General features: G+C 41.1%; 1 protein-coding gene across 1 annotated transcript; it reads right to left on the reverse strand.

The window, feature by feature from the left end:
• Positions 1-2,188: 2,188 nt before the first annotated feature.
• Positions 2,189-56,819, reverse strand: LOC126152538 (gustatory receptor 68a-like). Its single transcript, XM_049916013.1, has 2 exons — positions 56,615-56,819; positions 2,189-3,117 (listed from the first exon to the last, which is right to left on the reverse strand). Exons 1-2 carry the CDS (start codon positions 56,817-56,819, stop codon positions 2,189-2,191), a joined length of 1,134 nt encoding a protein of 377 aa, XP_049771970.1.
• Between the last annotated feature and the right edge of the window lie 15,270 nt (positions 56,820-72,089).

Raw genomic sequence — 72,089 nt, forward strand, 5'->3', positions numbered from 1 at the left:
CCTAAAATTACACAACAACCATATACTCGCGTAGTAATTTACAAGAAATAACATGACACTACGAAAGCTGTGGCTTCAAAGAACATAAAATATGACCTACATCACTGACATTAAAAGTGAAAATTTTAATGTAATGTGGATGACAGTATACATACACATAAATAAACAGTTAAATGCGATGTATTTGTATAATTTCATCTGCTGTCAAGTAAGTGAAATAAGACACATCATGAGTTATAAAATGTACCATTATCCTTATTTCACATCTAATTATCGACGGGTACCAACATTTCGTACTGGAGACTACACGGCTAAATCATGTTTACATATCTAACTAAATAAGATGCAGTGTAGTAAAGAGGGTCTCCATACAACTATATTTCCGCTAAGTTCCAATAATATCCTTAGAGTCATCCTGGGTGGGGCAAATGAAAGTGGCACAGAGAACAGAGTTCAAAGGCACAAAGAAGCACAGCAGAGGGAAGAAAATAAAGTACTAACCTGACCGTAGTAGATGTTGAAAGTGACCACCATTCATCTCTTGGCACTTCTGATCACCGGTTAGCAAATTGCTGAAGGTGGATTTGAAGTTGAACAGGTGGAATTGTTTCAATCTCATCTGGAATATTCTGCTGCAGTTCTCAAATACTATGGGGGTTGTTGCGATACACCTTACACTGAAGGGCTCTCCACACAAAGTAACCGCACACTGACAGATCAGATGACTTGGGTGGCCAGCTAGGACTACGATCAGGCTGACCTTTCCACTGCCGTACTCACTTTGACACAGCCTGCACTATGTTCAGAACTGGTTTCGATCATGTGGCAGGCGTACAGGGGATGTGCTCATCACGGGATATGATGGTATGCATACATTCACGTCCAGCCTATCCACTCGCCTGCGCTGCTTTTATTTGCGCTACTCAGTAGTGTTGTGTTTCACATGTAACTATAGCATCTCTGACTGTCAGACGTAAAAATTTTCGATCTGTAAATCATGCAGTAGCATATTATATGAGTTACAATAACTGCGTAATGAACTTTATGAAATAAATAAGTAACAGCGTTGTTTGTATTAATTCCAGTCCATGTACCACGCATTTATATGCACAGGGCTATTGTTTTATAGCTACATTGTGGGTGCCAATAGACTTCTTTTCGACTAAAAGAAGGTACATTTATATATATGGGACGTTTATGGCTTGGTCTATTATGTGTTTATGTTAACAGTTAGGTGCTATATTTCTTCAGCAAAAACTTAAATCAAAATGAAATTGTAATATGTACAGCAACAATAAGTAGGAACGGGGTTACATACATTTTATTGCGTGGTAATGGACACAGACACTGGAAATATTTACACTAAATCATGACTCAAACCAAAATTCCTAAAGGTAAGTTTTATTTAAACACGTCACAAACACAATCCAGGTTAACAATACTTCCTAGATCAAGTGCCTCTCCCGTAACATGAGTGATTCACACGAAATACCATTGCAACATTTGCTCAAAATCTGTGCTTCTTCCATATCTGCAATAACTTTTATGTCTGTTTAGAGTGATCTCAGGGAAAAGTGGGTGTGATGGTGATTCGTGCCTCCAGTGAAACACATAAGCTATTGTTACAGTTCGTACTGGCGATATGTCATATTATCACAAAGATCACATTTGGTCAAATTATCTGTAGATACTACATTAACCTGCCATATATTTAAATAATTCTGTGTTTCATTTTGTGTAATTTTAAGAATACCTTCACATTTTATTTATTTATACTATTCGTTAATTTAATGTGACAGTTGTGGTACAATATTTGAACAAGATTGGTGATGGCTATGATTTCGTCTGCATATTATACTTAATAAATGCAATATAATAATACCTGCAGAAATCATTAGTGTATAGCGTCTTACCTACATTAATCACTTCCAATCGCTAAATTACATTCAGGTCTCATATGCCATCTGCGATTACGTATGAGCTCTCATTAGCATATCACAGTTTACTCATAGCAAAAGCAAACTCTTATCGCAAGCTAAGCTGCTTCAACACAAGCTCTCAATTGCGTCTTGTATGTTTCTACTATATAAACGTACCAGCCAGATGAATAGCACTTAAGAATTACCTCCATTCGTGAGCGGGTTACGCTGCCATTTACCATTACATATGTTGTTCACACAGCAGGAGCTTACTGTGCCGGGGTAATCTGAGCCAAGATGACGACGTAAGTGACGACAATGGCTAGTGTTGACACCAGCAGCCGGCGGTCGACCGTGAAGAAGCCGGCGGCAGAGAAGCGCAGTGGAGGACTGTGTACCAGGAGCGGCAAGAATGCCTCCAGTTCTGGACAGTGGCCCTCAGACGCCACAGAAGCCCTCAGGAAGAGGGCAGTGGCAGCAGCTGCCTCTTGTTCAACCGCCGCACATGACAGGGCGACCGTGGACAGTCGTAGCCAGTGAGACGTCAGCCACATGAGTGAGTTGCCCACCGAAGAGCTGAGGTGCAGCTGTGAGGTCCACTGAGGCTGCAGCTGTTTCAGCAGCACTTCGTAGGCGCTTCGAGTGGAGCAGCACATCGACTGCGCTACAGTGACAGCCACCGGCGCTCCGAAGTGGTCCTGCAGCAGCTGGGCAGCGCGACCCAGTGCCAAGTACGCCTCCAGCAACTGGCGAAGTCTGCTGGGAGGTGGAGACAGTGACCTCGTGGGTCGGTACAGCGACGTCGGTGTGAGGCGCGCTGGGACAATCTCAAGCAGGCGGGAATTCAGGGAGCGGAACCGGGCCCACAGCTCGAGTTCCAGCAGAACGAACTGCAGCGTCACCAAAATGTCCAAGAATGAATAATATATTATTAGCAGGCACGTATACATTCGGGCAGTCTTTAGATCACTAGTGGCGAAAACTGTAACTGCCACAGTCAGGTATACAGCCAGCAGGAATCCTCCCAATGTCTGCATGTTGTCTTCTTTCTTCGGCAGTAGATGAGCATCTGCGTACTTCAGCTCTCTGAAGTAACGCCGCAGGTTTTGATGGTCAGTTACAATGCATATCCCCATCAGTAGCACTGGCTGCAAAGATGACAGAGTATCTGTGATCATGTATGTGAAAGTTATTAAGTCTGAAATGGAACGGTATACCATTATATTTGAAGCCAAATTCACTATTATAACAATCATTGTTACTGAGAACCAGAAAGTTGACAGTGTCATTAATTTATTGCAAACATTGTTTTCACAAAACTTGGAACACGCATTGTATCTGCTTTCCTTTGTGACAGAAATCAGCCCAAATATCCTCCACAGTTCGTATATCGGTTCGAAGCATACACGAAGAATCATCCGCTTCTTCCCGTAAGTCACGGGCATTGCGTTTAACGCAGATATGTAGCTTAATGTCTACCAATGACAGTGACAAATCTCAGAAAGAAACGAAGCAACTGAGGAAACTTTACAAGTCCTTGTATCTCCCTAGCAGTGGAACTTTTCGAACCAGAGTAACATCACTAAATGCCAAAATTCGACTCACGCTTGTCTGTGTGTAAATTGCCCTAAGACTGGCGTGTATTTTCATAATCGACGACAGACTTATCAGCTTGCCACAATCTCATTTACTAATTGTCTATTGACGTCTAAAGTAAATTGCAAATGACTACCTTAACCAATACGCTTACCATATTTTTATGCTGTTGATCAATAGCCTGTACTCGGGTTCTTTACTGCCATTTTTCCAACACGTTTCACTTTCTTGATGTGATTACTCCAGCCTCTAACTGGAATACGTTGTTCATTGTAAGTTTTAGTCTTGTTGTAGTAATAATCTAGACATTTTTCCATTAAAAACTGCTACTCTTTACTGACATACTGGTCACTGCATATTTATTCATTTGTATCACAGTGGTTGGGAAGGGAGTGGGATTGGGTTGTAGTCTCTCGCCGATGTTATCTGTATATTGAGCAAGGAGTAAAGGAAACAAAGGAAAAATTCGGAGCAGGTATTAAAATCCATGGAGTAGAAATAAAAATTTTGAGGTTCGCCGATGACATTGTAATTCTGTCAGAGACAGGAAAGGACCTGGAAGAGCAGTTGAACGGAATGGACAGTGTCTTGAAAGGAGGATATAAGATGAACATCAACAAAAGCAAAACGAGGATAATGGAATGTAGTCGAGTTAAGTCGGGCGATGCTGAGGGAATTAGATTAGGTAATGAGACACTTAAGGTAGTAAGGGGGTTTTGCTATTTGAGGAGCAAAATAACTGATGATGGTCGAAGTAGAGAGGATATAATATGTAGACTGGCACTGGCAAGCAAAGCGTTTCTGAAGAAGAGAAATTTGTTAACATCGAGTATTGATTTAAGTGTCAGGAAGTCATTTCTGAAAGTATTGGTATGGAGTGTAGCCATGTATGGAAGTGAAACATGGACGATAAATAGTTTGGACAAGAAGAGAATAGAAGCTTTCTAAAAGTGGTGCTACAGAAGAATGCTGAAGATTAGATGGGTAGATCACATAACTAATGAGGAGGTATTGAGTAGAGTTGGGGAGAAGAGGAGTTTGTGGGACAACTTGACAAGAAGAAGTGACCGGTTGGTAGGACATGTTCTGAGTCATCAAGTGATCACAAATTTAGCATTGGAGGGAAGCGTGGAGGGTAAAAATCGTAGAGGGAGACCAAGAGATAAATACACTAAGCAGATTCAGAAGGATATAGGTTGCAGTAAGTAGTGGGAGAAGAAGAAGCTTGCACAGGATAGAGTAGCATGTAGATCTGCATCAAACCAGTCTCACGTCTGAAGACCACAACAACAACAACTTCACAAGATACAAGAAACAAAAATTGACTAGCATTGATAATGCTATTCAACTGTAACGTTAGTGTGTATTTCAGATCACATATATATCTCGTGTTTGCATTATAAGAGCTGCAACTGTTCTCAGACTATTTCCCAAATCACTTACACCAAACCATTGTATACGTAAGACTATGATTCATAACATCAGCAGCAGGGGATGCCGAAACATAGATTGTTGCCGCTCTGCTGAGGGTGTAGTTGCTCATTTCGCACCTACGGAAGTGAGAGGCCATAGAGATGGGATGACTTGCTTACCTCCTTCGGCTGTCTTATTCTCGTAAGCACAAACTAGTCCCTATACCATAAGAAATGCGAACAGTGGCAGGTCGTTGCTTATTCTAGTACTTCGAATGCGGTGCCTGAAACGAATTCTTCCAACACAGTAGGTAGTAGTGAGCTCCTTTAAGAAGAAGAGAGAATGTATTGACACAGTAGTTTTATTAGTACCTAACTCTTACTGGGGAAGTCGTTTAGTACAACAGATTCGAGAACCATCCAGGGACCAAACAAGTGCCCTTAAGATACAGGTCCACGGCAGTCGTTGCTCGTCCTCGGTTGCCGTTATTAATGGGAGACTTGTCTTAGGCTAGACGAGCAATGGACTTTTTCGCTCCGCCCCAATTATGTATCCCATTCTTGTTCTTACACTTCACGTCCACAGAAGGCTGGTTGGTGGCGGCGACGAGAATAACGCGTCAGGTTTCAGTTCCGTCGTGTTGCTGAACCTCACTCAATTCGCAGCCGGCTGGTTGTGTGCGCGAAGACGTTGTTAACAGTGCTACTTCATCTTCTCCTGTTGCAAAACAAGAATATGGGTAAATTATATACATCTTTGCAGTTTCACATGTTCGTTCTATAGTAACGACTATATATAACTGTGCATCGCCTTAATCACGTTGTAATATGTTTGCCTTTGTGTGTAATATTTTTTATTTTGGAAATTTGTGGTTACGTCCTATGTGACCAAGCCGCTGAGTTCAACGGACCCTAAGCTTACACAATACTTAATCTAATTTAAAATAACTTCCGCTAAGGACAACACACACACCCATGTCCGAGGGAGGACTCCTACCTCCGACGGGGGAAGCCGCGTGAACCATGACAAAGCACCCGAGAGCGCCCGGCTACCCCGCGCGGCATGTAATATTTTAGCTTTATGTAACTTTAATGTTAATTTCAATGAATATAATGAGGAAAACTGGAGAGGTGCGTGCGAAGGAGAGAGCAATTTCCCATAGTGAGGGAGTCGAACAGTTCGTGCATGTCGAAATGCGAAGTATTGTAAATACAGACGAACACTTAAATTCCGAATACTGTATGGAGTTATTATCTCCATGAACACTGTATAATCAAAGTAACCGAGTGATTCAAATACTGTGAGCTCCTACAGTGCTACAGGGTATCTCGTCAATGGCTGGACTGAACTTGCTGCTGTGGCGTGAGTTAATGAAACAGAAGTTCTTTATAATGTGTTATTTGCAAGCTTTGTAAGTAGGCTGTTTATGTTTTCTCTATGTAAGTAGGCTGTTTATGTTTTCTTTATGTAAGTTTGCTGTTTATGTTTTCTTATTGGCAACGTTACGTAGCGCTCTGTATGAAAATCACTGGCTGTGCTGTGTGCAGCCTGTGGCTAGTTTGCATTGTTGTCTGCCATTGTTGTCATGAACTGCTATAGCTGGATGTGAACAGCGCGTAGCGTTGCACAGTTGGAGGTGAGCCGCCAGCAGTGGTGGATGTGGGGAGAGAGATGGCGGAGTTTTGATAATTTGTAATACTGGATGTCAATTATGAATATTAAGGTAAATACATTGTTTGTTCTCTATTAATATCTTTCATTTGCTAACTATCCCTATCAGTAGTTAGTACCTTTAGTAGTTTGAATCTTTTATTTAGCTGGCAGTAGTGGCGCTCGCTGTATTGCAGTAGTTCGAGTAACGAAGATTTTTGTGAGGTAAGTGATTTCTGAAAAGTATAGTTTAATGTTACTCAGGGCCATTCTTTTGCAGGGATTTTTGATAGTCAGATTGCGTTGCGCTAAAATTATTGAGTGTCAGGTGAAGCACAGTCTTGTATAAATTGTTCTAAGGGGACGTTGCATATGTCGACCCTTAGCCTAGGATACCTCACTGGAATCTTCTGATGTTTTCTTGTAGTTTGTGTATTCAGTGTTCTTTTGTTTATTGCAAGCGCGTAATTGTAGAGAGAATCTCCTTTGTAGTTGCAGTCTTTCATTGTTGTACTGTAAAACAGTTGTGGCATGCATGTAGATTTGCACCAAGTATTTCGCAGCTGCGCTTGTAATTAACTACATATTATTTTCAGTGCTATGTTAATGTGTTCTCTTATTTTTGCTACTCAAATTGTGCTTTTCTGTGTTATTGTGTGAAATATTGTGACAATAATGGCGTGTGAAAAACGTAACACTCGGCTCCAAAGTAAACTGAGAAATGACAGTGAAGACGAAAGCAGTGTGTTGGCCCCACCATGTAATGAATTAACTAATATTCAAAGTAGTAATTTGGTAACTGTGCATAGGGAAATGGAGCGGGCGTCAAACAATGGCATAGGCAGTGAAACAGGTAGTGAACAGGGAAGCATTATCGATCGATCGGTCGGCAACAGCTCGCCTCAGGAATCCGAAATGATAGGACACAATTTTGCAAATACTGTAGATTCAGGTTTTGCATCCTCACCGTTTTCTCAAATGAGTCAAGACAAATTTTCCGCTTGTCAAAATGTGAATGTTGCCGGTACAAATTCACTGCCGAAAAGCACTGAGGAACATGTTTCAGACACCAGTGCATTGTTATTACAGTTAATGCAACAAATGGGACAAAGGCTACAAAAGTTAGACACAACGCTTGAACAAAATCAGAAACAAATGGGACAAAATCTTCAAAAGTTAGACACAATGGAACAAAATCAGAGACAAACACAGCAAAAGCTTCAAAAGTTAGACACAATGGAACAAAAGCTTCAAAAGTTAGACTCATTGGAACATACGCTTGAACAAACACGTGAAGATTTAACTACTGAGTTACATAAAATCGAATCGAAATGTCAGAAAGTCTGTAGTGACGTAAAAACACAAATTTGTGAGCATTTCCAACCTATTTTTTCGCGTCATGAAAATGCATTATAGAATCATGAAACAGCCATAAAAGAACTGCAAACTATTGTTCATGAAAATCACGACACCTTGCAAGCTAAAATTGACTCAGTTGCATCTACCGATTCAGTTACGCAACTTGCAAAAACTCAGGAAAATTTAAAGGACACAGTAGATTCGATTTCAACACAAATGGACACTCTGAAACTTGGTTCAGAAAAACACACTGAAGAAATGTGTTCACTATCGGAGAAAGTAGCCGAACTTTCGGATCAGGTCACTAAGTTACCTACGAAGGTAGATGATAATCTGAATGATACAAAACCGGTAGTCTTTAATGACACAGAAGAGTGCGAACAAATTAGGAAACTGAAACAAAATCTGAATCAAATCAATACACAGTACAAAAGAGAAATCCGGGAAGTACAAGATCAGCTGACACAGGTAATACAAGAATTACGTATTTCAGAGGACACTCGCGCCCCAATACGGGAAGAGGGACATAGAAATACGGAACAGCCACAAAATAATAACACAGGGCATTTCGGAAGTTATGAAAGAAATTGGCAATGTGCACCGAATTTTGAGATCGAACCGCCGACACGACGTAACAATGACCGATATGCTACTCGCCGACACGATGATTTTGACTATAAGCTGTTCATTACTACACGTAAATTCAAAACGTTTAAGAATTCTGCCAACAACATCCATCCACAAGCGTGGCTCCATCAGTTCTCTCATTGTTTCCCTCCTAACTGGTCATTGGAGCACAGGTTAGAATTTATGTGTGGCTACTTGGAGAATGAACCAGCTGTAAGAATGCGATCGGTCATTCACGATTGTCACAGTGAAGGAGAATTTTACCATGCGTTCCTCTCAGCATATTGGTCACAAGCTACACAAGACTGAGTAAAACATAGCATCATGATGATGAAACACTTTGAACAATATGAATTTTCCAGTGTTGTCAAATATTTTGAAGACATGTTGCACAAAAATCAGTACCTGTCAAACCCATACAGCCCCTCAGAACTCATCCGCATTTGCTTAATCAAATTACCTGAACATTTACGGCTTATTATTTTAGCAGGACGTTGCAAAGACGACATTGAAGCTTTTCAGGGACTGTTACAAGAATTAGAAATTGACACAGACAGTCGCGGGATGCGAAAACAGGAAAACAATCACTACAGGTCACATCCGTCACAATTCCGTGATGACAGAAACGATAACTGGACGCGACAAGGCTATTCTCACCACACAAATTGTGACCAAAATAGACACCACCCGTATGACAACCGTTGGCAGAGTAGTAATAATTACAGGGAAAGATCACCTCTCTGCAGTAATGACTATCACAGAGACAATCAGAGAAACAGACAATACGGGAACCAAAATAATTATTATCAAGGGAGACAGAATAACTTTAGATGCAACGGTCCAGCACGCAGTTACGATTCAGGGAGAAATTCTCCACCACGTGACCGACAAGAAAGAAACTATTGAATCTACCGACATGACGACAGACGATATGATCGTAACGACAGACCTGAATTGCATCAGAACTGGCGAGATTTAAACAGAGCAGAGCACTCTCGTCACGATGAATTTGTAGAAGTTAGGTCTCCAAATCCCAATAACGACGCGCGCCAACAAAGAGACAATAGGCAATGACTCACTCCGCTGGCAGCCACAATACGTACTTATGAAACTGACGACGCAGCTGCCGTAGCTAGTAATTACGTAAAAATGGAAGACATTAGGGACATCTTACTCCAGGAACACGACGTAAAACATAACAACATTGCATATCCCGTGATTCACATTACTGTAAATGACGTAAAATTTACGGCAGTACTTGACTCTGGCAGTCCCATTTCAGTAATTAGTGAAACAGCTTTTAGCAAATGCAACAAATCGAACGATTGCCCCACACTTCCGTTACGTAAGATTAAATTACAAGGTGCAATCTTTGGAAAAAGTGTAGATGTACGCCAACAAACCAATTTAGAATTCTTTTGTCAAAGCCACAGCTTCTCTATGAACTTTCTTATTGTTCCATTATTGTCGACGGAAATTATACTGGGAGTAGACTTTTTGAATGAATACAAAGCAGTCTTAAGCTTTCAAGATGCTGAAATAAGTTTAGAGAAAGAAGGTAAGGCAATAGCTTTGAAATTTGAAGACTGGCTCTCAAACCATGATGAGGAAATTAATCGGCTTTATCTTCTGTTAGACAACAGTTCGGAATTTTCTACGGAACTAGACACTAACAATCACTCTGCAAGTACTATCAGGGATGACATCGACGGCATATTTGAAATTAATGAGTTAATTCAGAATAAAATTCAAACAATTGAGAATTGTAATGACACTGATAGGCAGGACCTTTTTGAGATTTTACAAGCACATTCTACAGTTTTTACTCACAAAACAGGAACAATCAAGGGATTTCAATACCAATTTCGTGTTCGTGAGCATACTAAATTTTGTGTTAGACCATACGTAATTCCAGCACATCATAGGGACCGTGTTAGAACAGAAATACAATCTATGCTTGACGAGGGTATTATTGAGCCTGCAGTAAGCTCATACAACAATCCGTTACATGTTGTTGAGAAGAAAAATGGATGGATCAGACTTGTCTTAGATTCGAGACAAATCAATACTATCATTATTCCTGAAACAGACAGGCCGCAGACGATGGAAGAACTTCTTCAAAATTTTAATGGTGTAAAAGTGTTGTCTTCCATTGATCTCAGATTCAGCTTTTATCAGATCGAACTTCATCCAGACTGTAGAAAATACACAGCTTTCCTTTGCTTCGGCGTTTGTTATCAGTTTCGGAAACTTCCTTTTGGTTTGAACATTTCTTCGGCAGCATTCATTCGTGGGTTAAATTCCATATTACCTGAGTTCTTAAAACGTCACATCACCTTATATGTGGACGATATTCTAATAGCAGAAGCTTCATGGGAACAACATAACCGCATCCTCAACAGTTTGTTACGTATTTTGTATATATATCTGAGCTCAGTAGATTTAAGTTAGCTTAAGAGGGGGTAGACTATATAAAAAACTGACTATGGAGAATAGGTAAAGAATACATTGCGAAGTTATATGAAAAAGATTTGGGCCCAAATGAGTATTGTACAATCAGAAATAATTATTTTGAAAGAAATATGAATAGAATACAGGAAGGAGGTATAGATAGGACTTTTTGGGAATAATGATGAATGAAGGGAGATCTCTGAGAAGTAAAGAAAGTTTTGTTTGCAAAATACTGCAGTAAAACAAACCCTGTCCTTTCCTTTATGTCATCCCTCTATATGTTTGTGTACCCTTGTGTATTTGTGTTTTTCCTGTCTTTATGTGTTTAGCTGATGAGAGTTATGTTGTAGAATTTTTCTATGTTATTTACTTTGTAAAAATGTTGAGACATTATTTACTCTGTTTTGTTTTAATGCTCATGTGTAAAGTTGATGTTTCAAAAGTTATTTTGATCTTTTATGTATGTACTCATGTTATAATTCCTGTAACACTGATGTATATGTTTATTTCTATTCTGTTGTAAAGCCTGTACTACAAATGTTATCTGTATTGTTATGTTCTTTAATGATGTATTTTGTACCTTTGTAATTGTATTCTCATGTTATAATGTTGTAATTGACGCCAGTTAATCAAATTAAGTAACTTGTAAGCATTCATTTCACTGCACACGTTTCTGTTGGTCATAGTATATGGACAATATGTGAGAAGTAGGGACTGTTAGTGTTTGCACGTGTGTTGATAATTCAGCAAGGGACTGGATAACAGCATTGCTCGTTCTAAGGACAATTCCAAAGAACTTTGTGAGTGCACAAGTGGTGGTTATGGACTTGCAAAATTCTCCGCAAGACTCTTCGATGGTGATTGTGCACCTGCACAGTCGCAGCAGATGGCTGCTGGCCATCTCTACAAGGACTACAGTGGGTCTACACCTTTGATGATCCACCAATACCATTACTTCTACAAGGACTACAGTGGGTCTACACCTTTGCTGACTCACCAATATCATAATTTCTACCAGGACTACAGTGGGTCTGCACCTCTGGTGGTCCACCAATACCATACTCTCTACAAGGACTACAGTGGGTCTGCACCTCTGATGACCCACCAATACTGTAATCTCTACCAGGACTACAGTGGGTCTGCTCTGTGATGACCTACCTACCAATCTTCTTCAAAATGTCGAATGACTCTGCTGTGGGTTTGCTCTGTTGTGGCCCATTACCTGTCAGCATGTCAAGATTCAGCACTGTCTTTCCGTTGGAAGGACAACACTACTTCTTCAAGACTGCACGGAGATCCACTACTTCTGTATGCAATTTCTTTTACTAATGAGAAACTGTAATTACTATTATGATGAATGATCAGGACTATCTTTATGGACTGTGAGAAAATTTTAGCTTTTGACCAACTTTGTATCAATAAGTGTGTGCATTTGATATCTTTCTTACTGTAATTATGAAAACATTTTTCAAATATGTATTGGCCAGTGCCCAACACCATTCGTAAAATTTTTTGTGGGGAGCATGGGGGCTATGTAAGTAGGCTGTTTATGTTTTCTCTATGTAAGTAGGCTGTTTATGTTTTCTTTATGTAAGTTTGCTGTTTATGTTTTCTTATTGGCAACGTTACGTAGCGCTCTGTATGAAAATCACTGGCTGTGCTGTGTGCAGCCTGTGGCTAGTTTGCATTGTTGTCTGCCATTGTTGTCATGAACTGCTATAGCTGGATGTGAACAGCGCGTAGCGTTGCACAGTTGGAGGTGAGCCGCCAGCAGTGGTGGATGTGGGGAGAGAGATGGCGGAGTTTTGATAATTTGTATTACTGGATGTCAATTATGAATATTAAGGTAAATACATTGTTTGTTCTCTATTAATATCTTTCATTTGCTAACTATCCCTATCAGTAGTTAGTACCTTCAGTAGTTTGAATCTTTTATTTAGCTGGCAGTAGTGGCGCTCGCTGTATTGCAGTAGTTCGAGTAACGAAGATTTTTGTGAGGTAAGTGATTTCTGAAAAGTATAGTTTAATGTTACTCAGGGCCATTCTTTTGCAGGGATTTTTGATAGTCAGATTGCGTTGCGCTAAAATTATTGAGTGTCAGGTGAAGCACAGTCTTGTATAAATTGTTCTAAGGGGACGTTGCAGCTTACACGCTTTCGTGCCCGTTAGGAGTTAATGTAGTTTCCGCAGCAGCATGGAGCCAAACAATTTCCTATATGTGAATGACAAACGACAGTTTGAGTGTTCGCTGATGTGACACTTGAGGCAGAAACGGACGTACCGGATTTTCATTTTTCGTGGTCTGCCGTGGTTCTTACACTTTGAAAATTGAACGTGACAGGAATTATTGTCTAATGCGGAAAATTACGGTCGCACGACAAATGCGAAGGTAAATGAAGTACACTGCTAATTGCTTCCAGTTAGCCTGTATCCATCGTGAGCTAAGAGACGAATGTTATCGACACTGTACCGATTATTCATACGTAAAGACGAACAGTGTTATTTCTGTATCAACGGATGCTCATAGCTTCGCAAACTACACTACTGGCCATTAAAATTGCTACACCAAGAATGAATGCAGATGATAAACAGGTATTCATTGGACAAATATATTGTACTACAACTGACATGTGATTACATTTACACGCAATTTGATTGCATAGATCCTGAGAAATCCGTACCTAGAACAACCACCTCTGGCCGTAAAAACGGCCTTGATACGCCTGGGCATTGAGTCAAACAGAGATTGGATGTCGTGTACAGGTACAGCTGCCCATGCAGCTTCAACACGATACCACAGTTCATCGAGAGTAGTGACTGGCGTATTGTGACGAACCAGTTGCTCGGCCACTATTGACCAGACGTTTTCAATCGGTGAGAGATCTGGAGAATGTGGTGGCCAGGACAGCAGTTGAACATTTTCTGTATCCAGAAAGGCCCGTACAGGACCTGCAACATGCGACCGTGCATTATCCTGCTGAAATGTAGGCTTTCGCAGGGATCGACTGAAGGGTAGAGCCACGGGTCGTAACACATATGAAATGTAACGCCCACTGTTCAAAGTGCCTTCAATGCGAACAAGAGGTGACCGAGACGTGTAACCAATGGCACCCATGCAATCACGGCGGGTGATAGGCCAGTACAGCGATTACGAATACACGCTTCTATTGTGCGTCCACCGCGATGTCGCTAAACACGGATGCGACCATCATGATGCTGGATTCATCCGGAAAATGACGTCTTGCCATTCGCGCACCCAGGTTCGTCGTTGAGTTCACCATCCCAGACGCTCCTGTCTGTGATGCAGTGTCAACGGTAGCCATGGTCTCCGAGCTGATAGTCCATGCTGCTGCAAATGTAGTTGAACTATTCCTGCAGATGGTTAGTTGTCAAGCAAACGTCCCCATCTGTTGACTCAGGAATCGAGTCGTGGCTGCACGATCAGTTACAGCCATGCGGATAAGATGCATGTCATCTCGACTGCTAGTGATAAGAGGCTGTCGGGTTCCAGCACGGCGTTCCGTATTAACCTCCTGAACCCACGGATTCCATATGCTGCTAACAGTAATTGGATCTCGACCAACGCGAGCAGCAATGTCGTGATACGATCAACCGCAATTGCGATAGGCTACAATCTGATCTTTATCAAAGTCGGAAACGTGATGGACGCATTTCTCCTCCTTACACGAGGCATCACAACAACGTTTCACCGGGCGACGCCGGTCAACTGCTGTTTGTGTACGAGAAATCGGTTGGAAACTTTCCTCATGTCAGCACGTTGTGGATGTCGCCACCGGCGCCAACCTTGTGCGAATGTTTTGTAAAAACAGACATAATGTCTTGTGGGATAACAACAATCACTTATTTTATAATGTTACTTAAAATCCGTCTTGATTGCAAAAAATTTTTTTATTATTCATATGACCGGTTTCGGTTCATTCAGAACCATCTTCAGATCTGATATTTCAGTTACAAGAGTAACCCGTCCAAATCCAGCAACTTTCACATGCTACGTCACATGCTCTGAAAAGCTAATCATTTGCATATCACAGCATCTTCTTCCTGTCGGTTAAATGTCGCGTCTGTAGCACGTCATCTTCGTGGTGTAGCAATTTTGATGGCCAGTAGTGTGCTTTGTAGCTGCATACGACACAGACCAGGGTGGTTATTATTAAACTTTCGCTACATGAGACGGCCCCTTATGAAAAACGAGTAATTATGGGCCAATAAAACATTATGGAAATATTTTTAAGACCTTGCCAAGAAAATGGTTCAAGTGACTCTGAGCACTATGGGACATAACATCTGAGGTCATCAGTCCCCTAGAACTTAGAACTACTTAAACCTAACTAACCTAAGGACTTGACACATAACCATGCCCGAGGCAGGATTCGAACTTGTGACCGTAGCGGTCGCGCGGTCCCAGACTGAAGCGCCTAGAACCGCTCGGCCACAACGGCCGGCTTCTTGGAAAGAGAAATAACGAATAAGCCATTGAAACAAAGACATCTTAATTTCCACATGAGAGGGAAACGTTCCTTAATTGAGTACCATATTTAAGGTACACATTATGGACGTTGCTCTGTGTGGCAACCATCTGCGTCCACGACGCTCTGGAACCACGGAAGAGACTGCTCCATTGTCGGCGGAAACAACGGTGGACTGTGGAACGTTCAGCTAACGTGTCACAGCTTGTATTCTGCCTGAAGGTCGCTCATTCTGTCCAGCATTCTCAGAGAAGGCAACAGCAGTTTCAACAGTTTATGGCGTAACGTAATTGGCCGTCGGCCTCTGCCAGAAGCAGTTCCAAAATCGCCAGTTAATTCTAGTTTCCGAATCATGTTCCTCGAGCCCGGTGTGGGAGATGGACCTCTCCCTGTTCCTTTAACGCGTGGATACTCGCCACTTCCAGCAGCACTGTTGCTGTGTTTTAATAAAAGAAATTTACGAGTAAAGCCCAGTTCCCTGACCGTATGCGACAGTAACGCACATTGATGCTTGTGTTTCAGCCTTACGTCGCATGCCAGTACCGGAACGTAATGGCAAGTCATGTTACTCACTGCCATAACGCTACTAAAGTGCAAACCCTGCAACGCATAATCTGAATATCATTCCTGTAAAGTTGGATACCCATACGGCAGTTCGTTTTCCGTCTACATTGGCTCTAAAAGCAAAAATTTAATTATAAGCACTATGTATAACACACTCACATATGTAACATGATATATTCACATTGCTATAAAGTTCCCTCTTAGCAAAGTCTCTGAAAGCATTTCTAGCAATTTTCAATGTGGTTTTGTTTCCATTGACTTCATTAAATAAAAATTTTTCAATAAATACAGATCGGTAGAAACTAAATCCTCCCCCATGAACCATGGACCTTGCCGTTGGTGGGGAAGCTTGCGTGCCTCAACGATACAGATAGCCGTACCGGAGGTGCAACCACAGCGGAGGGGTATCTGTTGAGAGGCCAGACAAACGTGTGGTTCCTGAAGAGGGGCAACAGCCTTTTCAGTGGTTGCAAGGGCAACAGTCTGGATGATTGACTGATGTGGCCTTGTAACACTAACCAAAATGGCCTTGCTGTTCTGGTACTGCGAACGGCTGAAAGCAAGGGGAAACTACAGCCGTAATTTTTCCCGAGGGCATGCAGCTTTCCTGTATGATTAAATGATGATGGCATCGTCTTGGGTAAAATATTCCGGAGGTAAAATACTCCCCCATTCGGATCTCCGGGCGGGGATTACTCAAGACGACGTCGTTATCAGGAGAAAGAAAACAGGCGCTCTACGGATCGGAGCGTGGAATGTCAGATCCCTTAATCGGGCAAGTAGGTTAGAAAATTTAAAAAGGGAAATGGATAGGTTCAAGTTAGATATAGTGGGAATTAGTGAAGTTCGGTGGCAGAAGGAACAACACTTTTGTTCAGGTGAATACAGGGTTATAAATACAAAATCAAGTAGGGGTAGTGCAGGAGTAGGTTTAATAATGAATAAAAAAATAGGAATACGGGTAAGCTACTACAAACAGCATAGTGAACACATTATTGTGGACAAGATAGGCACGAAGCCCACGCCTACTACAGTAGTACAAGTTTATATGCCAACTAGCTCAGCAGATGACGAAGAAATTGATGAAATGTATTATGAGATAAAAGAAATTATTCGGGTAGTGAAGGGAGACGAAAATTTAATAGTCATGGGTGACTGGAATTCGAGAGTAGGAAAAGGGAGAGAAGGAAATATAGTAGGTGAATATGGATTGGGGCCAAGAAATGGTAGAATTCTGCGCAGAGCATAACTTAATCATAGCTAACACTTGGTTCAAGAATCATAAAAGAAGGTTGTATACATGGAAGAACCCTGGAGATACTAAAAGGTATCAGATAGATTATATAATGGTAAGACAGAGATTTAAGAACCAGGTTTTAAATTGTAAGGCATTTCCATGGGCAGATGTTGACTCTGACCAGAATCTATTAGTTATAAACTGTAGATTAAAACTGAAGAAACTGCAAAAAGGTGGGAATTTAAGGAGATGGGACCTGGATAAACTGACTAAACCAGAGGTTGTACAGAGTTTCAGGGAGAGCATAAGGTAGTAATTGACAGGAATGGGGGAAAGAAATACAGTAGAAGAAGAATGGGTAGCTTTGAGGGATAAAATAGTGAAGGCAGCAGACAATCAAATCGGTAAAAGACGAGGGCTAGTGGAAAGCTTTGGGTAACAGAAGAAATACTGAATTTAATTGATGAAAGGAGAAAATATAAAAGTGCAGTAAATGAAGCAGGCAAAAAGGAATACAAACGTCTCAGAAATGATATCGACAGGAAGTGCAAAATGGCTAAACAGGGATGGCTAGAGGACAAATGAAAGGATGTAGAGGCTTATCTCACTAGGGGTAAGATAGATACTGCCTACAAGAAAATTAAAGAGACGTTAGGAGAAAGGAGAATCACTTACATGAATACCAAGATCTTTGATGGAAGAGGATGTAGATGGAGATGAAATGGGAGATATGATACTGCGTGAAGAGTTTGACAGAGCACCGAAGGGCCTGAGTCGAAAAAAGGCCCCTGAAGTAGACAACATTCCATTAGAACTACTGACAGCCTTGGGAGAGCCAGTCCTAACAAAACTCTACCATCTGGTGAGGAAGATGAATGAGACAGGCGAAATACCCTCAGACTTCTAGAAGAATATAATAATTCCAATACCCAAGAAAGCAGGCGTTGACAGATGTGAAAATTACCGAACTATCAGTTTAATAAGTCACAGCTGCAAAATACTTACCCGAATTCTTTACAGACGAACGGAAAAACTGATAGAAGCCGACCTCGGGGGAAGATCAGTTTGGATTCCGTAGAAATGTTGGAACACGTGAGGCAATACTGAACCTACGACTTATCTGAGAAGAAAGATTAAGGAAAGGCAAGCCTACGTTTCTAGCATTTGTAGACTTAGAGAAAGCTTTTGACAATGTTGATTGGAATACTCTCTTTCAAATTCTGAAGGTGGCAGGGGTAAAATACAGGGAGCGAAAGGCTATTTACAATTTGTACAGAAACCGGATGGTAGTTATAAGAGTCGAGTGGTATGAAAGGGAAGCAGTGGTTGGGAAGGGAGTGAGACAGGGCTGTTATTCAATCTGTATATTGAACAAGCAGTAAAGGAAACAAAAGAAAATTTCGGAGTAGGTATTAAAATCCACGGAGAAGAAATAAAAACTTTGAGGTTCGCCGATGACATTGTAATTCTCTCAGAGACAGCAAAGGACTTGGAAGAGCAGTTGAACGGAATGGACAGTGTCTTGAAAGGAGGATATAAGATGAACATCAACAAAAGCAAAACGAAAATAATGGAATGTAGTCGAATTAAATCGGGTGATGCTGAGCGAATTAGATTAGGAAATGAGACACTTAAAGTAGTAAGGGGGTTTTGCTATTTGAGGAGCAAAATAACTGATGACGGTGATGTAGAGAGGATATAAATTGTAGACTGGCAATGGCAAGGAAAACGTTTCTGAAGAAGAGAAATTTGTTAACATCGAGTATAGATTTAAATGTGAGGAAGTCGTTTCTGAAAGTATTGGTGTGGAGTGTAGCCACGTATTGAAGTGAAACATGGGCGATAAATAGTTTGGACAAGAAGAGAATAGAAGCTTTCGAAATGTATTGCTACAGAAGAATGCTGAAGATTAGATGGGTGGATCACATAACTAATGAGGAGGTATTGAATAGAATTGGGGAGAAGAGGAACTTGTGGCACAACTTGACAAGAAGAAGGGGTCGGTTGTCAGGACATGTTCTGAGACATCAAGGGATCACCAATTTAGTATTTGAGGGCAGCGTGGAGGGTAAAAATCGTAGAGGGAGACCAAGAGATGAATACACTGAGCAGATTCAGAAGGATGTAGGCTGCAGTAGGTACTTGGAGATGAAGAAGCTTGCACAGGATAGAGTAGCATGGAGAGCTGCATCAAACCAGTCTCAGGACTGAAGACCACATCAACAACAACAACAACAGAAACTAAATTCAGGTGCCTGTCTTTTCATTTTTATCCTTGTAATTTCACTACCACCGATTTTCACTTTTTCTGTTTTTCTTTGTCATTATGTGACTCTTTATATGTTTTTGTGTTCTACAATGTTGTTAGCACTTCGGGGTGTAGAAGCAGCATTTTATGAAATGTGTGTTGGTTGTGGCATTCGACGTGATGTTTCTGGCTCCGGCCAGTTAGATGAAATTCCGTTGTTTCTCAGTGGTGCAAGGTCTGAATAAACTGGCAATTTTAAATCTGACAGCTGTAAGATGACAGGATCCTTTATTCATATTCTGGAATTCGTTATACTTTAACATTGCAGAAGTCGCGAGTCAGCTTAGTTTTCAATCAGTTTTTCACAATATTATAATTTGTTATGGTTATTTTGCAGAGGCATTCATGGGAATTTAGTAAGTAAAATTTTTAGATGTGTTGTTAACTAATTGAGGATGAGACTTTTACAGTAATTTATGACTTTATAATACGATTATGAATAACATATCAGCCTCCTCTGTGTTACTACAGATGACGTGTTAAAGATGCTGTTTGGAGTGAGAATGCATTACACGATGTCTTGTTGCTTTCGCCGCTGTGAGTGATATTTGTCAGTTTGACCAACCTGCAGTCTTCCAAATCTATCCCCTGCGCAGACAGCGGCAAGCAGGTCGTAGGTCCGTTGTCCTGAGGCTGTAATGAATTGACAGCGAGGAACTGATGTTAGGTACAAAACTGATTCTTACAACGTTTATGGATGGCACTTGTATTTTCTTTACCAGATCACAAGAACTGCTAGTTACTAACTATATCCACAAGTTATCAACAAATCCGCAAGCTTTCTTTCTCAACACGAATACTTGATTACCGCTTAATTATTCATAACTGATCGAGATTTAACATTTCTAAGTAAAACTAAGATACAACCGACTGTACGAAACATGACTCTTCATTCCCATCTATTCGACGTTTCACTGCATTTACATGAAAATTGAAACGCAATTGTCGCGTTAGGCAACACGTCTATTTCCCATAACTAGACCATTACATCTGGTTAGCGGCACTGCTAATTTGCTTGTAAGCTTGGTCTAGGTGGGACTCCGAAGACACCTGCAGAACTTCGTCTTCATCTTTATTTAACTACTGTTTCTAGTTTTGTACGTAACTCTGACTTTCGAAATAAGCGGACAATAGCTTTTTATCTAGAGATACGTATTCCAGAATGTTAAGTAAGCTTAGTCCACTGTTATTAATGAAAGACATTTAGCATTTTGCTGCGCAGCCTCCGAACGTACCAGCTGATCATATTGACAGACAACAATTCTGACCGTCCTTGCCACAAGAAGGCTACCATCTGCTACTGGTACCTCACTGAAATGATTACATCATATGCACAATGCTGCACTCTCTACTGTTCTAATTCAACACGGTGGCTGCTAAAGACAGAAATATCATACATACCTTCTTTTTTGAAAGGTCCTAAAGTTTGAGTGTTCTCGAAAACAATGCTCAATTTGGAAATAAGTTAGCTTGATAAATTTTGAATACAGTTAAAAGTAAGTATCTGTCGACAGCCATGCTATCATATTAATCTGATATTTCGATTCTAATATTATTATTTTTTTAAATTAAAAGTGTTTAACATGATGATGAAATGATGAGGAGAACACAAACACCCAGTCATCTCGAGGCAGGTGGGCAGTATATTGTTAACCTATTATTTCACTTAATTATGTGTGATTTCTGCTAGAAATATGAGTGTTAGATAAAAGATTATAAAAGAATATCTTCAGAAGACTCATTCTGCTATTGTAGCATTGTAGTATTTTTCATAATTCAACATCTGTTTCCATCAAGAAGCCATTTCATTTAACAGTGTACAAAATGTACATTTCCTATTGGCGATTTGCCATTCTTTACATTTATCAAGAAGGTACCTATGCATTACTTGAATGTTTTCGCACACTTACAATAACTTCCATTCTGGCGTATTGTCGTTCTTTACATAAATCAGCACTCCCTTACGTCAAGCAAACTTTTAACGAGACAGAGTAAATACAAAGAAACCTATATAATTATTTCATGTGTACGTGGAGACGAAGGATCAAATTTGCACTCACACAGCTGCCATAAACAGACGCAGACAACCCACAATAGCAACACGTAATCATAATTCCAGTGACTGAGGTGAGGTTTCACCTGCATGACTTCAGATTTGCCCAACTGGTCCTTTGTTCTGCGACTGCCAGTCCATCCTACCATGCCCAACATCAGCACACAAGACCTATATCATTTCACTTAACAATACAAAATTGCTTAAATTAATTCCTTAATAGTTATAAACAAATTTCTGAAACAGACATTTGGTTATTTTACATGTGAATGTAAATAAATAAGTACATTATTATTTTTCTTTAAGCGTGGTCGTTTGGCATTCGAAAATTACAAGTTTGATTATTACGATGGCATTGTTGGTAACATTCTCCGAGCGTCTTTGACCGTTTGTCACCATCTGTCACTAATGATCCGTTTTTGTCCCTCGTGATTTAATCTTGAGAGCCGGCTGGACGCCCTATCAGGTGTTTCATTCTGCAGCATTACCCATCTGCTTTGCTCATCATTTCAAAAACATCCTGAAGCACTTATGTTACTTAAGCAGTCTTATTCCAGAATTGTGACACATTTACGATTACATTTTCCACATATTTTCTCAAATATTAATTATTACGTTTAGTCTTGACCATAGCATTACTTTGCTTTTTCTTAGACATACTATTGAGAGAAAGCTGCTAGTGCTTTGCCTCCGTTAAATACAAACCAGCACTCAGTTACAATCACATTTCTTCATTCGATAATGTGAGTGTCTTGCTCCTTTACTATTCGCCTGTTATTGCTGCAGTTATCAACACAGCCAATGGAGCTAATTTCACGGGTACGTTGTATGCTTGACTGCCAACATGTAGTATTAAAACGTATTCTAGGCCTGATTACGTTCCGCAAAGTCAGACATTCGTCTTGTTTTCTTTTTATTTTGGTTCAGTGTGTAACGTTAATTTGGCTGCTTCAAGTCAGGTGGCCTCATACCAAAAGTTTCTGCGTACCTTGTTTACGTACCTTCTGAGATCCTCATAACTTCTTGTTGTGCCTCAAATAATGTAAATCAAAAATATATATCTACTTCATCATATTTCACCTTATGAACCTAATTTCTCCTTTCCTAATTACTTGTCGTCTAATATAAGGGTGATTCAAAAAGAATACCACAACTTTAGGAATTTAAAACTCTGCAACGACAAAAGGCAGAGCTAAGCACTATCTGTCGGCAAATTAAGGGAGCTATAAAGTTTCATTTAGTTGTACATTTGTTCGCTTGAGGCGCTGTTGATTAGGCGTCAGCGTCAGTTGATGCTAAGATGGCGACCGCTCAACAGAAAGCTTTTTGTGTTATCACAATGTCTGTATATGGAGCACTGAGAATCCGCGGGAAACAACTCAGTATGAACGTGACTCGCCTAAGGTGAACGTTTTCTGTGCCATTTCAGCCAATAAAGTTTTTGGTACCTTTTTCTTCGAAGGTGCTACTGTAACTGGACTACAGTATCTGGAGATGTTAGAGAACTGGCTGTTCCCTCAGCTCGAACAAGAAGCACAACAATTCATATTTCAGCAGGATGGAGCGCCACCACATTGGCACTTATCTGTCCGTAACTACCTGAACGTCAACTACCCAAGGCGATGGATCGGCGGCCAGGCAGCCCGTGACAGAGCACTTCATCACTGGCCCCCAAGAAGCCCTGATCTTACCCCCTGCGATTTTTTCTTATGGGGGTATGTTAAGGGTATGGTGTTTCGGCCACCTCTCTCAGCCACCATTGATGATTTGAAACGAGAAATAACAGCAGCTATCCAAATTGTTACGCCTGATATGCTACAGAGAGTGTGGAACGAGTTGGAGTATCGGGTTGATATTGCTCGAGTGTCTGGAGGGGGCCATATTGAACATCTATGAACTTGTTTTTGAGTGAAAAAAAAACCTTTTTAAATACTCTTTGTAATTATGTATAACAGAAGGTTATATTATGTTTCTTTCATTAAATACACATTTTTAAAGTTGAGGTATTCTTTTTGAATCACTTTTTCAATACCATAAACCATTAGCCAACTTACATGTCCCCTTGTTCATCTCAAAACACCGCAGTCTATTGGCCGAATTACCTGTTGCCTACTGATTATCCTCACTTCACTATAAACCTCATTGGCAGGACCATCCTTGTCAATCAGAGTATAATCATTTATTTCGACGGAAACCACTTCGTCTTATTAATTCACACCGATTATAACTTTTACCCCTGTAGTTTAAAACAACCTTCATTTATTAGGATTCCGTGCCTCAGTCGGTAAAAACTAAACATCATAGGATAACTCTGTTGCCCATATGTTTGTCTGTCCTACCATGTTGTTAAAAACCCTTTTGCTCAGGAACAGGTAGACGTGTCAGGCTGAAATTTATTTCACGTACTAAGGCCTAAGGTCTTTCGCCAGTGTAAAAAATTGTAGCTTCTGACCCAAAGTAGTCAAAAGATACGTCCATTTATGTTGAGTATTTTGATTTTCTCTTGCACTGATCACGACCTACAGGGTACTTCCAGTTGTACAATTTTGGTAAAAATGTTTGGAATACAGTGATCAATAGATTATTATATTTTGACTAAAGTTCAGTCTTGATCACACCATTTATGTTTCAATGACATATGTAACCGGTTTCGGTTATTTTTTACGTAACCATCATCAGACCCATGGCTCCCTTAGGATGGTAGGCGGAGCTCTCTTCAGCAGTTGACCTCTCCACAGCCACCGCGAACGCCGAGCACCGAACGCACAAACCGGCGCCGTCGCGAGCAAAACGTCGCGTCCTAAATCATCAACGACACCGCAATGAATAACTACGATGTATTAATCGTTATAATAACCTCATTTCTTTGCTTAGTGCAACGAAAAATTTCTCGTAACGTATGCACATCCTGTACTCCAATGACATCCCAAAAAGAATTAAGCGAAAGTAACCAAAGCGGTTAGTCTGTCGCTCCGCCAAGGATTTCCCCCAGGGTTTCCCTGGTGCCGCGCCAAATGGGGAGCGAACGGTTAACACCAGTGGGACCGCAAGAAATACAGACTAACTCGTATACCTTGGCACACAGCATAAGCTGCAACCACAAAAAGAAGCAGAAAATATGAATGTACAAATGTAAAATGTCATAACATGAGTGTCATACGAGTAGTATTCTATGTCCTTTTATTTTGTAGATGTCTATATTCGTAACCAATTGTATATTATAATGTTATGCAAATAACTTCATCTGTATTACTTTGTGCGCAATAAATACCACTAAGTACAATGACTAAAACATATGATATGACATATGTAGACTGTGAAAGAAAAAACTGGGTGTGTGTGAACACTGTGGGCATGAAATAGGAAATATTAACGTCTAAAATTAATAAATAGGAACATTTTTTATCACATAAACATTTCTGGGGCAATAATCCGTCCCCAGAGAAATACTAAGAAAATACTTAACAACAGTATTTATAAAGAAGAGACATTAAAAAATTGTAATAATCTCTCTGTGTAAGTTTCGAGAGCAAAGAAATATACAGAGCACTCGAAACAAAATGATCTAAAGAGACGACAAGATACGCTCTGTTATTAATTTTTTAGTCATCTTCACTTCTTCTTGTCTTGCTTTGGTTGGGTGTAGATGGGCATCTTGCGAGTGCTTGCAAATGTAAGCATATTTGTACTAATTAAGCAGATAATATATTGATTTAATATTACTGTTCACTTTTAATTTGTAAGAGATGAACCCGATTTCATGTCCGCTTCCTTAAATTAACCTGCATTCCAGTAACTCATGGTGCAACAATCGCAGCGGCCGATGCAGCCAACGACGCCATTATATGGCGATATTAACTTATAAAATTTAGCAGAAGCGGATAACTCCCCCGCTATTAACATATACAATTTTCTCCACCTCGCCGGCCCGTGTGGCCGAGCGGTTCTAGGCGCTACAGTCTCGAACCGCGCGACCACTACGGTCGCAGGTTCGAATCCTGCCTCGGGCATGGATATGTGTGATGTCCTTAGGTTAGTTAGGTTTGAGTAGTTCTACGTTCTAGGGGACTGATGACCTCTGATATTAAGTCCCATAGTGCTCAGAGGCACTGGAAACATTTTTTCTCCACAGTCGTCCAACGCTGCAGAAAATACGTAGCTTTAAGATTCTTATTTTCTGTACCACAGCCGAGAGGCAGAGCCAGGACTCCGACTACAAACAATGTAATGGTTAACGGAGGTAAGAAAAAATACTCTCGTGAGTGTGTGGGAAGCAGTTGTAATTAATAACTAAAGATGTTTTTGCTTTAAAGTGAACTGACTAGCCGAGGAAATTAATATGAAAAGCTTATTCCATTGTTCAACTTATATTCTCATGTTTTAAGATTCAGCGAGTCTAACGTTCATTAACGTAACAAATAATTTCCACTGATGATTAATGTTGTTAAAAAGAGAACTTCACAAAGGATTTAATTGTAAATCAAAATTGAATGAAATATCATTTTCATTAAGGCCCACCACGTAAGTCGGCAGCAGTTACAGTTACCAATCAATTCCTGTGGTAAATAATAAATTAAATTACGACGGCAGACGGACGCGAGAACTGCTCCCTACATTTCACTATCTCTTTGTTAGAAGATTCTTGAAGTAATGTATTTACGTTATCCGAAAGACTGCGCAAAAGAATTATATTTTGACCACCGTGTGCTATACAGTATCGCCCCCTATCACGAATACCAATGAAATGAATTTTTCTCTCACCAATAATCACAGTTCAGCCGAAGGTCAACAACAGTTCAGACACAGTTCAAATCTTACTTATAACAATTTTCTCAAAGTTCGGTGGTCATTTACTAGCGTTTCCTCCACTTTAGACGTCCTGTCTTATTTGCGATTTTATAACAATTTTTCTGTTCACAATTCTTGCTGATAATTTCAAGCCTCATATCACTAAAGAAATTCACCTGTTAAGATATTCCCAGCAGGGACACCACGTACGAAATAATGTGATTATGAATATCATATCAACATCCTGGGTGGTACCATACATAACTTAATAACTCCATTTGTTCCGAGAATGCATTACACCGAGATGACTAGTTACTTTCACCGCCCTGAATGAAATGCATAGAGTTCTCTTAATTTTTACCAAACTGCAGCTTCCAAAGGTGTCCCCTGCGCAGACAGGTGCACATAGGTTGTAGATTCGTTCTCCTGACGCTATAATGAACTGCTATCGAGGAACTGATATTACGTAAATAACTGGCTCATTCACTATTTAAGGATTATTTATTTTACCAAAACATAAGAAACAGCAAGACACAAACTGTAACCACTTTTCTTTCTGAAAGTCACACGTTATCAACTAATCCCAAGCTTTCTCTCCCACCATAAATACCTGATTACACCTCACTAATTCTTAACCCTTTATCTACCATCGGGCCTTAGAGGCCATTCCATTATGTTTAATGTCTTCCCTATTAGTAACTACACATATTATTTTAATGAAATATTGTGCGATTCCTAATTCAACGAGTCAGTCATAATTTAGGAAAAAGTTACAAAAATTTACCTGTGGTTTTATGTTAAAGTGTTGATGCACGTTTCTTCCAGTACGGGCGTTCCAGGCCAGTGCGGTGAGAAGCAATTATTCAACAACGAGATATCTGTCTGCGCAGCTTCTGTTGCATCATTTTGTCGTCAATACCTGGTAGATATCAAATAAAGTTCTGAGCAGTTTTTGTTATACTGCTGGAAGATGAAAGTGTTTCAGGTGAAGGAAGAAGAAACCAGAGCCGTGCGACTTGGAGAGAATGTTATGAAAGCCCTGGATACTGAAATTGAAAAGTTTTGACGTATTTGGAGAGCATGTTATGAAAACCCTGGTTACTGAGATTCAAAACTTTTGACGTAACATCACCTGTGGTAACTTTTTTACGTCTCTCAATTTCTTTCATTATTTGCTGTCAAAGTCTGACACTAGTAGGTACTACCCGAAAACCAAAGGTGAACTGCCTGCCTGCAACTTCGTCTGCCTTTTCATTTACTTTTTGTTTTTATTATTGCATGTAATTCAGAATTTCTAAATAAGTAAGCGATATCCACAATGATACGCCCTCTACTACTCTGAGGAAAGACTTTTGGAGCTACATATCATGGCTGCTAAAGCGAGAAATATCAGATATCCCCCTTATTCTGAGATTTCCAAATATTGGGATAGATTACAAACTTGAGTTGATCAGACACTGTCAGTGCGGTCTCAGTAGGCCAGGACTGAAAATAAATCTGTAATGGCTCGAAATTAGTCGCCTAATAAATACTGCAACTGTTGACAGAACCATCAATAATAGCTTTAAGGAAAATTCAGTTATCTAACTTCATTTCTTATTCAAGCTGCTGTATCTGTTGTAAATGATAACGATATAAGCCTTGCATAGAAGAAGTCTGCCACATTTTTTTCTTAAAAATACAACATACGTTCGTATAGAAACTTTGTTAGTAGACTTTGAAATAATAAATCCTACCAGTTCAATTATTAATGCATTATTCATAACCGGTTCAACTGCACATTCACATGTGGCTTGACTGCTGGGCAGTGCACCAGTCTGACACAGTTTGGCGATTGATACTCTCCGTTTACGAAATTGTCTACCATTTTCTCCACGCGCACCAACTGCATTTCCATTTTACAATTCGCCCACAAATACCATATTACTGCGCTCAGAATTTTTAAATACAAGCGGGAGCATTTAACAATACAACATAATTAGCTGATAAATCACGTGCACAATCATAGTTGAAAAATTCAGTTATAGGTATGTTATGTAATGAAAAACCACGAAGGCCTTATAAAATCACAATGAACACGCTCACATCCCGAATTTTCATATTTTTCCTAAATCTCTTATGACAAACGTTGGGATGGTACCTATGAGATGGATTGAGGGATTTATTTCCCTATCTTCACCCAGTGTGAGCTTATGTCTAGTCTCTAAACGCCTCCTCGGCGACAGAACGTCAAACCCTAAACTTACTTCCGCAACGTGTGGACAAGGGTATAGGTTCTCCAATAGCCTCAATGCTCATGTCGCTGATGAGAATCTCCGAAAACTGTGCCACCACACATTTGATACACTGCCCAGCAGCATCCAGCTGTGTAATGCAATCTGCAGAGTAGAGTCCTCGCAGCTTATGTGAGGTATCTGGATAGACAGTAAGTGATAGTCCGTTCACTTATGCTGCACTGTTCAGCATTGTACTTCAGAAAACATTTGTACTTTGACATGGAGGGTGTGTTGCGCAAACGATTACATTCCGCATAGCAGCTCACAATGAACAATTATGGTGGCAGAATCTTTGCAAAACCGTTAGCCAGCACGCCCAGTGACGTTTGTGGTTTGTCTCCGCAGAATTGAGATAAACATTTTTCATTTCTTGGTGACGTTACTTATTTTACTTCGTTGTGCGGCTACATTTGGACCTGACTAGTTGTCTATAATCTACATCTTTTAAATAATGGAGATGTATTTGTATTGTTCAACATCTTACCGTCAGGTAAATCATTAGCAACGACAAATAACAGTGGTAGTGTCACCATCTAATTACAAAGATGTAGAGTAATAATTAAAATCATAGAGAAATCTTGACCAGTAGCTTAATCTTAAGTAGGTCTCCAGACAAATACGCACACACACGCACATACACACACACACACACACACACACACACACACACACACATACATGTACGCACGCACACGCTCTTCTATCGCCCATGCTGAAATATCGACAGTCTATCGAATGAAGAAGCGAGAAAACTAATGCGGAAGGTCTGCGGTCACCACACTGCAGTAAAGAAAAATGAGTATGGTTTGTTCCCTGTGATCACAAGGGCTCTTTAATTTCCAGTGTGCGAAAGATATTTTACGTACGTCTATCAACTTTTTTTTCTTTTTATTCACCGGTCTTGTGACTGGTTTCATGCGGCAGGCTACGAATTCCTCTCCTTTGCGAACCTCTTCATCTCAGAGTAGTGCCTGCAACCTATGTCCTCACTTATTTGCTGCAGTTTTTATGCTCTACAGCTCTTTCTGGTACCATGGAAGTTTTTCGGTAATGTCTTAACAGATATCCTACCACTCTTTCCTCTCTTATTTTCAACGATTTCCGTATTTTCCTTCTCGCTGATTGTGCGGAGAATGTACACATTCCTTACCTTTTCATTCCACCTAATTACAGCGTTCTTGTGTAGCACCACAGCTCAAATGCTTCGATTCCATTCTTTTCTGATTTTCCCACAATCCATGTTTCACTTCCGTCAAATGTTGTGCTCCAAACCTATATTATCAGAAACTTAGTTCTTAAATTAAGGCCTATATTTCATATTAGTATACTTCTCTTGGCGAGGAATGCACTCTTTGCCAATGCTAGTCTGCTATTTATATCCTCCACGCTCCGTCCATCATGGGTTGTTTTGCAACCTCGGCAGCAGAGTTCCGTAACTTCAGCTACTTCGTGATCAACATTCCTGATGTTAAGTGTCTCGCTGTCCTCGTTTCTGTTAAATCTCACTACTTACGTCTTTCTTCGATTTTTTCTCAATCTATATTGTACTCACTAGACTTGTCATTCCATTCGGCAGATCATGTAATTCGTATTCACTTTTACTGAAGATAGCAACGTCACTGACTTCAGGTGACTTAGTGGATGTGAGTAGTGTTCGGTTAATGTCACCATTCAAAAGACATGTCACATTAACAATGTCTCATGTCGTGGCTTCATGATGTAATGCTTAGCAGTTTCGAATTTAATCCAGGACATGGACGTAAAAGTCAGGAACTCAGCGCTACCATAATTTCTCCGCGTGCTGGGCAAATGGCAGCTGAAAAAATTTCAATTTCTTCCACTACAAGGACTGCAACAACAACTCAATGGATCACTACACAAATATGGGTCAACGATCATAGTTGTGAGAAGGATAACGCTGCTATAAATGCCGACATTTAACTGTTGTGTTTCGCTGTAAAGCGTTAGGAACTTGGTTTTTCTTGTGGTAACAGTCTTAAATTTCAATTGACTGCTATTTCGTAACCAAAGTTGTGCACAGTAATCTGTCTCTCTCTTGCTGTGAAACTTACTAACACAATATTTCAAGAGACTTCTGAATTTCACAGTTGACTGGAGTGGTAAGAAAGAGAAGGCCATTACCAGAATTATACCGCCCAGAATTGATTTTACTGTCAACACACAAAATAAGTAGTAAGTCATTAACTAGAGTGGAAGTATTGACGAGGTTCACAACAAGTTGAGTTAGAGACATTTGAGTTAGTATAGCTTAACATTTTATTTATCATGCTGCTTCTCATACATCACTAATGAACATACATTATTTAGGCAGTTCCATCAGCTTTAGTGAGACTACTACTGAACTGTGTGGTTCCTGGTCAGTCCACATCAGCCACTCGAGTTCGATGGCTCCACCTCTACAGATGTGGGGACAGAGCGGCACTGCTAAGAGCCTGCAGCCGGTACTGCTGCTATCTGTCGTTTTTGGGGTTCCGCTGTGTCGCTGGCGCAGCTCCTTTCTCGCTACCTGCACACGTGCCTACAGCGTAGCCGTGTTGATAGGTGTCTTCTTCCTAGGTTTCTCTGCGGTACGAGAATCGATTATTTTCAGTAAAGACCGATTTTGGCACCGCTGGTCAGTGGCAGGTGTGCTTATCAGCATGCTGACCACCTTTATGACAGCTGGGTCCATCCTCCTCATGTTGACTTACTGCAAGAAGACATTTGTAGAATTTGTTGAGGACATCCACCATGTGGACACCTTGCTTGGTTTTGCAAAGCCACGGGATGAGAAAGTAAGACTTTTCCTGTCTGTAATACCATTATGTATTGTTATTGTAACGATTGGTAATGCCACTCATTATGTATACCAACCGGACGAATTTCTCTTATCTCTCACCATTGATAATCTCTTAATATTTATCGTCTTGCTACAGTTCATTGCATTCAGTCTGATATTAGGGCAAAGATTCAGATCAGTTAACGAAACAATGACGGCTGATTTTTGCTGTGAGAACATTGAAAATATATCACAAGATTTAATAAGGCTGTTGCGTAGAAATAATGCCCACTCTATTTGCACGATAAACCAATTACACTTCTCTCACAGAACCATATTATCTTTAAGTAATCGAATTGCCGAGATTCAAATATTTCACATGATGTTAAGAAAATTAGTTTCATCTTTGAATGATGTGTATGGACCAATCATTGCAATGCTTGTAATACAAAACCTTGTGGCTACCACACAGTTTGGGTCCTACGCCATTACACTTTCTTTGTATAACTTAAAAGAGACAACGATAGACAGAGTAATTTCCATACTAAACATTGTTGCATCAGTCGCACAATTTGCGTATCTAGTCATTACCTGCCAGTCTACATCTTCAGAAGCAAAGAGAACAGCAGACATCGCTGAAGAGCTGTTCACATTGAATGCTGCAGGTTTGTAACACATGCCTTTCTATTTTAACTCAGGCGAATGTGTGTCTTGTTGCTGAACTGTAGTACATTAAGTCTAAGGTAAATTGTTCAGGGCTAAGAAATTAGAGATGAATCGCGTGAAACGGAGTTCTATTCATTTCTATAAATCCGTCCTCCAACTATTTTGACTGGTTTTTTTAGAATACAAGACTTTTATTGTACAGCACTTGGTTCTCGTAGTGTAACTGATTTCCAAGAAAAGTGACAGCTCTGTTTAGTGGTAGTCCAGCATGTTTAATTTTCATGTGTGACGACGGAGGACTGTGTTAATCAGCCATTCCTAATCACTCTGCAAAACTTTGAGCTTTGTTCTGAGAACTAGGCATTGTACTGTTGACTACTATAAACTGCATAGTCAACAGAGAGTGCATCCAACTTCCCTTCAAAATGAAACTAATGTAGGCAACAATTAAAAACTGTGATGGACCTAGGATGAAATGTAATGCTAATACATACTAGCCTTGACAGATTTTTTATGTAACAGGAATAGTATGTGTCGTTATTATTCGCCTACAACATTAAAAGATTTACATGTTCCTTGCAATGCTTTGTAATATGCAACTGTACAATCAATAGCTGTTAATATCGTTCAAATAAAGTTGAGATATAATACACATTTAAATCTATGACAACCAGGTTTGGAACATCTGTGTTAGTGATATGAAAATACAAACAAACGCAAAACTTATTTTGCTCTTCCAAGCAGTAGTACGGAATCTAAAATCAGTTCAAAGTTCTTTAAATGAAACTGAACTCTGACACACTGTTACAGCTATAAAAACCAATTTGGGATGAAAGTTTAACTATATATTATATTCATGACCGTAGTATCAAACTGTGTAGCTTTTGAGTTTCAGAGCTAAGAAACTTTCGCTCTTAATTGCATTGCATGGAGAGTTTAAATAATTTGGGAATTAAGTGTGACATTTTCTTTTAACAGTTGGTGTCGAATGTTTTAATAAACCACCAGATAACAGTTTCTGACTTTTCCCATCTATTGCTCTACTTCTAATTAGTTCGATCCAGAATTCCCTGTGCTGTGATTATTTCTTCATCTTAATCCACCTTTTACGTTTCTCCAAAAACTAATTTGTGGTAAGACGTATTTAATTTTTGTAATTGTCCATCAATAAAAGTTATACATTTTTGTTTGTGTTTGTTTAAAAACTATGGAAACATCTTAGACCAATGTGTTAAGCTTGCACCCATATTTTAGCGCTTTGGTCGAAAGTTCTTTTGTTGAAAATTATATATGTTTCTACTGATTTAACTAATCTGCTAACTAATTGACAATGTTCTCAGAGGCATTACACGTCAAGTTGCCTCCTTTAACATGTACACCATACGCAGCTGGAAAATACTGACTGAAAACTTTTATAAGCCATTAAAACCTGTAATAGAATTATAGTTCAGCATGGAAAAACAATATATACAATATTAACGGAGAAAGTCATGAAAGATTACAAGCATTTGGAAAATAGTGAAGTAGCAGTAAATAGGAAGAAGACAAGCTACTACTAGATGCCCCATGTTTCCCCCACTGTCTCCTGCATGATGTTATAAAAATTATAGCATAAAATTGACTGCACAAAGTGCAACCCACCCCAATGCAAAAAGCAGAGAGCACTTCCTCTGCCGAGAGCAGAAGATGGGCAGCCGCTTAAAGACGGTGAGCGATACCAGCCTGTTATCAGAGCTCAAGGCTTCGTTATCACTGTGCACTCTATGTTTAGCAAGCATCGCTTAATTTCCACTGAGAAATCGTAGTTATTGCTATACAACCAGTCAACGAAAGCAAATTTGTTTGTTCTGCTGCATACAGGTGAAGAGGTTACACATGCATTTTAGACTGCATTACCAGCTCCTAGAATGCGCGTGTGTGTGTTCGTGTGTGAGTGTGTGTGTGTGTGTGTGTGCGTGTGTGTGTATTCCGAGGGACATACCTGCATTTGAGACTGGGTTTCCTGTTCCTTTTTTTGTGTAAGTTCTGGAAGTACATTTGCTTTCAAGTTAGTTCAGCGATATGCGGTCCATTGGAAGCAGATGTCGACAAGATGGGGCTCGTTTCAGCATGTCAGATTTTGTTGATTAACTGCTTTTGATTGATGCAAGAAGTCTGAAATAGCTGCAACTAGAACTTATTGATACAGCGCAAAGGTATTAAAAGTCAATCGGGCACTTGTAGCAAGTCAATGACCTCGTAACATTATAGGCATCATTGCCATTCAACACCTTTCTTTTCGTTGGAAATGGACGTATCAAAAAATGTAAGTCTGTCATAAACTACTATTAATAGTTTTACATCTTTCATCTACTGATTACTTGCTGTAACTCGCAAATTCCTTTATCTCATTCAGTTACTGAATCTGCAAGCAACTAGAATGAGGGTAGTACCTGACTTCATAAAGAAAAATAACTGATCGTGGTAAATTTCGCTTGTGGATATGCGCAGGCTCCGCAGAAATGACAGTATGACTTGTATTACAATTAATAATCCTGCGTCGTTGTGTTACTAGTTACTTCCTCACTGATGATTATTATTTTATAGCCACGTGGGGTAGCTGAACGGTCTAGGGCACCCTGTACGGTCCGCGCGGCTCCCCCAGTCGGAGGTTCGAGTCCTCCCTCAAGCATGGGTGTGTGTGTTGTCTTTAGAGTAAGTTAGCTTAAGTTAGATTAAGTAGGGTGTAATATTAGGGACCCCCCAATGAACCATGGACCTTGCCGTTGGTGGGGAGGCTTGCGTGCCTCAGCGAAACGTGTGGTTCTTGAAGAGGGGCAGCAGCCTTTTCAGTAGTTGCAGGGGCAACAGTCTGGATGATTGACTGATCTGGCCTTGTAACACTAGCCAAAACAGCCTTGCTGTGCTGGTACGGCGAACGGTTGAAAGCAAGGGGAAACTACAGCCGTAATTTTTCCCGAGGGCATGCAGCTTTACTGTATGGTTAATGATGATGGCGTCCTCTTGGGTAAAATATTCCGGAGGTAAAATAGTCCCCCATTCGGATCTCCGGGCGGGGATTTCTCAAGAGGACGTCGTTATCAGGTGAAAGAAAACTGGCGTTCTACGGATCGGAGCGTGGAATGTCACATCCCTTAATCGAGCAGGTAGGTTAGAAAATTTAAAAAGGGAAATGGATAGGTTAAAGTTAGATATAGTGAGAATTAGTGAAGTTCGGTGGCAGGAGGAACAAGACTTTTGGTCAGGCGAATACAGGGTTATAAATACAAAGTCAAATAGGGGAAATGCAGGAGTAGGTTTAATAATGAATAAAAAAAATAGCAGCATAGTGAACGCATTATTGTGGCCACGATAGACACGAAGCCCACGCCTACTACAGTAGTACAAGTTTATATGCCAACTAGCTCTGCAGATGACGAAGAAATTGAAGAAATGCACTATGAGATAAAAGAAATTATTCGGGTAGTGAAGGGTGACGAAAATTTAATAGTCATGGGTGACTGGAATTCGGTAGTAGGAAAAGGGAGAGAAGGAAACGTAGTAGGTGAATATGGATTGGGGGTAAGAAATGAAAGAGGAAGCCGCCTGGTAGAATTTTGCAGAGAGCACAACTTAATCATAGCTAACGGTTCAAGACTCATAAAAGAAGGTTGTATACATGGAAGAAGCCTGGAGATACTGACAGATTTCAGATAGATTATTTAATGGTAAGACAGAGATTTAGGAACCAGGTTTTAAATTGTAAGACATTTCCAGGGGCAGATGTGGACTCTGACCACAATCTATTGGTTATGAACTGCAGATTAAAACTGAAGAAACTGCAAAAAGGTGGGAATTTAAGGAGATGGGACCTAGATAAACTGACTAAACCAGAGGTTGTACAGAGTTTCAGGGAGAGCGTAAGGGAACAAATAGGAGGAATATGGGAAACAAATGCAGTAGAAGAAGAATGGGTAGCTTTGAGGGATGAAGTAGTGAAGGCAGCAGAGTATCAAGTAGGTAAAAAGACGAGGGCTAGTAGAAATCCTTGGGGAACAGAAGAAATATTGAATTTAATTGATGAAAGGAGAAAATATAAAAAATGCAGTAAGTGAAGCAGGCAAAAATGAATACAAAGGTCTCAAAAATGAGATCGACAGGAAGCGCAAAGTGGCTAAGCAGGGATGGCTAGAAGATAAGCGTAAGGATGTAGAGGCTTATCTCACTAGGGGTAAGATAGATACCGCCTACAGGAAAAATAAAGAGACCTTTGGAGAAAGGAGAACTACTTGTATGAATATTAAGAGCTCAGATGGAAACCCAGTTCTAAGCAAAGAAGGGAAAGCAGAGAGGTGGAAGAAGTATATAGAGGATCTATACAAGGGCGATGTACTTGAGGACAATATTATGGAGTTGGAAGAGGATGCAGATGAAGATGAAATGGGAGATATGATACTGCGTGAAGAGTTTGACAGAGCACTGAAAGACCTGACTCGAAACAAGGCCCCGGGCATAGACAACATTCCATTAGAACTACTGACGGTCTTGGGAGAGCCAGTCCTGAGAAAACCCTACCATCTGGTGAGCAAAATGTATGAGACAGGCGAAATACCCTCAGACTTCAAGAAGAATATAGTAATTCCAATCCCAAAGAAAGCAGGTGTTGACAGATGTGAATATTAGCGAACTATCAGTTTAATAAGTCACGGTTGCAAATTACTAACACGGATTCATTACAGACGAATGGAAAAACTAGTAGAAGCCGACCTAAGGGAAGATCAATTTGGATTGCGTAGAAATACTGGAATACGTGATCTACACAACTAATATTCAGCATTCTTCTGTAGCACCACATTTCGGAAGCTTCAATTCTCTTCTTGTCTAAACTGTTTATCGTCCATGTTTTACTTCCATACATGGCTACACTCCATACATGTACTTTCAGAAACGACTTCCTGACACTTAAATCTATACTCGATGTTAACAAATTTCTTTTCTTCAGAAACGCTTTCCTTGCCATTGCCAATCTACATTTGATATCCTCTCTACTTCGACCATCATCAGTTATTTTGCTCCCCAAATAGCAAAACTCCTTTTCTACTTTCTAGGTTTAAGTAGTTCTAAGTTCTAGGGGACTGATGACCATAGATGTTAAGTCCCATAGTGCTCAGAACCATTTGAACTATTGTTCTTCACGCCGTCACACGCTTCTCACAGTCCTACTCTGGCCTAAACTTTGGTGATAGATACACAGGCAATGCTGATGATTATCTGTCCACAATTATCACTTGCACGAGCGTACGCGTTATCGACACGATGATTATTGTAGATGCGGAAGCTGAATGTTCGAACTAAAGTTTTTACGCTGGTCACGTACACACAGATATCTGGTACCATCCCTTCTTGACACTTTTAATAATATAATACCGTTTACTGGCACTTGATTGCCCTCCTTTGGAGTACACTATTTTTCTGGTTCACATTAGTTTGCTGCTACAACGCCGAACATGTCGCGGATGATTCATGTTGTAGGGTACGACACGCCAACGCTCGGATACTCAAATACGGTATCAGCGACGCTGCTCATGCTTAATTACTTCTTTACGCACTTTACACTGAATCCACTTCCATGTCTCATTAATTCACAATAATAGTACTTGCAGCCACATTTGAACTTCCATAATACTGCCTTTCCCATGCAGAGCTACCCACAATACAACACAGCAACTCCATGTCCAGTTCTTGACTATGCAATACAGCCACTCGCATAGATACTTCGCAACCATGCCAGCGATATGACAATACACTTACATTACCGCACAAAAAAGTATCGAAGAGAATATCGAAATGTAGATAATTCCCTCGTGCAGGGTATTAAAGACATGTCGGTAGGAGTGGGGGGGGGGGGGGGTGTATATTACCCCATCCCACGGGTATAGACCCATTGCCACAGTGTGGACAAGACATGAGTTACTTACAATCATAGAAGCATAAAGAACGGTAAGTACACAGTTGTCAAATAGAGGAAAAACATAACAAAGGAACCCTACGTGTAATGCAACCTGTATAGCAAATCACAGTTACAGTACAGTGGATAAACAAAGTGTTAACATAATAAGATGCAAGAATATTAAGTCCCTGAAATAGAAAGGTTTAGAAATGCAAATACAAGAGCTTAGATACGATATACGGATCTCTGAAAGGAAGACAGAGAGAAAAAGAAGAAAAATACAAAAACAAAAGATGTGGGAAAACACACGCATGGACTGCTACTCCAGTTAGACAATATCACTGATGACACTATGAGGCATAAAGAAAAGTAGAGAACCTTCATAAGCACTAGGCTGTCAAAACCCAGCAAAAAAAAAAAAAAAATTCTCTGCTCACAACAGTGCATCACAAGGGAGTGTCCTTTGCAAAAAGGGGGTTGGGAGTGGTTGTTGCGTCGATGCTGCGCCGACAGGCAGATGCGCTGTATAGTCGTCTACTCGCCACTCTCACCTCGCAGTAATCCGTCCATTGGCGTACATGGAAGAGGTTAATGACGCTCTCACTCCTAAAAGTGCCTGTTCTGTCTACTCATAGTCTGTTACAACTACAGTGGATAGCCGCCAGGGTGGCCGAGCTGTTCTACGCGCTACAGTCTGGAACCGCGTGACCGCTAAGGTCGCAGGTTCGAATCCTGCCTCGGGCATGGATGTGTGTGATGTCCTTAGGTTAGTAAGGTTTAAGTAGTTGTAAGTTCTAGGGGACTGATGAGTTCAGAAGTTAAGTCCCATACTGCTCAGAGCCATTTGAACCATTTTTACAGTGGGCATTACGACATTCTACCTGACATAATAAACACACAGGTTAATAAAAAAATAATAGACTATATGAAACTATTCTAAGATAAATTCAGTTACTGAGGGAATAGTACAGAAAATAGCAGGAGTATAAGAAATTTTTGAATGAAAAATCTTTTGGATAGTGCAACCTATATATATATATATTCTAGATTGAACAGATAGGAGATGAAAAAAATATAATATTGCATTTGATGGTAATACATCCTAGTTAAATCTCACTCGATTAGAGTGTCCTCATAAACTTTATACAAGATCAGAAATGAATGTTTGTACCTAAGAACAACAGCAGCTTACATATATACAGATTCAGACACAACACATATCAGTCACTCACTGACCTTGCTCACTATGGTATGGTTCAATGTTTTCAACATGGTGTTTGGCCTCATGTTTACCTGACTTCACACCAACCAGTTCAACAGTATTAAAATTATTAAATGGCTCCAAGCACTATGAGACATAACATCTGAGGTCATCAGTCCCCATGACTTAGAACTACTTAAACCTAACTAACCTGAGGACATGACATACATCCATGCCCAAGGCAGAATTCGAATCGAGAACTGCTGGGCCACAGGGGCCGGCTCAACAGTATTAGGACATTCGATATCAGTGATACGGTTTGGACCGTGGTATTCATGATGGAACTTCTTAATTTATTTGTTCGGTTTGCTAGAACGTGTGTGGGTTTTGATTAACACAAAGTCACCGATTTTATACTTAATCGGTCGTACGATCTTACCATGTCTTTCCTTCTGCCGCTGAGCCTCATCACCTAAATGCTCCATGGCCAATTCAGTTTTCTTGTCCCACGATTGATCCACAGCTGGCGAAATGCTCAAGATATTTGAGAATATACTTTAGGAGATCTCTTCAGCAGAATTTCACATGGTGCAAAACCTGTTGTGGCATGAGGTAGGCTATTGATTACACCATCAAAATGTGTTATACGCTCCTTCCACTTGCTATGTTTCTGTCTGCAATATATTCTGCATATGCGGTTAACCTCTTTCATGACCCTCCCAGCTGGATTTGAGGCAGTCCTATAATTATCATAACCATTCCTCTGCAACGTCTGCTTCCACTTCTTTGATGTAAACTGTGGCTCATTGTCTGATAGCACCTACTTTGGTTTGCATAAAATAATGATTTTCCATTCTTGATGATATCGCCTTACCAGTTGCCTTCCTTGGAGGGTATAACTTTACGTATGTCTAACAAACTTCTAACACGACCATGAGCTGTGTGAAATTGCCACAGGACTTATGCAGTGGACCAAGTAAACTGAGAACCACGATGTCTTTGATTCTGTCAGGAATTATGTGGTCCATAGGTCCCCGATGGCTAACTGTACTTGTATTATTCTTCTGACACACATTACAGACCCATAATATCTTCCTAATCTTTATGCTCACGCGAAATAAAATACACTCCTTCTTTAGTTTTTCTAGACATTTGTCTGCGCACAAAATGCGCATTACTGAAATGTCTGTACCACACCAGCTTCTCGATAGCATGTTCTGGAATTTACAACTTCCACTCTTGCAACGATTCATCCACATGACGGTATAAAATTTTGGGATGAATTAAATAATATTTTCTCAATTTTATCTTTTTCAGTGCACCCGTATCTCGCCTTTACACTCTTCAATGCAGGATCTTCATTTTGCTCTCGTCAAATATTAATAAGTAATTTCGTAACAAATGACTCCTGTTGAACGCCCTTGATCAAATTAATGCTCAATTCCTCACCTTGTGGCCCATTAACATTTATATCATCAACGCCAAGTGGCATCCTCGAAAGTGCAACAGGTATGATATTCTGGTTCCCAGGTCGGTAGACAACACTAAGTTGATATTCTTGTAAGGCAAGCGCCCATCTGGTGAGATTTTTATAGTATAACATGCCATCAGGTAGGAAGGTCAATGCCTTATGGCTGTGACTACCTTGGTGGTTCTACGAGGCAGGCAATATCTGAATTTTGTGAAACTGAACAAGACAGCAAGTGCCTCTCTCTCTTTTTCTCTTTCGTTCTTTTGCTACTGCCTTTATCCCGCAGTGAGCGCAGGGTCGGCAAGGTTAAGTACGGAATTGGCATGGTTAATTTTAAGGGGTGGCCGGATGCCCTTCCTGCCGCCACCCCATACCTCCCCAGGACAGAAGTAGTTTACACCAGCTGTCTGCGTCTAGTGTAAATCGTGAAATAGTGTAAATGCGTTTCAAATGTCTGCGAGTCATGGAACTGAGGCGGGACGTGGGGACCAGCCCAGTATTCACGTAGTAGGATGTGGAAAACCGTCTAAAGACCACATCCAGGCTGGCCGGCACGCTGGCCTTCGTCGTCAATCCGCCAGTCGGATTCGATCCGGGGCTGGCGCGCCTACCCGAGTCCAGGAAGCAGTGTGTTAGTGCTCTTGGCTACCCTGGGGGGCGAAAGTGCCTCTCTCTCTCTCTGACTCTATATTTCAATTGCTATTTAGTCAGAGCCCTGGTAGCAAATGCGATTGTTTCAACATTATCTGAGACCATTTCATCCATATGGTATCACTCCTAATTCATAGTCTGAGCTGTCGCAAACCAAGTGAAATTCCTTGCTCAAGACTGAAAGTGAAATCAGCTTTGGATCGCACAGCTTATGCTTTATTCCCTTTAAAGCATATTGGCATTCATTTGTCCTATATCATAACGCTTTGTTCTTCAGCAGAGTCAACAAATGTGGGTTACTAAATGACTGTCCACTTAAAAATCTCCTATACCATCCACGTAAACCAAGGAAACCTCTTAATTGCTTCATACAGCACGGTGCAGGAAAATCCTTGATTACTTGTAGTATCTCGTCATCTGGTTTGACCACTGCACATTGACAATGTATCCAGGAAACTCTACCCAAAATATGATTTCTCCAAATTCGCTGACACTCCTCCCTTCTCAAAGGCAATGAGTACCCCTTCAAGATATTTAAGATGCCCTTCACAGTCTGCTGTTGCTATTAAGCTATCGTCGACATACACAGTCACCTTTTTACTCAACTGCTCACTCAGTACCTTAACCAACGCTCTCACAAAGGGAGACGTCGAAATATTGAGATCAAACGGTAGTACATGATACTGGTTGCTTTTTCTTCCATACTGGAATGCTGTGAAGGGTCTTCAACCCATATGTAGGGGGACCGGCCAGTCCCGCGATCTGACATCAATACTACTGAATACTCTCGCCCCATGAAACTTTTCGAGTGACTCTTTCAAATTCTCAAGTCTGTCCCTTACTGGAATAATAATTTTATCACTGGACATGCATCCAATACTACTCTGACATCGTCATGCCCTTTATCCACAATCAAAACAGACTGTTATATTGAATACTTCATTGTCATTTATTATAATTCATTATCATTTATTATCATTCATTATCATTTATTATTATCGGCCTGCCTCCACTAGAAAATGGCCCCAAATTCGAATTCCAATACGATATTCTCTCAAAAACTGTACTTCTATGTATTATAATCATTTATTATTTATTCAAGATGTCCGATTTTCTCGGTGAGTCACCACTACGTCCGCACTCCAACTGAATAAGTTCAAATCCTCGCCACCCCCTGGCCAGCACATCGAGACACTGCCTACGCCTGTCACGAGATGCGGGCGGCCACTAGCGCGGGGGGCGAGCCCAGCGATTGCTCCCACGTCGTAAACATGTCTTTGTTGGATACGCTGGAACGTGTCGAGTTTCACGTCACAGCGGCCCCTTGCCCGCTCACCACGTGTATTCGTCGCCTCCGCACGTTTCCCACGAAAATTGTCTGCCTCGCAGCTGAATCACACAACGGTCGGCCGTTTCCCTGCAACACTTTCAGCATCACATTCAAACCTGTCGTTGCCGACCGCTCACCATCCACCATGTGTTCCTGTGCGAGCGAGAACGCAGTGCTACACTTTTAGCGGCAAAGTTTGCACGACAGTGGAATCCGCCATGACTATATAACAGCACGTTTGGACCGCACTAGAACGCCAACTAATTGACTAACTCTCGCGCGCGCGTAATAACTGTATAATTGCTGCGCCACCGCCCAATTTACGTCACACACCCTCCATACACGCGACGGACATACCCTTCTGTTAATACCTGGCAAATGACAGACATTACGGTCATGCAGCTGTGTCCCAACTGACTTCTCCAACTCACACAGCGAATCTCCAGAGCACAGGTGACGTACGCGCCGCCGGCTGAGCCCGCTCCATCGACAGCTCCCTGGCCGGCTGATGTCAAGCGACCAACGGTGCACGCACAGCCACCACGGCCAGCGCGCCAGGTAGGCGGCGGCGAGCGGCGCCTCAGGGTCCCGCCACAAGCGGTGAGCCGTGCTTGTCTCAGAGTCCGACTACGTAAACATCTTTCGGCGACCACGAGCACTTAACATGGACACGATGAAACCTGTCGACTGTGTGCCGGACAAAGGATACATTTGGCGCCAGAGTTTGACCGACAGTGGAATCCACCATGACCGTATAACAGCGCATTTGCTCGTCGCGAGAACGCTCGCTAATTCACTCTCACCACCCCGCTATATTAAATAATTGAATTTACAATTTCATATACGTATGCAAACGCGTTCAACTCCCTAATTTCAACTACTTTTCGAAGACCAGACCGCCACAACCTCCTCCTAGGAACCAGCGCCAAGTTTGACATCTGCCAATAAAAAAAAGCTCACTTGCGCTTCTGCCACCAACCTAAGAAAATTGTTTCAAACTAAACCACAAGCACTCAACCTCTTCCTACACGTTTCTGGTAAACAGACTCACCCTGGACTAGGTCCACGGATTGAGGAACGAATTTACTTTATTTAGGAATGGAGTATATGTATCACACTGACATGCCCCACATCATACAGACATGCAAAACACTCCTACATAACTCATTTATAATGTTCTAGACACACGCTTCCTAGTTGTAAACAATTAAAAATAACTCATAGCACAGCCTACAGACATGCGAAACACTCGTAAATAAAGCAAAACATTTACCTCCAAATAGCCAAACAACTGCTAATTTTCGCAAATAATTTCAGTGCATAGGCTGATGGAAGGAGGAATTAGAGTACTATATTTATTTGCGACATATATTTTTGAAACTTTTACTTCTCATGGGATTCGATATGTAACGCTCACATAAGCCAGTTTCTCAACTCCAGTAGTGCACTACACTTGGCAACACAACCACACCCATCAAGATATTCATTCCAATTCAGACCTATAACTCACCTACAAATAAATTTGACCAGTTATTTCTCTACTCACTCACATTTTGACCAGATTGCCGTTATTGCACAAAAACAGCTGATTCTGCGCTGTGCTGCTCGGGAAGTAAGGAAGGGCTGCACTCTATTTAATTGGAGCCCTTTTATTTAGTCGTGGGGTATATTTGTCACAAAACAACCACACTGATCCCACTGTGGTCATCTGACACAGGCCACAAACACGTAAACAACTCCTAATTTCACCACACAATAGCAAACAGCTCTTAAATAATGCAGTACACAGTATCAGCGGACTAGCTCTGTACTCTTAATCTTTACAAATAAAGCACCACAAAGTGCACAGACATGCTCGCAAAATAGTGCAACAGACGCACCCAAACACCACCAGCTGCCAAACCGACCAAAAGTCCCTGCTCAGCCTCCCCCAAACATGACCTCAACACAGTCACATTCGCACCTATCACTGGAGAAATTGATATCGCCTATGCGCCTTAGATTACGCTCCAAGGCAGGCCGTGCACGCGTGCGGTAGGCGGGGAAGGGGATTCCAGAGTCTCCAGCCAAGTTCAGCTTCCGAGCGCTCGTGACAGCCGAGACATGTGAAAGCTGCATTGTTCTTCTCATGTATACCGCAGCGTCTCAGGTCTGGACCTGCCTTCACGTCTATTCTCAGAATAGCCCATACCTCGTTGCCACACTCGATTAACGCAGCTGGGATAACCTTTAGTACTCGCATGCAACCAAGATGGTGACGGAAAGCCAATCACTCCGATCTGCACTGCTGGCATGTGTAATCATTGAGAACAGTCTATTTATTTTTTTCGAGCAACTTATTTAACCGTACAGTGCATCTATCACGCTATCAGAAAACACCAATCCCAGATGTGCCCTGGGCCATGTGGCGCAGCCCACAGACACGCACCCAATCATGCGGAGGTACCCCCACTCTGCACCATGCCCACAGGATCGTGAAGTCAAACATCCATCTGATTTCAGACCTCGCACAGCCCCTCCACGGCTTCCGCAAGCGTGAGTTGGTGCGGTGAACGCGCTCGTCAGCGGTCAAAGCACACACATACGTCCGTCGAGGACCATGGTCCCGAGCTGCGACCACCGAACGTGGGTGAAAGTCAACGTTATATCAACGTAGCATAATTCCAAAGCGCAGCCTACATACGCTAGACACATCATAGCAGCACCTGTCTTCACCTCGTAGCACACTGCACATTGCTCCTCACACGACATTACACGGCCCTTGAACTAAACATAACTACACATCCCTGCTCTCGCCTCGTTGCGTGACCAGCCATCTAAAAACCTTCTCAATATTATTCTTACTTTACAACATTTTTAAAAAATAAGATCCAATTTACACCTCTCACCGCACCTAACCTCCCAACTCTCCAACTATCAACATACGCAAACGTCCTCCACCCTATATTGACACTCACATATCACCCCACAAACTGTGACCATAAATCAATTTACCAATCACATTCCCCCTTTTCGAATTACAAACGTAGCCTGTATCTAAACACCAATCAAATCATCTTTCTTGCACTTTCAACAGTAAAATTAATTTTACACACACCCAGAAATATCAAACTCATTTAAAGAGTCAAACTTTTACACAGAGCATCAAGCGCATACGACAATACTCAAAGCCTGGTCCATATTTATCCCCTCCACCTTCAATTAAATATTATTACCGTTGCCGCAACATTCTGTGAGCGCTTGATTTGTACCTATTTTTCCGCTCTTAACTGTTGTCACTAGCAGTCGAATATCACTATCTATAAATTGCATAAATTTCCACATAAAAAAATCTCGCCCCGCCTTTTAGAGACTCCTATATGCGAACACATAGCATCATTCAACTATCAGTTGCTCTTATCTAATAACTCATCCATCAGGTCTGGGGCAAGGTCATCCCTTTCTTTCTTTCAGCAGCAGACAGCTATTTTTTTTACAGTGGTAGCTAAACTGCACCATCAACTTAACATCACCATTCGCGAAACATATCTTCAAATACGTAAACACACTTACTCAATTACACAGCGGTCCCGCTGAGTACATGACCTTCAATATTACAGTTCTCAATCCAATAACCACCGAAACAAGTACTAAATATTCAAACTTATCCCATAGTGCCTTACAAAGCGAGTGTCCGAGTGTTGCCGGCGGCATGTCAAAGCCACATAGCTGTCAATCTAAAGAGCTGTCCACTCAGCCCCCAGGACCAGAATGCTGAAGTGGGCTCTCCTTATACCTGCTCTCCAGCTGTTGTCTAACAACATACAGTGCACAAATGGATTCCTGAATAGCGCAGATCTCTATCTCCCCCTTGTATCTCCAACAGGACATGTAAACAGTGTCTCCCCCAGGCATGAACCCGATGTTATTCACTCTTCGCTCACAATTTCCACTCGCATATATAAAACCATATTCACTCCTGCCAAAACTCACTTAATAATAAAGAAGCATTCTCCCTTTCTAAGCATAGATGAGTATGCATTTATCTTCACCCATCTTATCTCAGCAATTCAAGTCGGAGACAGACATATTTGTTACCTTCTGCAACCTATCTATAAACACAACGATCTCAGTTACTACAACAGGACCTTGTTTTGACCATTCGCCGGAAGTGCGCGCAATGTTGTGTGCCTTAAACTAGGTACAAGTACAACAGATCCTCAACACCCTATCATCTTTATCCTCTACCATCAAACAGTGAAAAAGTCACGAACGCACCTATGCGATCCACCTCCAGCGTGGACAAACGGAATTCACAATACTCCCCCCGAATAACTCAGACTGCAACCATCCAAGAATTCCTACCAGCTCACCAACTCCAACCCCTCAAACTACAAATGCCCATATGAACCAGATCATATTAAATATACACACACGCTGCAGAGACCCCTTTAAAGTTTGATCACCCATACTCTAAGCGAATGAGAAGGTGCCTCTGGCTCTTGTTTAAACAGTGTTTTCTAACACGCTTTCGCACACTGCCAAGCATTTCGTCTTTCTGCCACGACTTCGAAGTCATTATCTGATTATAAACAGACATTAACACGGACTGATGCACGGTCTCTCACAGGAAACTACACCTTGCGCCTTATAAATCGTATTCTTACAGTCAATAGCATAACATTGAACGATTTTAAATAAAGGACACCCACAACACAAGGATAATAGAAGAGCCTGCTGGCGTTGTAGCCAGTTCCCTTGATAGGGAATGACCACCTCTACATTTAAACTAGTATGTCGCAGTGACCGAATAGTTTATAACTCTGCATTCAATTTCTATTTATTGGTCATTTTTGCACACAAGTACAGGATCACCGTATTCGGTGCTAGCAACCCTGGAAGTTGCGGTCCATCAACCAAAATTTGTCCCCCAACTCAAGCATTGTCAGTCAATCATTATGTCGTACCCAATGCACAGATACGATGGATAAGACACCACCGATCTACTGTAATATTATCCATCACAGCTGATATCGCGAAAAATTTTACAGTAAGTCCAACACTGGCCAATCATGTGACAGCTTGTTTTCTTAATTTCAGTATCATAGTTAAACCATACATCCTCTACTTTGCAAGTATCATTGCGACCATTGATAGATGACTGCTCAGCACGTCCATTCACACTGAATTCTCGAACACATAAAGACGATCAAATTATACCAGACAACGCTATACATATTTCTAAGACCTCGCGCATAGTACTTGATCAATCTCTCTGCGTATGGCGGTCACAGAGCTATCTAGTCCTCTTACATTAAAAGACCATCCTCAGCTTGGCATTGACCTATCTATCCCGCAAAATCACTACCCAATTATCCCTCAACCGAGCAGACGAATACAACTACACTCCACCTCTCTTGACTGAATAGTGCTTTCCTAGTCCTAATCCATCCAAGTGCACCACATTTCTCGAAATGTAACCAAGTCTTGGTGCTTAGCACACCATATCGATCTATAGAAACAGATCTCAAAGTGCCTTAATTTAATAGCATACAGTTAAGAAGAACAAGAATGGAGCGATATTTATACACAACGTAGTTCGATAGATTTTTAAGCAAATCATCCAATCTATCATGTGTTAAGTGTTGTTCTAGAGTCCATGATCGGTGCATCGAAGGTTCCGGTAGGAGAGAGAGGGAGAGAGAGAGAGAGAGAGAGAGAGAGAGAGAGAAAGAGAGAGAGAGAGAGAGAACATACACACACACTCCTAAGACTAGAAGGTTCAGTGCTTAAAAACGGGCAATAACCTTAGATCGCTTACTTTTCAGTCCTGTCAGACATACATTCTTCTCCCCGGTCACCTTACACTGAGCTATCTCTACCCCAATCGTAAAACTTTTCCTTTCTATGATACGAGCCCAATATAGCCCTGCAGATACGTCTAGTGCTCAATGATCACACCAGATCACGAGTCAGAAATAATACTATTACTCCATCACGTCTAAATAAAATATTATAGTTATTAGCAGCCGGTACATCCTACAAGCAAACAGATACGTGTAACAGCAGCGTCCAACATGTGAAAATTAAAAGTCATCCCGTCACCGACTCTGTAAACACCCGTCTGTCGGGTAAGTGTGTACACAATGACTACAACCCCTCACACATACCCACAGCTAGCTTAGTTATGACGTTGAAGTCTCGATTTTACACTAAGCATGCGACAGGGTGGGGATCGTGTAAATCAAAGTGCATTTAGAGGAATGTGTCAACCTTCATCACACATGAGATGGAAGTCCTCTGATGACCCACGGGATCACCGTTGACGATCGCAAGTAGACAGCGCTTTAAACCACATACCGAGCACGTAGCCGCATACGACTAGAACGCTGGCTATATCTCGTGACTAAAGCATCCAAATAGAATACTGGAAAAAAAATCTACCTTCAGCAAATTGACCATTTCTAGAATAAATGAGTCAACGTTTGAATCGTACCTAGTTGCAGCTCAGTCTCAATCGATCATCCCGTACACCCTCTATTATGATTTAACACAGATGTGAGTAAGTTTAGACGTGAATGATTCTCTGTCCTCCTGAAAAGCACCAAATACAGTATTCAACTCGCGTGTATCACTACTACCTCAGTAGACATACACTGTAATACGAACTCAACGAGAAAAAATTGACTGCCTTCCTCATTCGGCTCGCTTCGAATCCATCGTTTTTCTGTATTCTTCTTCGTCTTCCTGTGCAGCTTAGCTACCACAGTAAAAAATAAATAGCTGTCTGCTGTTGAAAGAAAGAAAGGGATGACCTTGCCCCCAGACCTGATGGATGAGTTATTAGATAAGAGCAAGTGATAGTTGAATGATGCAATGTGTTAGGATGGAGGCCGTTTGCGTATGTTGATGGTGGGTTGGTTCAAATGGTTCAAATGGCTCTGAGCACTATGGGACTCAACTGCTGAGGTCATTAGTCCCCGAGAACTTAGAACTAGTTAAACCTAACTAACCTAAGGACATCACAAACATCCATGCCCGAGGCAGGATTCGAACCTGCGACCGTAGCGGTCTTGCGGTTCCAGACTGCAGCGCCTTTAGCCGCACGGCCACTTCGGCCGGCGGTGGGATGGTTGTGAGGTTAGGTGTGGTGGGAGGTGTAAATTTGATATTATTTAAAAAAAATGTAAAGTAAGAATAATATTGAGAAGGTTTTTAGATGACTGGTCACACGACGAGGCGAAAGCAGGGATGTGAAGTTATGTTTAGTTCAAGGGCCGTGTAATGCCGTGTGAGGAGCAATGTGCAGTGTGCTACAGTGTCATAGAAGGTAAAGACAGGTGCTGCTATGATGTGTCTAGCGTATGGAGACTGCGCTTTGGAATAATGCTACGTTGATATAACGTTGTCTTTCACCCGCGTTCGGTGGTCGCAGCTCGGGATCATGGTCCTCGACGGACGTATGTGTGTGCTTCGACCGCTGACGAGCGCGTTTACCGCTCCTACTCACGCTTGCGGAAGCCTTGCAGGGGATGTGCGAGATCTGAAATCAGACGGATGTTTGACTTCACGATCCTGTGGGCATGGTGCAGAGTGGGGGTACCTGCACACTTGTGCTGAGTTATTTTGCGAGCGGATCTGCAGGCTCTGCTACACGTTATTAGGATAGTTTACGAGTACTGAGCGTATCTACACATCTGTGTGATGTATTATTTAGTAGCAGTTTGCTATAGTGTCTACTGAAATTATGATTGGGTGTGTGTGTGTGGGCTGCGCCACATGTCCCAGGGCACATCTGGGATTGGTGCTTTGTGATAGCGTGATAGATGCACTGTATGGTTAAATAAGTTATTCGAAAAAAATAAATAGAGTGTTCACAATGATTACACATGCCAGCAGTGCAGATCAGAGTGATTGGCTTTCCGTCACCATCTCGGTTGCATGCGAGTAGTAAAGGTTATCCCGGGCGCGTTAATCGAGTGTGTCAACAAGCTATGAGCTATTATGAGAATAGACGTGAAGGCAGGTCCAGACCTGAGCCGCCGGCGGTGTACATGAGAAGAACAATGCCACATTCACATGTCTCAGCTGTCACGAGCGCTCGGAAGCTGATCTTGGATGGAGACTCTGGAATCCCCTTCCCCGCCGATCGCACGCGTGCGCGGCCTGCCTTGGAGCGTAATCTAAGGCGCATAGGCGATATCAATTTCTCCGTTGATAGATTCAAATGTGACTGTGTTGAGATCATGTTTGGGGGAGGCTGAGCAGAACATTTGGTCGGTTTGGCAGTTGGTGGTGTTTGGGCGCGTCTGTTGCACTATTTTGCGAGCATGTCTGTGCATTGTGCGGTGCTTTATTTGGAGATTTTGAGAGTACAGAGCTCGTCTGCTGATATTGTGTACTGCATTATTTAAGAGCTGTTTGCTATTGTGTGGTGAAATTAGGAGTTGTTTACGTGTTTGTGGCCTGTGTCAGATGACCACACTGGGATCAGTGTGGGTGTTTTGTGACAAATATACCCCACGACTAAATAAAAGGGCTCCAAATAAATAGAGTGCAGCCCTTCCTTACTTCCCGAGCAGCACAGCGCAGCCTCAGCTGTTTTTGTGCAATAACGGCAATCTGGTCAGAATGTGAGTGAGTAGAGAAATAACTGGACAAATTTATTTGTAGATGAGTTACAGTTCTGGATTGGAATGAATATCTTGATGGGTGTGGTTGTGTTGCCAAGTGTAGTGCACTACTGGAGTTCAGAAACTGCCTTATGTGAGCGTTACATATCGAATCCCATGAGAAGTAAAAGTTTCAAAAATATATCTCGCAAATAAATATAGTAAACTAATTCCTCCTTCCATCAGACTATGCACTGAAATTATTTCCGAAAATTAGCAGTTGTTTGGCTATTTGGAGGTAAATGTATTGCATTGTTTACGAGCAGTTCGCATGTCTGTAGGCTGTGCTATGAGTTATTTTTAATTGTTTACAATTAGGAAGCGTGTGTCTAGAACATTATAAATGAGTTATGTAGGAGTGTTTTGCATGTCTGTATGATGTGGGGCATGTCGGTGTGATACATATACTCCATTCCTAAATAAAGTAAATTCGTTCCTCCATCCATGGACCTAGTGCAGGGTGAGTCCACTTACCAGAAACGTGTAGGAAGAGGTTGAGTGCTTGTGGCTTGGTTTGAAACAATTTTCTTAGGTTGGTGGCAGAAGCGCAAGTGAGCTTTTTTTATTGGCAGATGTCAAACTTGGCGCTGGTTCGTAGGAGGAGGATGTGGAGGTCTGTTCCTCGAAAAGTAGTTGAAATTAGGGCGTTGAACGCGTTTGCATACGTATATGAAATTGTAAATTCAATTATTTAATATAGCGGGGTGGTGAGAGTGAATTAGCGAGCGTTCTCGCGACAAGCAAACGCGCTGTTATACGGTCATGGTGGATTCCACTGTCGGTCAAACTCTGGCGCCAAATGTATCCTTTGTCTGGCACACAGTCGACAGGTTCCATCGTGTCCATGCTAACTGCTCGTGGTCGCCGAAAGATGTTTACGTAGTCGGACTCTGAGACAAGCACAGCTGACCGCTTGTGGCGGGAGCCTGAGGCGCCGCTCGCCGCCGCCTACCTGGCGCGCTGGCCGTGATGGCTGTGCGTGCACCGTTGGTCGCTTGATGTCAGCCAGCCAGGGAGCTGTCGATGGAGCGGGCTCAGCCGGCCGCACGTACGTCACCTGTGCTCTGGAGTTTCGCTGTGTGAGTTGGAGAAGTCAGTTGGGACTCAGCTGCATGACCGCAATGTCTGTCATTTGCCAGGTATTAACAGAAGGGTATGTCCGTCGTATGGAGGGTGTGTGACGTAAATGGGGCGGTGGCGCAGCAATTATACAGTTATTACGCGCGCGCGAGAGTTAGTCAATTAGTTGGCGTTCTAGTGCGGTCCAAACGTGCTGTTATATAGTCATGGCGGATTCCACTGTCGTGCAAACTTTGCCGCCAAAAGTGTAGCACTGCGTTCCCGCTCGCGCAGGGACACATGGTGGATGGTGAGCAGTCAGCATCGACAGGTTTGAACGTGGTGCTGAAAGTGTTGCAGGGAAACGGCTGACCGTTGTGTGATTCAGCTGCGAGGCAGACAATTTTGGTGGGAAACGTGCGGAGGCGACGAATACACGTGGTGAGCGGGCAAGGGGCCGCTGTGACGTGAAACTCGACAAGTTCCAGCGTGTCTAGCAAAAACATGTTTATGACGTGGGAGCAATCGCTGGGCTCACCCCCCGAACTATTGGCCGGCCGCCTCTTGTGACAGGCGTAGGCAGTGTCTCCACGTGCTGGCCAGGGGGTGGCGAGGATTTGAACTTATTCAGTTTGGAGTGCGGACGTAGTGGTGACTGCAATGCGATATCGAAGATGTGTGTGCTGACTGTGTAGGAGAACAAGTGATTACCGTACTGCTTGAAATAAAGTCTTCAGTCCCTTCCCCCCTGCAGAATCAAAGGACATGAATCACGTTACTATAAGTGCAGTTTATTATTTGACGCGATTACGATAGGCTACCAGTGAAAAAAAAGATATGTGACGGAGAAAGCTCGTACATGTGGTCAATTATGATGTTGGGATTAGAACATGTGATAGAATTTTGTTATGGATGTAAGGAGAATGGCTTTCTCACCGAGAAAATCGGAGATCTTGAATAAATAATAAATGATAATAATACATAGAAGTACAGTTTTCGAGAGAATATCGTGTTGGAATTTCAATTTGGGTCAATTTTCTAGTGGAGGTAGGCCTATAATAATAAATGATAATGAATGATAATAAATGATAATTAATGATAATAAATGACAATGAATTATAATGAATTTTAATAAATGATAATGAATAATAATGAATAATAATAAACAAAAGTTATGTTTTGTAGCCATTATCGTGTTGGAATATGAATTTGGAGGGAATTTTCTAGTGAAGACAGGTCAATAACAATAAATAATAATAATAAATGATAATAAATGATAATGAATTATAATAAATGACAATGAATGATAATGAATGTTAATAAATGATAATCAATAGTAATAGTAAAGATAAGTACGGTCTTTGCATGCATTATCATGTTGGAGTAAAACTTGCCGCAATTTTTGCTTCTGGAGCCTTAGGTTAGTAGATGTAGCACAATTGGCCTATTTTCCCGCCAAAATTCAAACTTCCCGCCATTTTTTCTTTAGGTTAGGTTAGTGGACATAGCACAATTGGTCTATTCTCCTGCCAAAATCCGCCATCTTGGATGACGTCATGTGATGTTGCCAAGTCTACATGCCGCCATCTTGGATGACGTCATCGCCACCATCTTGAATAAATTTGGCCTGGCACGAACCTTGTCCCTCTACTGACCTATCTGTTATTCTCATCCACAATACTCTCTGAAGCTCTGCTTCCACTGCTTCACAGTTCGATTGAGTATAACCTAAGGCCATACATAAAATGGCCCATACTTCTTCACCTGTAATTTCCACTCACCTGACTTGATTATACCAGGTTCACTTGAGAAACCTGCTTGTACCTTCGCAGGACCCAAGGACCCTGACCAATTCTTCCATGCTCTCACAGTCTTGATATTCTAGTGAATGGAGTTTCTGCTCAGCAACAGGTTCTCTGTCTTCTGTGGTGGCCTTGGCTTCCCAACTCCACTGCTTCTTGGTCAGAGCTCCGGAATCTCCTGCCACAGTGCCTTGTGATACTAGTTGCAGATCGATATCAAAGCATATCTTAGTCATTCCAACTACCTCCTTGACATTGATCCTCTCTTTAAAGGCAATAACAGCTTCCATTCCTTCTTTCGGCACCTCCACACATCCTTTTCCAAAGTTTAATCAATCTTTTTCTTCGCTTAACCTGTCGACCCCTAAAATTATGAGAAACACCAAATCAGGTACGTTTAGTGCCAGCACATCATTATCTCCGTCACCAAGCTTCATTGTGAATAAGATCTGTTCCTTAATAACTTTACTCTTTGCACCCATGGCACCAGTGATACATATTCCATATACAGGAAAATGGGGTATCCTCTCTCCTTGTTTGAACCACTTCATGTTGAATTTCTGGAATACTACATTGACCTGGCTACCTGAATCCACTGAAATATCGATACGAGTACCAAAGATTTCTGCTTCAATGGTAGACTGTATAGCTTCCTAATGACCTTCACCAACTTCTTTCAATAAGTATTCCACAATCTCTGTCACGTTAATCGTCTTACATATAGACATAATTATCGGCCCTTAATCCTCTGTTCCTGACCAGGCTGCATCAGGAACCTCCTCTAGTTTTCCAGTGTTCGTTCCCTATGCTGCCTGTACAAGCTTTGGTTTGAGTTTCGCACCTCGTCATCTGATGCATCATGCCCTGAGTTCTGATATCCATAGCTGCTCCAGTGTCCTCTGCGACCACATGACCATGGAAACCACTGCCATCCGTCCTGCCATTATTGTTACTCCAATGTCATCCACTATGTCTGTTGTTATGATTTGCATGGATATCTGTACTGGGTTCGTTGTTCCTTGATACTCTTCTATCATCATCTCCTAGTCCTGTTCCTCATGACTCATACAACGTGTCTAATTGTCGTACGGCTGACTTCATCACCTCTATGTTATCTCTATGGATTTCCAGCGACTTTGCAGTGGCCGAGCGGTTCTAGGCAGTTCAGTCCAGAACCACACTGCTGCTACGGTTGCAGGTTCGAATCCTGCCTCGGGCATGGATGTGTGTGATGTCCTCACGTTAGTTAGGTTTAAGTAGTTCTATGTCTAGGGGACGGCTGACGTCAGATGTTAAGTCCCATAGTGCTTAGAGCCATTTGAATCTAGTGAACTCCATTTCGTGGTTTACTTATGATAAGGGACACTATTGCTTCTGTCGTCATTGGTTCATCTAGATGCAAGTTCCTCTCATAATAATTTTGAAAAATTTCTCTAAGGTCTGGTTATGCCCTCTCTCAAACCTTCTAGCTCCGTATAGACTCTTATGAACTTCATTTCGCTTCCCTCACAATTTTAGTTAAATTTCCTTTTTAAAACCAGCAAAGGTTTTACTTAATGTTGTATTCCCACACCCCAGGTGCCAGCTTCATCTTTCAATCTTGCCGCAAGGAAGTATACCTTCCTCTGCTCACCCCGTAATTCACTTTAGGCGACCTTAAATTCATCTAGAAAATCTCTCGGATGCCATTTTCCATTTGGTTCGAAGTTTTTAAAATTCCCTATACCAAGAAAGACCGCATCAGTTTCTATACCAATTAAGCTACCTTCCACAGTGCTTTCATTATATAATAATGATTTCACTTAGCTCTTCACCTGCTGACCAACCTGTTCTTTAGTCTTGGCGACCTCACTGTACACCTCTTTTACTCGCCGTGTATAAGATTCCTGGTTTAGCACAACAGCTGCTATCCTGTGTTTACAGTGCTTCACTTCCCTATCCAATTGTTTGAAATGCTCGTCGTAAACCTCAAACTTTTTAGTAAGGTCTTCCTTCACTTCTTTGACATTTGATACTACCTTTTCAAAACGTTTAGTATTGCCTGCAACATTCTCCTCAAACCGAATGGTAAGCTTATCTGTCCTTTCATAACTTGACTCAGCCGGCTTCTTTAGAGCCACACTAATGTAGTAGATGTTTTTACTGAGTCTTTCGTTTACCTCCTTTACTGATCGCTTAATAACTTCCTTTAATTGTTTGTTGTCTTGCAATAGTATTTTCTGATTGTCTACTGATCGCCTAATATCTCCTTTCTGGTACATAATGCATTAATTTAATTGCTTGTTATCATGCAACAATGTTTTGAGCGTGTTAACGATGGACAGGTCCCACCTAAGTTTACACTGACCTTGTTTTGGCGTCTCCATGTTTGATGATGAGAGCACTTTCGGACTTCCCATCTCTGTTGATAAACTACTGTCCCCTATACCGGAATCCTTCAACACTTCACTACTACTTGTTTCTGTTTTGGTCTCCACCTGATTACTTCCATCAAAGGAGTCTGCTTTTAGTTCCCTGTCTACTGTAGTTGCACCAACCTCATTATTTGCCATATTGAACCACAAATGAGTCACCCAAGCAAGAAATAAACAAATCCCAATAACACTCATAGCACAGAAACCATAACCAAACTACAACTCTGTATGCCTTCAATGCTGCAATTCGTGGTCAGAAGCACACATAACTTTCAAGATCACATCATAGAAGAAAAAAAAAGAAATATAAGCTAAGGTAAATTCAGTTCTGCAGTTGTATTAACAGTTGTTAAAAAAATTAGCCTACTAAGTAAGCAGGGTCTGACAATGACATTTTCTGTACTGTATGATCGGCAAAGTAAGTAACGTACCGTAAATTAGTGACACAAAAGAATTTTAACTATCACTGTTTGTAATTACATAATTATACAATGCAATTTGCACTGCCAGTTAATTGCTCTCCTTGCTTCAGTTGCGTGCGGCAACATTGTGATGGGCGACTTACTTTGCATTGTCTTCTGCCCCTGTAGTGATGGCTCTTCTGTAGCGCTGACTTAGTTGACGCCATGTCACTATAAGCACTGCACTCACTCTGCAAAGCGTGGTAATGTTTACCGCATCGTTCCTTGGCACTGCTCGCGTCACATACAGAAAAGGCTGCCGAATGGTTATTCACTTTTGCACACAGTTGCCACTGGCGTCGTCATGAGCATAACACAAGGGTCTATGGTTACCTCAAAATGTAAGTTCTTTGCACTGCCTTGAATCAGATGAGTGTATACAGAGTATCACAAGTTGTTTGCTGTACACATCCTACAGCTCGCGTGATGTCACTCAACATCCAAATTAACACTCATTGTTTATACACATGTAGTTGACACTAGTAAATAATTATACAGCACTTCTTATTGGAGATATGCAGGTCATGTAAACACGTCACCATGTAACACATCTGTGGTACAACTGCTTCGGGTCTTTAAACTGTTCTAGCTTTGACCATGCGCCTTGTCCACGCCGTGTACCTGGTACACCCACGGCGGTGCTATTATTTCTGCTTCACACTGCTGCTGCCTTGCCTGGAATTATAAACAGAAATTTGTAAGTGGATTTAGGCAAGCCACTCAACACTAAAAACAACACTTTTCCACGTCTGGTATGTACAATTATATTTTGAGACGATAAGAAAATCGCAGGTTGCACTGATTACTCACGAAGTTGTAAGTGTTGGTGGCAATTAACATTTTTGTTAATTTGATGAGAGGTCATAATTATCATTCCCTTATTATTGTCCAGTATTCTTGACCATGTTAATGCCTGTCACTATTGTACTTCACGCCGTCACACGTTTTTCACAGTCCTACTCTGGCGGAACCTTTGGTGATCGATACACAGGCAATGCTGATGATTATCTGTCCATAATTACCACTTGGACGAGCGTACGAGTAATCGACACGATGATTATTGTTCGTGCGGAAGTTGAATGGTCGAACTAAAGTTTTTACGCTGGTCACGTACACACGGAACTGATATTAGTCCTTCTTAACACTTTTAATAATATAACACTGTTCATAAAGTTAATTTACATTTCACATTTCTCACTTGTACGAGCGTGCGCATAACCGTCGCGACGCGGTTGATTGTTGATGATGCGAAAACGCCATGACTGAACGCATGTACTGATTCACATTAGTTTCATTCTGGAAGGCCGAAAACGTCGCCTATGATTCGTGTTGTACGGTACGACACGCAAACTGGCGGATACTCAAATATGTTATCAACGGTGCAGCTCATACTTATTTGCTTCTTTAGGCACTATTCGACAGAGATTTAGGAACCAGGTTTTAAATTATAAGACATTTCCAGGGGCAGATGTGAACTCTAACCACAATCTATTGGTTATGAACTGTAAACTGAAGAAACTGCAAAAAGGTGGGAATTTCAGTAGATGGGACCTGGATAAACTGACTAAATCAGAGGTTGTACAGAGTTTCAGGGAGAACATAAGGGAACATTTGACAGGAATTGGAGAAGAAGTACGGTAGAAGAAGAATGGGTAGCTTTGAGGGATGAAGTAGTGAAGGCAGCAGAGGATCAAGTGGGTAAAAAGACGAGGGCTAGTAGAAATCCTTGGGGAACAGAAAAAATATTGAATTTAATTGATGAAAGGGGAAAATGTAAAAATGCAATGAATGAAGCAGGCAAAAAGAATACAAACGTCTCAATAATGAGATCGACAGGAAGTGCAAAATGGCTACGCAGGGATGGCTAGAGGACAAATGTAAGGATGTAGAGGCTTGTCTCACTAGGGGTAAAATAGATACTGCCTACAGGAAAATAAAAGAGACCTTCGAAGACAAGAGAACCACTTGTATGAATATCAAGAGCTCAGATGGAAACCCAGTTCTAAGCAAAGAAGGGAAAGCAGAAAGGTGGAAGGAGTATATAGAGGGTCTATACAAGGGCGATGTACTTGAGGACAATATTATGGAAATGGATGAGGATGCAGATGAAGATGAAATGGGAGATACGATACTGCGTGAAGGGTTTGACAGAGCACTGAAAGACCTGACTCGAAACAAGGCCCCGGGAGTAGACAACATTCCATTAGAACTACTGACGGCTTTGTGAGAGCCAGTCCTGACAAAACTCTACCTTCTGGTGAGGAAGGTATATGAGACAGGCGAAATTACCTCAGACCTCAAGAAGAATATAGTAATTCCAATCCCAAAGAAAGCAGGTGTTGACAGATGTGAAAATTACCGAACTATCAGTTTAATAAATCACAGCTGCAAAATACCAACATGAATTCTTTGCAGACGAATGGAAAAACTAGTAGGAGCCGACCTCGGGGAAGATCAGTTAGGATTCCGTAGAAATATTGGAACACGTGAGGCAATACTGACTTTACGACTTATCGTAGAAGAAAGATTAAGGAAAGGCAAACCTACGTTTCTAGCATTTGTAGACATAGAGAAATTTTTTGGCAATGTTGACTGGAATACTCTCTTTCAAATTCTAAAGGTGGCAGGGCTAAAATACAGGGAGCGAAAGGCTATTTACAATTTGTACAGAAACCAGATGGCAGTTTAAGAGTCGAGGGACATGAAAGAGAAGCAGTATTTGGGAAGGTAGTGAGACAGGATTGTACCCTATCCCCGATGTTATTCAATCTATATATTGAGCAAACAGTAAAGGAAACAAAAGAAAAATTCGGAGTAGGTATTAAAATTCTTGGAGAAGAAATAAAATCTTTGAGGTTTGCCGATGACATTGTAATTCTGTCAGAGACGGCAAAGGACTTGCAAGAGCAGTCAAACGGAATGGACAGTTTCTTGAAAGGAGGGTATAAGATGAACATCAACAAAAGCAGAACGAGGATAATGGAATGTAGTCAAATTAAGTCGGGTGATGCTGAGGGAATTAGATTAGGAAATGAGACGCTTAACGTAGTAAAGGAGTTTTGCTACTTGGGGAGCAAAATAACTGATGATGGTCGAAGTAGGAAAGATATAAAATGTACACTGGCAATGGCAAGGAAAGTGTTTCTGAAGAAGAGAAATTTGTTAACATCGAGTATAGATTTAAGTGTCAGGATGTCGTTTCTGAAAGTATTTGCGTGGAGTGTAGCCTTGTATGGAAGTCAAACATGGACGGTAAGTAGTTTGGACAAGAAGAGAACAGAAGCTTTCGAAATGTGGTGCTACAGAAGAATGTTGAAGATTAGGTGGGTAGATCACATAACTAATGAGGAGGTATTGAATAGAACTGGCGAGAAGAGGAGTTTGTGGCACAACTCGACAAGAAGACGGGAAAGGTTGGTAGGACATGTTCTGAGGCATCAAGGGATCACAAACTTAACATTAGAGGGCAGCGCGGAGGGTAAAAATCGTAGAGGGAGACCAAGAGATGAATACACTAAACAGATTCAGAACTACCCACAACACAATACAGCAGCTCCATGTCCCGTGCTTGACTCTGCAATGCTGCCACTCACAAAGGTACTCCGCAAGCAAGCCAGTGATATGACAATATGCTTACAAACTTACTTGTGATACTTGTCTCTGGAATCTAAATTGATCTTCCCTGATGGCGGCTTTTACAGTTATTTCCCTACTTCTGTAGTTAACATGTGTCGATATATTGTATCCATGGGTTATTAAAATGATATTTCGGTAAAAAGCGGTGATGGCAATAAAAAAAGTTTGAAGATTCGCTGATGACATTGCTGTCCACTTTGGAAGTGAACAAGGGATACAAGATCTGCTGAATGGAAAGAACGGTGTACTAAATGCAGAATATGGATTGAGAGCGATTCGAAGAAAGATGAAATTTATGAGAAGTAGCTGAAAAGAGAACAGTGAGTGAGTTATCACTAGGACTGGTGTCCAGGAAATAGCTGGAGTTAAAGCGCTCTGCTACCTAAGCAATAAAAACCTCATGACCGATGGAGCAAGGAGGACATCAAAAGCCGACTAGCACTGGCAAAAAGGGTATTCCTGGCCAGGAGAATTCCACTAGTGTCAGACATAGGTCTTAATTTGAGGAAGAAATTTCTGAAAGTGTACATTTGTAGAACAGCACTATATGGTAGTGAAACATGAACTGTTGAAAAACTGGAACACAAGAGAATCTAACATTTGTGATATGGTTACACAGACGAATGTTGAAAATTAGGTGACCCGACAAATTAAGGAATGAGGGAGGGATTCTGCACGGAATCAGAGAGGAATGGAATATATGGGAAACAACGACAAGAAGAAGGGACAAAGTAGTAGAACATCTGTTAGGACTTCAGGGAATTACTTCCATGGTACAAGAGGGACCTGCGGGGTTAAAAACTGTTTAGGAACAGCACATTCATTAAATAACTAAGGACGTAGGTTGCAAGTGCTATTCCGATACGCTGAGGTGAAGATGTCGACACAAGACAGGACTTTGTGTAGGGGTAGCATCAGACTAGTGAGAAGACCGATGATAAAGAAGAAGATCGGTATTATTCACACATCCTTTCCTGACAATTGCAATTATTACAGTTTTCTTGTATTCTGAAGTTATTTCTCCTGTCTCACACATCTTGCGCACCAAGTAGAAGAGTTTTGTTATGCCTATCTCTCCCATGTACGTTAGTAGTTCAGAGTGAATCTTGTTTATTCTTGGGGTGTTGTTTCGTCTTACAAACCACCCCTTGAGTGCGAGGTCATTAGTGAAATCTTTAGTAAGGTTCACTAGAAAGTGTTTTTTTTTAACAAAAACACAAGAAAAATATTAGCTACCAATGTCTGACTGTGTCCATCAGGAGGGCGACAGAGATCAACCTTCCATGGGACATAAGTATTACATTTCACAAACTGGACACTGTCGATATTAACGAAATGTTCAAAAGAAACTGTGGACAACTTTCACAGACGATTGACTTAGAAGCAAATGCGTATAATTTTGAAGAATTTCTTAGTGGCTAATTTCATTAATTAAGCACCCCAAATTGTGAGAGGCATGGGGACTCACACTAATGAAGCACCCCATGGGACTCTCCTTCTACTACGGCCATGTCGTTGTTCCTGGCTAATGGTAAAAGTGGGATACAGTGTATTTTCTACAAAAATAGCTTAATTTGGCGTAACGAAAGAATTGGTGCACATTTTTTATAGATTTGATGCGTCTTTCTCGGATAATTCTAAATAAATCAGAGTTCCTCCCCAGTTTTACTTTTTACTCGATTTCAGCACCATTTTTCAATGGTTTAAAAAATGTTTCAGACAAAACTTGATTACTGTTTATGGAGAACTCTATGTGCTATAAAAATTGGGGGTTTCCATTTAAGATTTAAAAGTTGCCCCCGCCCCACCCAAGGGCGTGGTGGCTGGATGTCACGTGTAGTATCACTTGGTGTCCCCCTTTCAGCTTACGAACTTGTTTTACCCACAACTTTTTCCGATTTCTTTCGTTTCCGAAACTTCAGATGGACCACCATATATAGTTCGTAAGCTGAAAGGGGGACACCAAATGATACTACACGTGACATCCAGCCATAGCGCCCTTGGGTGGGGCGGGGGCGACTTTTAAATCTTAAATGGAAACCCCCAATTTTTATAGCACATAGAGTTCTCCATAAACAGTAATCAAGTTTTGTCTGAAACATTTTTTAAACCATTGAAAAATGGTGCTGAAAGCGAGTAAAAAGTAAAACTGGGGAGGAACTCTAATTTATTTAGAATTATCCGAGAAAGACGCATCAAATCTATAAAAAATGTGCACCAATTCTTTCGTTACGCCAAATTGAGAATGAGATTCAACAGCTACAACATGCTGATGGGCTGTTCCAACATACTAAGTGAGTGGAGTGCTATACACAGAAAGTGCACATGAAACTGTGTGACCCAAAATGATTCCATATCTCGTGATAAAATGTTGAGCTGTGATACAAGCTAGCGAGTGGTTGGTGAACAGCAACTGCTTCCTGTCAGTCACATTTTTCATTAGTTGTATTAGATTTCTTTTTATTTCCCACGTTATTTTATGTGTTCGTTGCAGTGAGAAGCTCTTGGTCTGTGCATTATGTTGATGTCTGCACTTCATTGGAAAGATAAGCTTCGAGGTGTTGCCATACTTAACATAGATTTCTTACATGAGCTATGTGAGCATTGTTTCACTGAAATTCATTCATTACAATATTGAGTTGCTTTACTGCATCTGAAGTCTATAGCACTATAGCATATAGTACATGTCACACATAAATGTACATGTATGTGAAAAATGCATAGGGAGATTGTGTGATGTATAATAAATGGAAGACAAAGTTCAAGTGACGTAATGGACACTGTCAGATTTATGTTCAGAAATAACAACGTTTAAATAAGACTATTGGACTCCTGGCACTACGATGTAGAATGTGAGAAGTATCTTAAAACGGCAGGACCCTTCCTTGGTGAATGCTGATATTTTATTGATTGTCATTTTCATGAATCTGATGCTACTTTCAACATATTTTTCATGAAGTGACCTATATTGAGGTCAGCATGTAATCTCCCTTTGTCCATCTCCCACTCTCCCTCTACCTATCTGTCCGTCTGTCTGTCTGTCTCTTCCTCCAACCTCCCTCTGTCTCCCTCTCTCTCTGTCCTCCCTCTCTTTCACAGACACACACACACGTACACACACACACATAGAGAGAGAGAGAGAGGGGGGGGGGGGGGAGGGAGAGGGAAGGGGGGGAGTGAGAGATCATAGTTTTAGAAATACTTGCATTCTTCTGTACAGTATAAGCAGTGGCAGATATATTTTTGTTTTTTGTTTGAAGATAATTTTATTACGGGCTAGATTTTTTGTGTCACTGGCTGAGTGGTTATAGATTTTTATCGCTGAATATTTGACTCATTTATGTTCCACACTGAAGCTGCGTGAGGGATAACGTGACTCGTCTGTCTTTTCAGTATTACACGTAAAAACGCACAAATTATGACTAACTGTTGATTATTAACTTCAAATGAAAGTAATATAGCCATGTAACTAGCCGATATGTGCAGCTGTTCGAGGAATGAACTACAACAAGCTGTGCTGTAGGCATTATATATTAACATTACTATACTGTGCCATAGACACTTTCGCCCTCGATACTACTTTATCCACGCTAGATTTTACTGAAGTGTTACCACTGAGGCTCAGATAGATCAGCGAGTTCTCTTAGATATTAATTTCCTGAAGAACTCCAGCAACTTAATCTATTGTGTAAGAAATGTGAAACCTAAATTTTAAAATAAAAGTTGAAATCAATAAGTTCAAAAACAACTGAAAATAATTATAACAAAGTTAGCAACTGATAAAGCATTTGTATCACGTTAAATAACTAGGATGTGACGTAAGTTTTGAGCAAAATGATTGGTGTCATGTGTCAGCTATGGTATAACCTCAACTATATTCAAAAATACATGGGTTGAATTTCATCCTCTTTTCAGTTGTGTTCTGTACAATAATCGGAAGAAAAAAATACGCCTAACATGACAAACCACCGGAATACTGTGATACAAAGTGTGATGAAACAAAACTGTACAGAAATAAAAACAAGATTTCCCTCTTCTCTCCAAAAAAGTACTGTGTCAGTGGAGAATGACAGTCACATTATGCCAGATAGACAAAAATGGCGATATAGGATAACAATTGACTGTAGTGAGTCTAATCAAGAAAATATGTCAATATTTTCCTCCCAATAAAATTTTGCATCTATTTAACAGGTTGCATTGTAGCATGACTTAATAGGTGCTAAATATCAACTTCTCGGTGTTCAGTTTCAACAACTAGTGTACTGGGCTGGACTCACCATCAATGCACAACTGGCATACATACACCAACTGTTTGAAAATTTTCACAATTTTTACTTTAAGGTAGACATACATTACAATTCGATTTATATTCTGAATGCACTAACCCTCAATTAGTGAGTTAAGAATTAAACATTATCCTTTTATACAGTTAATTGCAGCTTTCAGTTCCAACAGATAGAGCACATTTATAGTTACGTTGTGAGCGCCTCTCTCCCCATGTACAAATGTACATTCCCAAGTTATTAACACCTCAATACCACTATATAAAGACAGATCTCTGTTTGGTACCAAAAATGTCGGACAGTTTGTTACTGATATATATATATATATATATATATATATATATATATATATATATATATATATATATATATATATATATATATATATACGTGTGTGTGTGTGTGTGTGTGTGTGTGTGTGTGTGTGTGTATGTGTGTGTGTGTGTGTACATGAGTATATGTATGTATAAAGGGGAATGTTGCTAGTAAAAATCTTGGAAATTACTACACTGATTTAATACAGATTTTTATATGTTCCTCAAATAAACCTTTGGAGAGACAAACACTATCAATATTTAAATGTAGATTGTACATAAATACAGTGTAACGAACGTTTGCATGAACATTGGCTACACAGTTTTAGTGGACAGTGAAGGAGGAGATAGGCAGAGAGAATGGGATGGGGGATATACACAGAGGGAGGGGGAAGAAGGAGATTACGATACAGAGCAAACTCGCAAACATATTTAGCAATTGCAAAGAATTACCGGTTTCTCTAGTTGTGTAATATTTTCAAATGAATGTAGCATTCTGCAGTAGATTTGAGATATTAATTTAACTTGCTATTTCCCTTGCCTTTCTTTTGAATCAGAGCATTTGACTATAGCTCTCTGTATAGTAGAAATCAGCTTATCTGATGCTGTAGAAATAAGTAAATAAAGACATATACAATATAAATATAAAATTAAAAATGAAACACGAGAAGTATGGATTAGAATTAATGAATTGTGCTATGCAGCAACGCCCAAAGTGACAATCGTGTTTTGTACAACATTTATTTAGAATACTGTATCGCATTGTTACTCAAATACCTGGCATCCGTTTGCCACAGGTGGCGGCAGCGAACAGCTGACGTGGCAGCTGTGGCAGCTGTCACACCAGGTGCGCTACAGCCCCGTCTCGTTCAGTGCGTGCTCCCTGTTCACGGTGGATGGTCGGCTGCTCACGGGCTACATGGTTGCAGTCGTCACTTACGCCATCATCCTGCTGCAGTTCACTGTGGAGTAGTGTGCTGTCTACACTACACCTGTAGCAGTTCCAACAAGGATGTAAAATGTTGGATTGTAGCCTCGTTGGAGTTCAAAATTGGTATAGCTAATAACTAAGATCATTATGGAGTGACTACATAAAACAATGGAGCAATTGGTGTTTCGAAACCCCCATCAAAAATATTCTACATATTGGGGGCGTTCAACGAGTAATAGAACACATTATTTTTTCCTGAATGCAAGCCAATCTTATCCGGGATTTCAATGCCCAACATTATTCCCCACTCCTTTGGCTACGAAACCGTATTTATCAACATAATCGCCGTTCACTGTGACGGCCTATCTTCACCTAACTGTTGGAGGCCTGTATGCCAGCATGCTGCCACTCTAGTGGATGATGTCTGAGCCAATGTCTTGCTGCATCAATAACCTCGCCATCATCGACGTACTGTTTCCCGTGGATACCACGCTTCATTGGGCCAACCAGGTGAAAACGTAATGTTGTGAGATCCAGGCTGTACAACGAAGTTTTTTGAGCTCCTCTTGAGTACACAGACTTGTGTGAGACCTTGCGTTGCCGAGAGGAAGGAGAAATTAGTATGTGGTTTTGTGACTGGAGTCGTTTCTTAAATTTCCTGAGGATAACACGATACACTTCATATTGTGTCATTGCACCATGAGCGAGAATATCAAATAGAATAACCCCTTCAGAATCCCAGAAGACCATCGATATGACTTTATCAGCTCACGGCGTGGCTGTGAACTAGTTTCTTCGGAGGAGAGCAGGTGAGGCACCAGTCCATGAATTAACGTTTTGTTTCCGCTTGGAAGTGTAATCCTATGTTTCAGCCCCTGCGACGATGTTCGACAAGAAATTGTCATGATCAGGTTCATAAAGTGTAAAAAATCCTGCACAGATGTTCTTTCATTGCTCTTTTTGGTCATTTGCCAGATGGCGTCGCGTTCCTTTGGGAACCAAGCTGGTGGATGAGTGTGTCAGCGCCACCAACAGAGACGTCCAGTTGTGCAGCGAGTTCTTTGACTGTGATCCGTCAGTCACCTCGAATGAGAGTGTCCACACGTTCCTACACTGCAGGAATAACAGCTGTGTGCAGCCAGCTAGCTATCGGAAGATCAGACAGATCTGTGTGACATTATTGTGGCGATGGCAGACACCTCGCCCAACGACTCGCCGTGCCTTTGTTTCCTGCCAGGCCTCCATAGAGATTTAGCAAGTGCATATGAAATTCTGCAATGCTCTGTTTTTCATCCAAAAGTTCTCTGCTTAGAATTTACCTCCGTCACAGACACCATTTTGAGGGCTACGTATAGTACCGCTACCTAACGGAGCTTCATGAAGCTACAGAGCCTGAAACTGGAAAATTTGACGCCGTCCCCCAAAAACTTCCTCACTTTTCAACCAATATTGGCCGAGAAAAAATGTGTTGCATTACCATTTGAAGGTCCCTCGCAGAACTGCAACGACTGACAGGAAATTGCTCTTAACTGTCAACGAATCACCTACATGGAATCAATCGGTCTTCAGTTACTTTCAAAACTATTTCACTTGTGAGCTTCGTTTGTGGCTGACATGGTATTTTCCACATCGTATGTACATCATCCCACCGTGTGTTTGCGATGAGAAGCAGAACACTAGTCACACATCTTTGTTTTTATTTATTTGAGATCTTTAAGTGTGGTGAACAATGAACTGAACTGTGCACTGTCTATTTTATTAATATCAGCATCAAAGAAAAATTGAGAGGTACAGGAAAAAATGAATATTAGGTTTTAACACACTGTGAACATCTAGATCATTACTTCTGGGAGAGGGACACGAAGTGGTTCATCGAAACTGCTGTCTCATAATTACTGTGCTGTGTGATGTTAATGTGTCGTGTTGCGTTTGTATGAGTGCAATGTAATACTCAGTATCGATGTGATTTTGTCAGCCAGTCTACACCAGAAACAGAAATTACGCAGGTAATACGCCTTCAAACTACATTCATATGCTGTGCGTCTAAAAGAACTGTCATCCTATGTAATTAGTAAATTTAAATGCTCTATACAAGCTTATTAAATTACAGGAAACTTAAAACCAATAAACTGAAAGTATAAGAACAGAGATAACTGTGCTATTTACAAGACATAATTACATATCCTATAAAGTAAACTGTCTGCAGTATAAAACAACGTATACTAAAATTTTATTTTTGTTTGTGTAGCGTCTTAGGAGAAACAACTAAAAATCTGCTAGAGAAACCACTATAACTTGAAACATGCCAAGTCATTTTATAATATCAAAGCTCTCTATGCACTATATCAGTCTTTCAAATAAGTTATCAGTGACACTATAATTCATGAGAGGGCTAGGCCTCAGGTTATACATATTTATTTGTCAGGCGATTTACATTTATTAAACATTATTTTTAAAACAAAAATAGTAAAACACAATGACGTAGTCTTTTAGAAACCAGCAGTTCTTAAAACAGTGAGTGGAATGCTCTGAACTCTGACGAACAGCATAGCTTAACCAACATAACAACGATAGCAAAATGATACCAGGCTAACACAATGGTTTCTAATTACAGACACGAAACTTAACACCGTCCTTTAAGAGAGCAGACAAATTCAAATCACTGAAATTCAAATTATCGAAGGTCAAACGTAATAACGACTAGCACAAATTTAGTAACAGGTAAAATGTTTAAACAAGGTTAAGTGTCCAAGTTAAGGGAATAGTTTTAAATTACAGACAGTTTTAAATTAAGACGGTCCTTTGAGAGAGATGGCAGAGTTAAGCAATGAATGAGCAGCAAATGGCGCAACCGATTAGGGAAAACTTGATACAAAAAGAGATACGGTTTTAAAAGAGATCGAAGCCAAAAGACAAAAATACGTGAACTGTAAAAGATTTAAGTCTATGCGAACCACTGAAGATAAAAGCTTAACCTGAGCAGCAGTCACCGTGCCACAGAGCTACTTCACACCAGCTAACAGCATCGGCGAATCCCATTTTCTGTCCAGTAACATTATGCCGCAGCTGCACTCACGCTTGTCAGGCCGAACCAGTTGCACGCACAGACTGCAGAAGCAGTAGCTGACCCACCAGACAACTGTAGGGCGCTTGTAAAGTAAGAGTCACGCGAGAAAAAGATGCCTAGAAACACCAACAGGTCAATTAGTTTGATTACAGACTTTCAGCAAATACTTACCTGAACAACAATCCAAAATAAGATGCAACAATCACAAACAGCAATTAACAGACCAAGCTAAGAATTTCTAGAATAGTGCAATTCAAACACTGGCGAGAGTCAGAAACAAGTATATTATTAAAACAAGCTGCAAACGCAGATCAAATACATTGTAAAAAACAATGTTGGACAGTCCTTCAGGTTTCAAATCCTGGTTTTGTTAATAAAATAACGGTCAGACACCTTTGCAAGACGGCCTACAGAACAAATCAGTCTCCAGGAATCAGGTAAGGAATCACGCCTTACAACACCTACGGGTGCCAACGCAGAAAATTTCACAGCTCTCCGGCAGAATAACCGGTATGCTAATATATCCGGCCAGATCGGTATCTAAAACGTAATTAAAAGAGCACGTTAATCGAACGAGCACATCAATCAAAAATGTCCATAACAGCACCAGTAACACCTGGGATCGCCGTCACATTTCGACCTGCGTATGGAGAGTCTTTGTCGCGTTGGGTGTAGAGACGAGGCAGAGCAGCCTAAGTCATGAAAGAGTGCGGAAATGTTTGTTGGGCGCTCCCGCCGCAACGGTGTGCACCTAAGCTCACGCCAATGCAGACGCGCCTGATTTGTTAACCCGCGAGAGTTGAGAACGCCGTGTGAGTGGACAGGCTGAGGAAACTGCCATTGCAACTGTTCTTTATCTCATAATTATCCTTGGCCCTTGAGACGACTCGGGATTCTCAACGAACAGCAGCAGCAGCAACAACGGCAGCTCAGCACTATCGTCGGCTACACATTTTGTCGTCCGCACGGCTGCAACACAGTAAGTCTGTTAACTGACAGATAAAGAAATGTGGGGGCTTTGCCAAGTTGATTTCTTCCACAGTGTTTTAATAACTTGAATAATAACTTGTAGAGCACCTGTGTTGTCATTGTCCTCAGACATTATTATCAAGCAGGGTCCCTTTTCCCTTCCATGCAGTCATCGAGTGTCGTAAGAATATGAGAAGTGGTCAACTGCTTACTGCCAGTCGATGTGTTTGCTACACAAGAGTTGGAGTCGAAATTTTCTGCCACAGTAACTGTTCGCTCTTCTACTGCATAACATAGGCTGCTGAGAGCAAAGTAAAATTGCACTGACAAAATTAGTAACTAAAGATACAGCACAAATTAAGAATGTGCAATTTCATTTGTTCTGTATTTAGCTTAGCGAGTGACTTCTGCTGCCTTGGTGTGTATTTTATAGTTGTTATTTTAAAAGTAAAATCAATTTCTCACTTGCTTAAAGTAAATTCAGTTCAATTTTCGAATAATCGAAAGTAAATTGCTTGCCTCTTTCTAAGTTTTGGATTACGTTACACTGAAGTTACTGAAAGTATTTTTTTTTTACATAACAGAGTTTAAGTTAAGCCAGTCATTCATTTAAACAGTAACTCGATTTAATTTTACTTCAGTATTTCAGAATAAGCAACTACAAATTCAGTGCTTTCACATTCATTTATTTTCTCGTGAACTGTTGTGCTGTGGAAAATCGTTACAATCTCGCCAGTGATTACTTCCTTAAATTACTTTGCCATTACCTTTCCCAATATTCTGGAGATTAATTGCCCCAGCGGGCTGCCGACCGTTTAATTATCCCTTCATTTTAGATAATTATTGGTTGCCTCGTGTTATCAGTGATTCAGTGATTTTGTAGTAAATATTATGTGGTACCTTCCCCCCTCCCCTCCCACCGTGTGGTTCGTAAGCGATTGCACTATATTCCACCCATTTCAAAATTATCATCAGCATTTAACTTAAGTTTAGAATAGATTCTTCCTTCAATAAAGTCTGTTGTACACTTTCCTCCAACTAACCCGCGTTATTTTCCTTCGGTAACGATGCGCTCACTCACTGTAACTTTTCGTTAGGCATATGCGATCACTGTCAGTTATATCGCTATCCAGTAAGCCCATTATGAGGGGGGAGGTTAGAAACACAGCTCGATAATAGGAAACTGTTGCCTTTCCAGTGTTGCAAAATCAGTTTATCAAAATCAAAGTTTTTCCTATTGCAACGATTCCCCCATAGTGAATCAGTCAACACACCGACCACAGGCGCATGTCAACAAACGTTTCCTTCAACCAACTTCCTTCCCCCTCGTTACCAGTGACTGTCTCTTCTGCACTCGACAGCCTGACGAACATTTCAGAATGGAAGTCGTGGCGCAAGAGCGCTACCCGGCGACCTGAGGGAAACGAACCAAAGATTCGACCTACAACCCGCAATCGATATGAGATAACACGGTTCAACACCCCCACTAAAACAAGAAACTGCCCCTTTTATTTCCAGCAGTAACAAGTTTTGGAGAGGGGGGGGGGGAGTGAGGGAGACAAGTAGTCGTACTTTGCTTCCTTGACCCTCAAGCTTTTACCAGTGGAAAAACTGCAGACTAAAAGATTACCCGTCCTCAGCACCTAAGTATTCTGCAAGGCCAGCCAAAGCACGGTGCGAGCTTCCTAGAAATACCCACATCCTTACCGCCACCGGCACTGAAGTTAGCCGGCCGGAGTGGCCGAGC

This window comes from Schistocerca cancellata, chromosome 2 (assembly GCF_023864275.1).
Source record: "Schistocerca cancellata isolate TAMUIC-IGC-003103 chromosome 2, iqSchCanc2.1, whole genome shotgun sequence".
NCBI lineage: Eukaryota > Metazoa > Arthropoda > Insecta > Orthoptera > Acrididae > Schistocerca > Schistocerca cancellata.

Excerpts from the sequence above, each read along its gene's own strand:
- LOC126152538 (XM_049916013.1), bottom strand. The coding sequence starts at position 56,819 with ATGGCAAATAATGAGGTTGGTGCAACTACAGTAGACAGGGAACTAAAA. Across the intron at positions 3,118-56,614 it reads CATGGAGACGCCAAAACAAG|ACTTAATAACTTTCACATAC; the intron begins GTCAGTGTAAAC and ends GTTCCATTTCAG.